At 40.6% G+C, this 72,089-nt stretch overlaps 1 protein-coding gene across 1 annotated transcript; it reads left to right on the top strand.

Moving 5' to 3' along the window:
- Positions 1-38,349: 38,349 nt before the first annotated feature.
- Positions 38,350-71,600, top strand: LOC102802598 (ATP-binding cassette sub-family C member 9-like). The gene is made up of 19 exons (XM_085497530.1): positions 38,350-38,444; positions 39,174-39,272; positions 39,801-39,966; positions 40,164-40,301; positions 40,764-40,971; positions 41,084-41,298; positions 41,498-41,737; positions 41,879-42,036; positions 42,143-42,235; positions 43,237-43,339; positions 48,272-48,385; positions 48,563-48,674; positions 48,794-48,924; positions 49,815-49,893; positions 49,993-50,101; positions 50,398-50,501; positions 50,953-51,086; positions 51,236-51,298; positions 71,175-71,600. The coding sequence occupies exons 1-19, from the start codon at positions 38,350-38,352 to the stop codon at positions 71,310-71,312; spliced, it is 2,499 nt and encodes an 832-aa protein (XP_085353656.1). The 3' UTR covers positions 71,313-71,600.
- The last annotated feature ends 489 nt before the right edge of the window (positions 71,601-72,089 follow it).

Here is a 72,089-nt window from a genome sequence, read left to right as displayed (position 1 = left end):
TTCAGTATCCAATCATTATAGTCCACTGGGTCACAATGTTCAGCATACAATCATTATAGTCCACTGGGTCACACTGTTCAGCATCCAATCATTATAGTCCACTGGGTCACACTGTTCAGCATCCAATCATTATAGTCCACTGGGTCACACAGTTCAGCATCCAATCATTATAGTCTACTGTGGCACACAGTTCAGCATCCATTTAATATAGTCCACTGCGTCACACAGTTCAGCATCCAATCATTTTAGTCGACTGGGTCACACTGTTCAGCATCCAATCATTATAGTCCACTGGGTCACACAGTTCAGCAGTCAATCATTATAGTCCACTGGGTCACACTGTTCAGCATCCAATCATTATAGTCCACTGGGTCACACTGTTCATCATCCAATCATTATCGTCTACTGGGTCACACACTTCAGCAGTCAATCATTATAGTCCACTGGGTTACATAGTTCAGCATCCAATCATAATAGTCCACTGGGTCACACAGTTTAGCATCCAATCATTATAGTCCACTGGGTCACCCTGTTCAGCATCCAATCATTATAGTCCACTGGGTCACACAGCCCAGCATTCAATCATTATAGTCCACTGGGTCACACTGTTCAGCATCAAATCAGTATAGTCCACTGGGTCACACTGTTCAGCATCAAATCATTATAGTCCACTGCGTCACACAGCCCAGCATTCAATCATTATAGTCCACTGGGTCACACTGTTCAGCATCCAATCATTATAGTCCACTGGGTCACACTGTTCAGCATCCAATCATTATAGTCCACTGGGTCACACTGTCCATCATCCAATCATTATCGTCTACTGGGTCACACTCTTCAGCAGTCAATCATTATAGTCCACTGGGTTACATAGTTCAGCATCCAATCATAATAGTCCACTGGGTCACACAGTTCAGCATCCAATCATTATAGTCCACTGGGTCACACTGTTCAGTATCCAATCATTATAGTCCACTGGGTCACAATGTTCAGCATACAATCATTATAGTCCACTGGGTCACACTGTTCAGCATCCAATCATTATAGTCCACTGGGTCACACTGTTCAGCATCAAATCATTATAGTCCACTGGGTCACACTGTTCAGCATCCAATCATTATAGTCCACTGCGTCACACAGCCCAGCATTCAATCATTATAGTCCACTGGGTCACACTGTTCAGCATCAAATCATTATAGTCCACTGGGTCACACTGTTCAGTATCCAATCATTATAGTCCACTGGGTCACAATGTTCAGCATACAATCATTATAGTCCACTGGGTCACACTGTTCAGCATCCAATCATTATAGTCCACTGGGTCACACTGTTCAGCATCAAATCATTATAGTCCACTGGGTCACATTGTTCAGGATCCAATCATTATAGTCCACTGGGTCACACAGCCCAGCATTCAGGCATTATAGTCCACTGGGTCACACTGTACAGCATCCAATCATTATAGCTCACTGTGTCACACAGATCAGCATCCAATCATTATAGTCCACTGGGTCACACAGTTCAGCATCCAATCATTATAGTCCACTGGGTCACACAGTTCTGCAGTTAATCCTTATAGTCCACTGGGTCATACTGTTCAGCATCCAATCATAATAGTCCTCAGGGTCACACACTTCAGCAGTCAATCATTATAGTCCACTGGGTCACACACTTCAGCATCCAATCATAATAGTTTACTGGGTAACACAGTTCAGCATCCAATCATTATAGTCCACTGGGTCACACAGTTCAGCATCCAATCATTATAGTCCTCTGGGTTAAATAGTTCAGCATCCAATCATTATAGTCCACCGGGTCACACAGTTCAGCATCCAACCAATATAGCTCACTGTGTCACACAGATCAGCATCCAATCATTATAGTCCACTGGGTCACACAGTTCAGCATCCAATCATTATAGTCCACTGGGTCACACAGTTCTGCAGCCAAGCATTATAGTCCACTGGGTCACGCTGTTCAGCATCCAATCATTATAGTCCACTGCGTTGCACAGCCCAGCATTCAATCATTATAGTCCACTGGGTCACATTGTTCAGCATCCAATCATTATAGTCCACTGGGTCACACTGTTCAGTATCCAATCATTATAGTCCACTGGGTCACAATGTTCAGCATACAATCATTATAGTCCACTGGGTCACACTGTTCAGCATCCAATCATTATAGTCCACTGGGTCACACTGTTCAGCATCCAATCATTATAGTCCACTGGGTCACACTGTTCAGCATCCAATCATTATAGTCCACTGGGTCACACAGCCCGGCATTCAGGCATTATAGTCCACCGGGTCACACTGTTCAGCATCCAATCATTATAGCTCACTGTGTCACACAGATCAGCATCCAATCATTATAGTCCACTGGGTCACACAGTTCAGCATCCAATCATTATAGTCCACTGGGTCACACAGTTCTGCAGTTAATCCTTATAGTCCACTGGGTCATACTGTTCAGCATCCAATCATAATAGTCCTCAGGGTCACACACTTCAGCAGTCAATCATTATAGTCCACTGGGTCACACACTTCAGCATCCAATCATAATAGTTTACTGGGTAACACAGTTCAGCATCCAATCATTATAGTCCACTGGGTCACACAGTTCAGCATCCAATCATTATAGTCCACTGGGTTACATAGTTCAGCATCCAATCATAATAGTCCACTGGGTCACACAGTTCAGCATCCAATCATTATAGTCCACTGGGTCACACTGTTCAGCATCCAATCATTATAGTCCACTGGGTCACACTGTTCAGTATCCAATCATTATAGTCCACTGGGTCACAATGTTCAGCATACAATCATTATAGTCCACTGGGTCACACTGTTCAGCATCCAATCATTATAGTCCACTGGGTCACACTGTTCAGCATCAAATCATTATAGTCCACTGGGTCACACTGTTCAGCATCCAATCATTATAGTCCACTGCGTCACACAGCCCAGCATTCAATCATTATAGTCCACTGGGTCACACTGTTCAGCATCAAATCATTATAGTCCACTGGGTCACACTGTTCAGCATCCAATCATTATAGTCCACTGGGTCACACTGTTCAGCATCCAATCATTATAGTCCACTGGGTCACACTGTTCAGTATCCAATCATTATAGTCCACTGGGTCACAATGTTCAGCATACAATCATTATAGTCCACTGGGTCACACTGTTCAGCATCCAATCATTATAGTCCACTGGGTCACACTGTTCAGCATCAAATCATTATAGTCCACTGGGTCACACTGTTCAGGATCCAATCATTATAGTCCACTGGGTCACACAGCCCAGCATTCAGGCATTATAGTCCACTGGGTCACACTGTACAGCATCCAATCATTATAGCTCACTGTATCACACAGATCAGCATCCAATCATTATAGTCCACTGGGTCACACAGTTCAGCATCCAATCATTATAGTCCACTGGGTCACACAGTTCTGCAGTTAATCCTTATAGTCCACTGGGTCATACTGTTCAGCATCCAATCATAATAGTCCTCAGGGTCACACACTTCAGCAGTCAATCATTATAGTCCACTGGGTCACACACTTCAGCATCCAATCATAATAGTTTACTGGGTAACACAGTTCAGCATCCAATCATTATAGTCCACTGGGTCACACAGTTCAGCATCCAATCATTATAGTCCTCTGGGTTAAATAGTTCAGCATCCAATCATTATAGTCCACTGGGTCACACAGTTCAGCATCCAACCAATATAGCTCACTGTGTCACACAGATCAGCATCCAATCATTATAGTTCACTGGGTCACACAGTTCAGCATCCAATCATTATAGTCCACTGGGTCACACAGTTCTGCAGCCAAGCATTATAGTCCACTGGGTCACACTGTTCAGCATCCAATCATTATAGTCCACTGCGTCGCACAGCCCAGCATTCAATCATTATAGTCCACTGGGTCACATTGTTCAGCATCCAATCATTATAGTCCACTGGGTCACACTGTTCAGTATCCAATCATTATAGTCCACTGGGTCACAATGTTCAGCATACAATCATTATAGTCCACTGGGTCACACTGTTCAGCATCCAATCATTATAGTCCACTGGGTCACACTGTTCAGCATCCAATCATTATAGTCCACTGGGTCACACTGTTCAGCATCCAATCATTATAGTCCACTGGGTCACACAGCCCGGCATTCAGGCATTATAGTCCACTGGGTCACACTGTTCAGCATCCAATCATTATAGATCACTGTGTCACACAGATCAGCATCCAATCATTATAGTCCACTGGGTCACACAGTTCAGCATCCAATCATTATAGTCCACTGGGTCACACAGTTCTGCAGTTAATCCTTATAGTCCACTGGGTCATACTGTTCAGCATCCAATCATAATAGTCCTCAGGGTCACACACTTCAGCAGTCAATCATTATAGTCCACTGGGTCACACACTTCAGCATCCAATCATAATAGTTTACTGGGTAACACAGTTCAGCATCCAATCATTATAGTCCACTGGGTCACACAGTTCAGCATCCAATCATTATAGTCCTCTGGGTTAAATAGTTCAGCATCCAATCATTATAGTCCACTGGGTCACTCAGTTCAGCATCCAACCAATATAGCTCACTGTGTCACACAGATCAGCATCCAATCATTATAATCCACTGGGTCACACAGTTCAGCATCCAATCATTATAGTCCACTGGGTCACACAGTTCTGCAGCCAAGCATTATAGTCCACTGGGTCACACAGTTCAGCATCCAATCATTATAGTCCACTGGGTCACACAGTTCAGCATCCAATCATTATAGTCCACTGCGTCACACAGTTCAGCATCCTATCATTTTAGTCGACTGGGTCACATTGTTCAGCATCCAATCATTATAGTCCACTGGGTCACACAGCCCAGCATTCAATCATTATAGTCCACTGGGTCACACTGTTCAGCATCAAATCATTATAGTGCACTTGGACACACAGTTCAGTATCCAATCATTATAGTTCACTGGGTCACACAGCCCAACATTCAATCATTATAGTCCACTGGGTCACACAGTTCAGCATCCAATCATTTTAGTCCACTGGGTCACACTGTTCAGCATCCAATCATTATAGTCCACTGGGTCACACAGTTCAGCAGTCAATCATTATAGTCCACTGGGTCACACTGTTCAGCATCCAATCATCATAGTCCACTGGGTCACACAGTTCAGCATCCAATCATTATAGTCTACTGTGGCACACAGTTCAGCATCCATTTAATATGGTCCACGGAGTCACACACTTCAGCATCCAATCATAATAGTCCACTGGGGCACACAGTTCAGCATCCAATCATTATAGTCCACTGGGTCACCCTGTTCAGCATCCAATCATTATAGTCCACTGGGTCACACAGCCCAGCATTCAATCATTATAGACCACTGGGTCACACTGTTCAGCATCAAATCATTATAGTCCACTTGGACACACAGTTCAGTATCCAATCATTATAGTTCACTGGGTCACACAGTTCAGCATCCAATCATTATAGTCCACTGCATCACACAGTTCAGCATCCAATCATTTTAGTCGACTGGGTCACACTGTTCAGCATCCAATCATTTTAGTCCACTGGGTCACACAGTTCAGAAGTCAATCATTATAGTCCACTGGGTCACACTGTTCAGCATCCAATCATTATAGTCCACTGGGTCGCACTGTTCATCATCCAATCATTATCGTCTACTGGGTCACACACTTCAGCAGTATATCATTATAGTCCATTGGGTTACATAGTTCAGCATCCAATCATAATAGTCCACAGGGTCACACAGTTTAGCATCCAATCATTATAGTCCACTGGGTCACCCTGTTCAGCATCCAATCATTATAGTCCACTGGGTCACACAGCCCAGCATTCAATCATTATAGTCCACTGGGTCACACTGTTCAGCATCAAATCATTATAGTCCACTGGGTCACACTGTTCAGCATCCAATCATTATAGTCCACTGCGTCACACAGCCCAGCATTCAATCATTATAGTCCACTGGGTCACACTGTTCAGCATCAAATCATTATAGTGCACTTGGACACACAGTTCAGTATCCAATCATTATAGTTCACTGGGTCACACAGCCCAGCATTCAATCATTATAGTCCACTGGGTCACACAGTTCAGCAGTCAATCATTATAGTCCACTGGGTCACACAGTTCAGCATCCAATCATTATAGTCTACTGTGGCACACAGATCAGCATCCAATCATTATAGTCCACTGGGTCACACAGTTCAGCATCCAATCATTATAGTCCACTGGGTCACACAGTTCTGCAGTTAATCCTTATAGTCCACTGGGTCATACTGTTCAGCATCCAATCATAATAGTCCTCAGGGTCACACACTTCAGCAGTCAATCATTATAGTCCACTGGGTCACACACTTCAGCATCCAATCATAATAGTTTACTGGGTAACACAGTTCAGCATCCAATCATTATAGTCCTCTGGGATAAATAGTTCAGCATCCAATCATTATAGTCCACTGGGTCACACAGTTCAGCATCCAACCAATATAGCTCACTGTGTCACACAGATCAGCATCCAATCATTATAGTCCACTGGGTCACACAGTTCAGCATCCAATCATTATAGTCCACTGGGTCACACAGTTCTGCAGCCAAGCATTATAGTCCACTGGGTCACACAGTTCAGCATCCAATCATTATAGTCCACTGGGTCACACAGTTCAGCATCCAAGCATTATAGTCCACTGCGTCACACAGTTCAGCATCCAATCATTTTAGTCGACTGGGTCACACTGTTCAGCATCCAATCATTATAGTCCACTGGGTCACACAGCCCAGCATTCAATCATTATAGTCCACTGGGTCACACTATTCAGCATCAAATCATTATAGTCCACTGGGTCACACTGTTCAGCATCCAATCATTATAGTCCACTGCGTCACACAGCCCAGCATTCAATCATTATAGTCCACTGGGTCACACTGTTCAGCATCCAATCATTATAGTCCACTGGGTCACACTGTTCAGTATCCAATCATTATAGTCCACTGGGTCACAATGTTCAGCATACAATCATTATAGTCCACTGGGTCACACTGTTCAGCATCCAATCATTATAGTCCGCTGGGTCACACTATTCAGCATCCAATCATTATAGTCCACTGAGTCACACTGTTCAGCATCCAATCATTATAGTCCACTGGGTCACACAGTTCAGCATCCAATCATTATAGTCCACTGGGTCACAATGTTCAGCATACAATAATTATAGTCCACTGGGTCACACTGATCAGCATCCAATCATTATAGTCCACTGGGTCACACTGTTCAGCATCCAATCATTATAGTCCACTGAGTCACACTGTTCAGCATCCAATCATTATAGTCCACTGGGTCACACAGTTCAGCATCCAACCAATATAGCTCACTGTGTCACACAGTTCAGCATCCAATCATTATAGTCCACTGGGTCACACATTTCATCTTCCAATCATAATAGTTTACTGGGTAACACAGTTCAGCATCCAATCATTATAGTCCACTGGGTCACACAGTTCAGCATCCAATCATTATAGTCCTCTGGGTTAAATAGTTCAGCATCCAATCATTATAGTCCACTGGGTCACACAGTTCAGCATCCAACCAATATAGCTCACTGTGTCACACAGTTCAGCATCCAATCATTATAGTCCACTGGGTCACACAGTTCAGCATCCAATCATTATAGTCCACTGGGTCACACAGCCCAGCATTCAATCATTATAGTCCACTGGGTCACACTGTTCAGCATCAAATCATTATAGTCCACTTGGACACACAGTTCAGTATCCAATCATTATAGTTCACTGGGTCACACAGCCCAGCATTCAATCATTATAGTCCACTGGGTCACACAGTTCAGCATCCAATCATTATAGTCCACTTGGACACACAGTTCAGTATCCAATCATTATTATCCACTGGGTTACATAGTTCAGCATCCAATCATAATAGTCCACTGGGTCACACAGTTTAGCATCCAATCATTATAGTCCACTGGGTCACCCAGTTCAGCATCCAATCATTATAGTCCACAGGGTCACACAGCCCAGCATTCAATCATTATAGTCCACTGGGTCACACTGTTCAGCATTCAATCATTATAGTCCACTGGGTCACACTGTTCAGCATCCAATCATTATAGTCCACTGCGTCACACAGCCCAGTATTCAATCATTATAGTCCACTGGGTCACACTGTTCAGCATCCAATCATTATAGTCCACTGGGTCACACTGTTCAGTATCCAATCATTATAGTCCACTGGGTCACAATGTTCAGCATACAATCATTATAGTCCACTGGGTCACACTGTTCAGCATCCAATCATTATAGTCCACTGGGTCACACTGTTCAGCATCCAATCATTATAGTCCACTGAGTCACACTGTTCAGCATCCAATCATTATAGTCCACTGGGTCACACAGTTCAGCATCCAATCATTATAGTCCACTGGGTCACAATGTTCAGCATACAATAATTATAGTCCACTGGGTCACACTGTTCAGCATCCAATCATTATAGTCCACTGGGTCACACTGTTCAGCATCCAATCATTATCGTCTACTGGGTCACACACTTCAGCAGTCAATCATTATAGTCCACTGGGTTACATAGTTCAGCATCCAATCATAATAGTCCACTGGGTCACACAGTTTAGCATCCAATCATTATAGTCCACTGGTTCACCCTGTTCAGCATCCAATCATTATAGTCCACTGGGTCACACAGCCCAGCATTCAATCATTATAGTCCACTGGGTCACACTGTTCAGCATCAAATCATTATAGTCCACTGGGTCACACTGTTCAGCATCCAATCATTATAGTCCACTGCGTCACACAGCCCAGCATTCAATCATTTTAGTCCACTGGGTCACACTGTTCAGCATCCAAACATTATAGTCCACTGGGTCACACTGTTCAGTATCCAATCATTATAGTCCACTGGGTCACAATGTTCAGCATACAATCATTATAGTCCACTGGGTCACACTGTTCAGCATCCAATAATTATAGTCCACTGGGTCACACTGTTCAGCATCCAATCATTATAGTCCACTGGGTCACACAGTTCAGCATCCAATCATTTTAGTCGACTGTGTCACACTGTTCAGCATCCAATCATTATAGTCCACTGGGTCACACAGTTCAGCAGTCAATCATTATAGTCCACTGGGTCACACTGTTCAGCATCCAATCATCATAGTCCACTGGGTCACACAGTTCAGCATCCACTCATTATAGTCTACTGTGGCACACAGTTCAGCATCCATTTAATATAGTCCACGGAGTCACACACTTCAGCATCCAATCATAATAGTCCACTGGGTGACACAGTTCAGCATCCAATCATTATAGTCCCCTGGGTCACCCTGTTCAGCATCCAATCATTATAGTCCACTGGGTCACACAGCCCAGCATTCAATCATTATAGTCCACTGGGTCACATTGTTCAGCATCAAATCATTATAGTGCACTTGGACACACAGTTCAGTATCCAATCATTATAGTTCACTGGGCCACACAGCCCAGCATTCAATCATTATAGTCCACTGGGTCACACAGTTCAGCATCCAATCATTACATCCACTGCGTCACACAGTTCAGCATCCAATCATTTTAGTCGACTGGGTCACACTGTTCAGCATCCAATCATTATAGTCCACTGGGTCACACAGTTCAGCAGTCAATCATTATAGTCCACTGGGTCACACTGTTCAGCATCCAATCATCATAGTCCACTGGGTCACACAGTTCAGCATCCAATCATTATAGTCTACTGTGGCACACAGTTCAGCATCCATTTAATATGGTCCACGGAGTCACACACTTCAGCATCCAATCATAATAGTCCACTGGGTCACACAGTTCAGCATCCAATCATTATAGTCCACTGGGTCACCCTGTTCAGCATCCAATCATTATAGTCCACTGGGTCACACAGCCCAGCATTCAATCATTATAGTCCACTGGGTCACACTGTTCAGCATCAAATCATTATAGTCCACTTGGACACACAGTTCAGTATCCAATCATTATAGTTCACTGGGTCACACAGCCCAGCATTCAATCATTATAGTCCACTGGGTCACACAGTTCAGCATCCAATCATTATAGTCCACTGCGTCACACAGTTCAGCATCCAATCATTTTAGTCGACTGGGTCACACTGTTCAGCATCCAATCATTATAGTCCACTGGGTCACACAGTTCAGCAGTCAATCATTATAGTCCACTGGGTCACACTGTTCAGCATCCAATCATTATAGTCCACTGGGTCACACTGTTCATCATCCAATCATTATCGTCTACTGGGTCACACACTTCAGCAGTAAATCATTATAGTCCACTGGGTCACACTGTTCAGCATCAAATCATTATAGTCCACTGGGTCACACTGTTCATCATCCAATCATTATCGTCCACTGGGTCACACACTTCAGCAGTCAATCATTATAGTCCACTGGGTTACATAGTTCAGCATCCAATCATAATAGTCCACTGGGTCACACAGTTCAGCAGTCAATCATTATAGTCCACTGGGTCACACTGTTCAGCATCCAATCATTATAGTCCACTGGGTTACATAGTTCAGCATCCAATCATAATAGTCCACTGGGTCACACAGTTTAGCATCCAATCATTATAGTCCACTGGGTCACACTGTTCAGCATCAAATCATTATAGTCCACTGGGTCACCCTGTTCAGCATCCAATCATTATAGTCCACTGGGTCACACAGCCCAGCATTCAATCATTATAGTCCACTGGGTCACCCTGTTCTGCATCCAATCATTATAGTCCACTGGGTCACACAGCCCAGCATTCAATCATTATAGTCCACTGGGTCACACTGTTCAGCATCAAATCATTATAGTCCACTTGGACACACAGTTCAGTATCCAATCATTATAGTTCACTGGATCACACAGCCCAGCATTCAATCATTATAGTCCACTGGGTCACACAGTTCAGCATCCAATCATTATAGTCCACTGCGTCACACAGTTCAGCATCCAATCATTTTAGTCGACTGGGTCACACTGTTCAGCATCCAATCATTATAGTCCACTGGGTCACACAGTTCAGCAGTCAATCATTATAGTCCACTGGGTCACACTGTTCAGCATCCAATCATTATTGTCCACTGGGTCACACTGTTCATCATCCAATCATTATCGTCTACTGGGTCACACACTTCAGCAGTAAATCATTATAGTCCATTGGGTTACATAGTTCAGCATCCAATCATTATAGTCCACTGGGTCACCCTGTTCAGCATCCAATCATTATAGTCCACTGGGTCACACAGCCCAGCATTCAATCATTATAGTCCACTGGGTCACACTGTTCAGCATCAAATCATTATAGTCCACTGGGTCACACAGTTCAGCATCCAATCATTACATCCACTGCGTCACACAGTTCAGCATCCAATCATTTTAGTCGACTGGGTCACACTGTTCAGCATCCAATCATTATAGTCCACTGGATCACACAGTTCAGCAGTCAATCATTATAGTCCACTGGGTCACACTGTTCAGCATCCAATCATCATAGTCCACTGGGTCACACAGTTCAGCATCCAATCATTATAGTCTACTGTGGCACACAGTTCAGCATCCATTTAATATGGTCCACGGAGTCACACACTTCAGCATCCAATCATAATAGTCCACTGGGTCACACAGTTCAGCATCCAATCATTATAGTCCACTGGGTCACCCTGTTCAGCATCCAATCATTATAGTCCACTGGGTCACACAGCCCAGCATTCAATCATTATAGTCCACTGGGTCACACTGTTCAGCATCAAATCATTATAGTCCACTTGGACACACAGTTCAGTATCCAATCATTATAGTTCACTGGGTCACACAGCCCAGCATTCAATCATTATAGTCCACTGGGTCACACAGTTCAGCATCCAATCATTATAGTCCACTGCGTCACACAGTTCAGCATCCAATCATTTTAGTCGACTGGGTCACACTGTTCAGCATCCAATCATTATAGTCCACTGGGTCACACAGTTCAGCAGTCAATCATTATAGTCCACTGGGTCACACTGTTCAGCATCCAATCATTATAGTCCACTGGGTCACACTGTTCATCATCCAATCATTATCGTCTACTGGGTCACACACTTCAGCAGTAAATCATTATAGTCCACTGGGTCACACTGTTCAGCATCAAATCATTATAGTCCACTGGGTCACACTGTTCATCATCCAATCATTATCGTCCACTGGGTCACACACTTCAGCAGTCAATCATTATAGTCCACTGGGTTACATAGTTCAGCATCCAATCATAATAGTCCACTGGGTCACACAGTTCAGCAGTCAATCATTATAGTCCACTGGGTCACACTGTTCAGCATCCAATCATTATAGTCCACTGGGTTACATAGTTCAGCATCCAATCATAATAGTCCACTGGGTCACACAGTTTAGCATCCAATCATTATAGTCCACTGGGTCACACTGTTCAGCATCAAATCATTATAGTCCACTGGGTCACCCTGTTCAGCATCCAATCATTATAGTCCACTGGGTCACACAGCCCAGCATTCAATCATTATAGTCCACTGGGTCACCCTGTTCTGCATCCAATCATTATAGTCCACTGGGTCACACAGCCCAGCATTCAATCATTATAGTCCACTGGGTCACACTGTTCAGCATCAAATCATTATAGTCCACTTGGACACACAGTTCAGTATCCAATCATTATAGTTCACTGGGTCACACAGCCCAGCATTCAATCATTATAGTCCACTGGGTCACACAGTTCAGCATCCAATCATTATAGTCCACTGCGTCACACAGTTCAGCATCCAATCATTTTAGTCGACTGGGTCACACTGTTCAGCATCCAATCATTATAGTCCACTGGGTCACACAGTTCAGCAGTCAATCATTATAGTCCACTGGGTCACACTGTTCAGCATCCAATCATTATTGTCCACTGGGTCACACTGTTCATCATCCAATCATTATCGTCTACTGGGTCACACACTTCAGCAGTAAATCATTATAGTCCATTGGGTTACATAGTTCAGCATCCAATCATTATAGTCCACTGGGTCACCCTGTTCAGCATCCAATCATTATAGTCCACTGGGTCACACAGCCCAGCATTCAATCATTATAGTCCACTGGGTCACACTGTTCAGCATCAAATCATTATAGTCCACTGGGTCACACTGTTCAGCATCAAATCATTATAGTCCACTGGGTCACACTGTTCAGCATCCAATCATTATAGTCCACTGCGTCACACAGCCCAGCATTCAATCATTATAGTCCACTGGGTCACACTGTTCAGCATCCAATCATTATAGTCCACTGGGTCACACTGTTCAGTATCCAATCATTATAGTCCACTGGGTCACAATGTTCAGCATACAATCATTATAGTCCACTGGGTCACACTGTTTAGCATCCAATCATTATAGTCCACTGGGTCACACTGTTCAGCATCCAATCATTATAGTCCACTGAGTCACACTGTTCAGCATCCAATCATTATAGTCCACTGGGTCACACAGTTCAGCATCCAATCATTATTGTCCACTGGGTCACAATGTTCAGCATACAATCATTATAGTCCACTGGGTCACACTGTTCAGCATCCAATCATTATAGTCCACTGGGTCACACTGTTCAGCATCCAATCATTATAGTCCACTGAGTCACACTGTTCAGCATCCAATCATTATAGTCCACTGGGTCACACAGCCCAGCATTCAGGCATTATAGTCCACTGGGTCACACTGTTCAGCATCCAATCATTATAGCTCACTGTGTCACACAGATCAGCATCCAATCATTATAGTCCACTGGGTCACACAGTTCAGCATCCAATCATTATAGTCCACTGGGTCACACAGTTCTGCAGTTAATCATTATTGTTCACTGGGTCATACTGTTCAACATCCAATCATAATAGTCCTCAGGGTCACACACTTCAGCAGTCAATCATTATAGTCCACTGGGTCACACACTTCAGCATCCAATCATAATAGTTTACTGGGTAACACAGTTCAGCATCCAATCATTATAGTCCACTGGGTCACACAGTTCAGCATCCTATCATTATAGTCCTCTGGGTTAAATAGTTCAGCATCCAATCATTATAGTCCACTGGGTCACACAGTTCAGCATCCAACCAATATAGCTCACTGTGTCACACAGTTCAGCATCCAATCATTATAGTCCACTGGGTCACACAGTTCAGCATCCAATCATTATAGTCCACTGGGTCACACAGTTCTGTAGTTAATCATTATAGTCCACTGGGTCATACTGTTCAGCATCCAATCATTATAGTCCACTGGGTCACACACTTCAGCATCCAATCATTATAGTCAACTGGGTCACACTGTTCAGCATCCAATCATATACTCCACTGGGTCACACTGTTTAGCATCCAATCATTATAGTCCACTGGGTCACACACTTCAGCATCCAATCATAATAGTCTACTGGGTCACACAGTTCAGCATCCAATCATTATAGTCCACGGGGTTACACAGTTCAGCATCCAATTATTATAGTACACTGGGCCACATAGTTCAGCATCCAATAATAATAGTCTACAGGGTCACACAGTTCAGCAGTCTGTCATTATAGTCCACGGGGTTATACACTTCAGCACCCAATCATAATAGTCTACTGAGTCACACAGTTCAGCATCCAATCTTTATAGTCCACTGGATCACACTGTTTAGCATCCAATCATTATAGTCCACTGGGTCACACACTTCAGCATCCAATCATAATAGTCTACTGGGTCACACAGTTCAGCATCCAATCATTATAGTCCACGGGGTTACACAGTTCAGCATCCAATCATTATAGTACACTGGGCCACACAGTTCAGCATCCAATAATAATAGTCTACAGGGTCACACAGTTCAGCAGTCTATCATAATAGTCTACTTGGTCACACAGTTCAGCAGTCAATCATTATAGTCCACGGGGTTATACACTTCAGCATCCAATCATAATAGTCTACTGAGTCACACAGTTCAGCATCCAATCTTTATAGTCCACTGGATCACACTGTTTAGCATCCAATCATTATAGTCCACTGGGTCAGACACTTCAGCATCCAATCATAATAGTCCACGGGGTTATACACTTCAGCATCCAATCATAATAGTCTACTGAGTCACACAGTTCAGCATCCAATCATTATAGTCCACGGGGTTATACACTTCAGCATACAATCATAATAGTCTACTGGGTCACACTGTTCAGCATCCAATCATAATAGTCTACTTGGTCACACAGTTCAGCATCCAACCAATATAGCTCACTGTGTCACACAGTTCAGCATCCAATCATAATAGTCCACTGGGTCACAAAGTTCAGCAGTCAATCATTATAGTTCTCTGCGTTATACAGTTCAGCATCCAATAATAATAGTCCACTGGGTCACACACTTCAGCATCCAATCATTATAGTCCACTGGGTCACACAGTTCAGCATCCAATCATTATAGTCCACTGGGTCACATTGTTCAGCATCCAATCATTATAGTCCACTGGGTCACACTGTTCAGCATCCAATCATTATAGTCCACTGAGTCACACTGTTCAGCATCCAATCTTTATAGTCCACTGGGTCACACAGTTCAGCATCCAATCATTATAGTCCACGGGGTTACACAGTTCAGCATCCAATCATTATAGTACACTGGGCCACACAGTTCAGCATCCAATAATAATAGTCTACAGGGTCACACAGTTCAGCAGTCTATCATAATAGTCTACTTGGTCACACAGTTCAGCAGTCAATCATTATAGTCCACGGGGTTATACACTTCAGCATTCAATCATAATAGTCTACTGAGTCACACAGTTCAGCATCCAATCTTTATAGTCCACTGGATCACACTGTTTAGCATCCAATCATTATCGTCCACTGGGTCACACACTTCAGCATCCAATCATAATAGTCCACGGGGTTATACACTTCAGCATTCAATCATAATAGTCTACTGAGTCACACAGTTCAGCATCCAATCATTATAGTCCACGGGGTTATACACTTCAGCATCCAATCATAATAGTCTACTGGGTCACACTGTTCAGCATCCAATCATAATAGTCTACTTGGTCACACAGTTCAGCAGTCAATCATTATAGTCCTCTGGGTTACACAGTTCAGCAGTCAACCATTATAGTCCACTGGGTCACACAGTTCAGCATCCATCCATTATAGCCCACTGTGTAACACAGTTCCGCATCCAATCATAATAGTTTACTGGGTCACACAGTTCAGCAGTCAATCATTATAGTTCTCTGGTTACACAGTTCAGCATCCAATAATAATAGTCCACTGGGTCACACAGTTCAGCAGTCAATCATTATAGTCCACTGGGTTACATAGTTCAGCATCCAATCATTATAGTCCACTGGGTCACACAGTTCAGCATCCAACCATTATAGCCCACTGTGTCACACAGTTCAGCATCCAATCATAATAGTCCACTGGGTCACAAAGTTCAGCAGTCAATCATTATAGTTCTCTGCGTTATACAGTTCAGCATCCAATAATAATAGTCCACTGGGTCACACACTTCAGCATCCAATCATTATAGTCCACTGGGTCACACAGTTCAGCATCCAATCATTATAGTCCTCTGGGTTAAATAGTTCAGCATCCAATCATTATAGTCCACTGGGTCACACAGTTCAGCATCCAACCAATATAGCTCACTGTGTCACACAGATCAGCATCCAATCATTATAGTCCACTGGGTCACACAGTTCAGCATCCAAAGATTATAGTCCACTGGGTCACACAGTTCTGCAGTTAATCATTATAGTCCACTGGGTCATATTGTTCAGCATCCAATCATTATAGTCCACTGGGTCACACACTTCAGCATCCAATCATTATAGTCCACTGGGTCACACTGTTCAGCATCCAATCATATAGTCCACTGGGTCACACTGTTCAGCATCCAATCATTATAGTCCACTGGGTCACACACTTCAGCATCCAATCATAATAGTCTACTGGGTCACACAGTTCAGCATCCAATCATTATAGTCCACGGGGTTACACAGTTCACCATCCAATCATTATAGTACACTGGGCCACACAGCCCAGCATCCAATCATTATAGTCCACTGGGTTACACAGTTCAGCATCCAATCATTATAAGTCAACTGGGTTACACAGTTCAGCATCCATTTAATACAGTCCACTGGGTCACACTGTTCAGCATCCAATCATTATAGTCCACTGGGTCACACTGTTCAGCATCCAATCATTATAGTCCACTGGGTCACACTGTTCAGCATCCAACCATTATAGTCCACTGGGTCACACTGTTCGGCATCCAATCATTATAGTCCACTGGGTCACACAGCCCAGCATTCAATCATTATAGTCCACTGGGTCACATTGTTCAGCATCCAATCATTATAGTCCACTGGGTCACACTGTTCAGCATCCAATCATTATAGTCCACTGGGTCACACAGCCCAGCATTCAATCATTATAGTCCACTGGGTCACACTGTTCAGCAGCCAAGCATTTTAGTCCACTGGGTCACACAGTACAGCAGTCAATCAGTATAGTCTACTGGGTCACACTGTTCAGCATCCACTCATTATAGTCCACTGGGCTACACATTTCAGCATCCAATCATTATAGTCAACTGGGTCACACAGTTCAGCATCCAATCATTATAGTCCACTGGGCCACATAGTTCAGCATCCAATCATTATAGTCCACTGGGTCACACAGTTCAGCATCCAATCATTATAGTCCACTGCGTCACATAGCCCAGCATTAAATCATTATAGTGCACTGGGTCACACTGTTCAGCATCCAATCATTATAGTCCACTGGGTCACACTGTTCAGTATCCAATCATTATAGTCCACTGGGTCACAATGTTCAGCATACAATCATTATAGTCCACTGGGTCACACTGTTCAGCATCCAATCATTATAGTCCACTGGGTCACACTGTTCAGCAGCCAAGCATTTTAGTCCACTGGGTCACACAGTACAGCAGTCAATCATTATAGTCTACTGGGTCACACTGTTCAGCATCCAATCATTATAGTCCACTGGGCCACATAGTTCAGCATCCAATCATTATAGTCCACTGGGTCACACAGTTCAGCATCCAATCATAATAGTCCACTGCGTCACACAGCCCAGCATTAAATCACTATAGTGCACTGGGTCACACTGTTCAGCATCCAATCATTATAGTCCACTGGGTCACACTGTTCAGTATCCAATCATTATAGTCCACTGGGTCACAATGTTCAGCATACAATCATTATAGTCCACTGGGTCACACTGTTCAGCATCCAATCATTATAGTCCACTGGGTCACACTGTTCAGCATCCAATCATTATAGTCCACTGGGTCACACTGTTCATCATCCATTTAATACAGTCCACTGGGTCACACTGTTCAGCATCCAATCATTATAGTCCACTGGGTCACACTGTTCAGCATCCAATCATCATAGTCCACTGGGTCACAGTGTTCAGCATCCAACCATTATAGTCCACTGGGTCACACTGTTCAGCATCCAATCCTTATAGTCCACTGGGCCACACAGTTCAGCATCCAATCATTATAGTCCACTGGGTCACACAGTTCAGCATCCAATCATTATAGTCCACTGGGCCACACAGTTCAGCATCCAATCATTATAGTCCACTGGGTCACACAGTTCAGCATCCAATCATTATAGTCCACTGCCTCACACAGCCCAGCATTCAATCATTATAGTCCACTGGGTCACACTGTTCAGCATCCAATCATTATAGTCCACTGGGTCACACTGTTCAGTATCCAATCATTATAGTCCACTGGGTCACAATGTTCAGCATACAATCATTATAGTCCACTGGGTCACACTGTTCAGCATCCAAACATTATAGTCCACTGGGTCACACTGTTCAGCATCCAATCATTATAGTCCACTGGGTCACATTGTTCAGCATCCAATCATTATAGTCCACTAGGTCACACAGCCCAGCATTCAGGCATTATAGTCCACTGGGTCACACTGTTCAGCATCCAATCATTATAGTCCACTGGGTCACACTGTTCAGCATCTAATCATTATAGTCCACTGGGTCACACTGTTCAGCATCCAATCATTATAGTCCACTGGGTCACACTGTTCAGCATCCAATAATTATAGTCCACTGGGTCACACGCCCAGCATTCAATCATTATAGTCCACTGGGTCACACTGCTCAGCATCCAATCATTATAGTCCACTGAGTCACACTGTTCAGCATCTAATCATTATAGTCCACTTGGTCACACAGTTCACCATCCATTTAATACAGTCCACTGGGTCACACAGTTCAGCAGCCAATCATTATAGTCCATTGGGTCACACAGCCCAGCAGTCATTCATTATAGTCTACTGGGTCACACTGTTCAGCATCCAATCATTATAGTCCACTGGGCCGCACAGTTCAGCATCCAATCATTATAGTCCACTGGGTCACACTGTTCAGCATCTAATCATTATAGTCCACTTGGTCGCACAGTTCATCATCCATTTAATACAGTCCACTGGGTCACATAGTTCAGCAGCCAAGCATTATAGTCCATTGGGTCACACAGCCCAGCAGTCATTCATTATAGTCTACTGGGTCACACTGTTCAGCATCCAATCATTATAGTCCACTGGGCCACACAGTTCAGCAGTCAATCATTATAGTCCACTGGGTCACACTGTTCAGCATCCAATCATTATAGTCCACTGGGTCACAGCCCAGCATTCAATCATTATAGTCCACTGGGTCACACTGCTCCGCATCCAATCATTATAGTCTGCTGGGTCACACAGTTCTGCATCCAATCATAATAGTCTACTGAGTCACACAGTTCAGCGTCCAATCATTATAGTCCACTGGGTCACACTGTTCAGCATCCAATCATTATAGTCCACTGGGTCACACTGTTCAGCATCCAATCATTATAGTCCACTGGGTCACACTGTTCATCATCCAATCATTATCGTCTACTGGGTCACACACTTCAGCAGTCAATCATTATAGTACACTGGGTTACATAGTTCAGCATCCAATCATTATAGTCCACTGGGTCACACAGTTCAGCATCCAATCATTATAGTCCACGGGATCACACTTTTCAGCATCCAATCATTATAGTCCACTGTGTCACACAGTTCAGCATCCAACCATTATAGTCCACTGGGTCACACAGTTCAGCATCCAATCATTATAGTCCACTGCGTCACACAGTTCAGCATTCAATCATTTTAGTCCACTGGGTCACACAGTTCAGCATCCAATCATAATAGTCTACTGGGTCACACAGTTCAGCAGTCAATCATTATAGTCCACTGGATCACACTGTTCAACATCCAATCATTGTAGTCAACTGGGTCACACTGTTCAGCATCCAATCATTATAGTCCACTGGGTCATACTGTTCAGCATCCAATCATTATAGTCCACTGGGTCACAGCCCAGCATTCAATCATTATAGTCCACTGGGTCACACTGCTCAGCATCCAATCATTATAGTCCACTGGGTCACACTGTTCAGCATCTAATCATTATAGTCCACTTGGTCACACAGTTCACCATCCATTTAATACAGTCCACTGGGTCACACAGTTCAGCAGCCAAGCATTATAGTCCATTGGGTCACACAGCCCAGCAGTCATTCATTATAGTCTACTGGGTCACACTGTTCAGCATCCAATCATTATAGTCCACTGGGCCACACAGTTCAGTATCCAATCATTATAGTTCACTGGGTCACACAGCCCAGCATTCAATCATTATAGTGCACTGGGTCACACTGTTCAGCATCCAATCATTATAATCCACTTAGACACACAGTTCAGTATCCAATCATTATAGTTCACTGGGTCACACAGCACAGCATTCAATCATTATAGTCCACTGGGTCACACTGTTCAGCATCCAGTCATTAAAGTACACTGGGTCACTCTGTTCAGCATCCAATCATTATAGTCCACTGGGTCACACTGTTCAGCATCCAATCATTAAAGTACACTGGGTCACACAGTTCAGCATCCAATCATAATAGTCCACTGCGTCACACAGCCCAGCATTAAATCACTATAGTGCACTGGGTCACACTGTTCAGCATCCAATCATTATAGTCCACTGGGTCACACTGTTCAGTATCCAATCATTATAGTCCACTGGGTCACAATGTTCAGCATACAATCATTATAGTCCACTGGGTCACACAGTTCGGCATCCAATCATTATATTTCACTGGGTCACACAGTTCAGCATCCAATCATTATAGTCCACTGGGTCACCCAGTTCAGCCGTCAATCATTATAGTCCACTGGGTCACACAGTTCAGCATCCAATCATTATAGTCCACTGGGTCACACAGTTCAGCATCCAATCATTATAGTCCACTGAGTCACACACTTCATCATCCAATCATTATAGTCTACTGTGTCGCACAGTACAGCTTTCATTTAATATAGTGCACTGGGCCACACAGTTCAGCAGTCAATCATTTTAGTCCACTGGGTTACACTGTTCATCATCCAATCATTATAGTCCACTGGGCCACACTGTTCAGCATCCAATCATTATAGTCTACTGGGTCACACAGTTTAGCAGTCAATCATTTTAGTCCACTGGGTCACACAGTTCAGCATCCAATCATTATAGTCCAATGCGTCACACAGTTCAGCATCCAATCATTATAGTCCACTGGGTCACACTGTTCAGCATCCAATCATTATCGTCTACTGGGTCACACACTTCAGCAGTCAATCATTATAGTCCACTGGGTTACATAGTTAAGCATCAAATCATTATAGTCCACTGGGTCACACAGTTCAGCATCCAATCATTATAGTCCACGGGATCACACTGTTTAGCATCCAATCATTATAGTCCACTGGGTCACACAGTTCAGCATCCAATCATTATAGTCCACTGCGTCACACAATTCAGCATCCAACCATTATAGTCCACTGCGTCACACAGTTCAGCATCGAATCATTATAGTCCACTGCGTCACACTGTTCAGCATCCAATCATTATAGTCCACGGGATCACACTGTTCAGCATCCAATCATTATAGTCCACTGGGTCACACAGTTCAGCATCCAATCATTATAGTCCACTGCGTCACACAATTCAGCATCCAACCATTATAGTCCACTGCGTCACACAGTTCAGCATCGAATCATTATAGTCCACTGCGTTACACTGTTCAGCATCCAATCATTATCGTCTACTGGGTCACACACTTCAGCAGTCAATCATTATAGTCCAGTGGGTTACATAGTTCAGCATCCAATCATTATAGTCCACTGGGTCACACTGTTCAGCATCCAATCATTATAGTCCACTGGGTCACAGCCCAGCATTCAATCATTATAGTCCACTGGGTCACACTGCTCCGCATCCAATCATTATAGTCTGCTGGGTCACACAGTTCTGCATCCAATCATAATAGTCTACTGAGTCACACAGTTCAGCGTCCAATCATTATAGTCCACTGGGTCACACTGTTCAGCATCCAATCATTATAGTCCACTGGGTCACACTGTTCATCATCCAATCATTATCGTCTACTGGGTCACACACTTCAGCAGTCAATCATTATAGTACACTGGGTTACATAGTTCAGCATCCAATCATTATAGTCCACTGGGTCACACAGTTCAGCATCCAATCATTATAGTCCACGGGATCACACTGTTCAGCATCCAATCATTATAGTCCACTGTGTCACACAGTTCAGCATCCAACCATTATAGTCCACTGGGTCACACAGTTCAGCATCCAATCATTATAGTCCACTGCGTCACACAGTTCAGCATTCAATCATTTTAGTCCACTGGGTCACACAGTTCAGCATCCAATCATAATAGTCTACTGGGTCACACAGTTCAGCAGTCAATCATTATAGTCCACTGGATCACACTGTTCAGCATCCAATCATTGTAGTCAACTGGGTCACACTGTTCAGCATCCAATCATTATAGTCCACTGGGTCATACTGTTCAGCATCCAATCATTATAGTCCACTGGGTCACAGCCCAGCATTCAATCATTATAGTCCACTGGGTCACACTGCTCAGCATCCAATCATTATAGTCCACTGGGTCACACTGTTCAGCATCTAATCATTATAGTCCACTTGGTCACACAGTTCACCATCCATTTAATACAGTCCACTGGGTCACACAGTTCGGCAGCCAAGCATTATAGTCCATTGGGTCACACAGCCCAGCAGTCATTCATTATAGTCTACTGGGTCACACTGTTCAGCATCCAATCATTATAGTCCACTGGGCCACACAGTTCAGTATCCAATCATTATAGTTCACTGGATCACACAGCCCAGCATTCAATCATTATAGTGCACTGGGTCACACTGTTCAGCATCCAATCATTATAATCCACTTAGACACACAGTTCAGTATCCAATCATTATAGTTCACTGGGTCACACAGCACAGCATTCAATCATTATAGTCCACTGGGTCACACTGTTCAGCATCCAGTCATTAAAGTACACTGGGTCACACTGTTCAGCATCCAATCATTATAGTCCACTGGGTCACACTGTTCAGCATCCAATCATTAAAGTACACTGGGTCACACTGTTCAGCATCCAATCATTATAGTCCACTGGGTCACACAGTTCGGCATCCAATCATTATATTTCACTGGGTCACACAGTTCAGCATCCAATCATTATAGTCCACTGGGTCACCCAGTTCAGCCGTCAATCATTATAGTCCACTGGGTCACACAGTTCAGCATCCAATCATTATAGTCCACTGGGTCACACAGTTCAGCATCCAATCATTATAGTCCACTGAGTCACACACTTCAGCATCCAATCATTATAGTCTACTGTGTCGCACAGTACAGCTTTCATTTAATATAGTGCACTGGGCCACACAGTTCAGCAGTCAATCATTTTAGTCCACTGGGTTACACTGTTCATCATCCAATCATTATAGTCCACTGGGCCACACTGTTCAGCATCCAATCATTATAGTCTACTGGGTCACACAGTTTAGCAGTCAATCATTTTAGTCCACTGGGTCACACAGTTCAGCATCCAATCATTATAGTCCAATGCGTCACACAGTTCAGCATCCAATCATTATAGTCCACTGGGTCACACTGTTCAGCATCCAATCATTATCGTCTACTGGGTCACACACTTCAGCAGTCAATCATTATAGTCCACTGGGTTACATAGTTCAGCATCAAATCATTATAGTCCACTGGGTCACACAGTTCAGCATCCAATCATTATAGTCCACGGGATCACACTGTTCAGCATCCAATCATTATAGTCCACTGGGTCACACAGTTCAGCATCCAATCATTATAGTCCACTGCGTCACACAATTCAGCATCCAACCATTATAGTCCACTGCGTCACACAGTTCAGCATCGAATCATTATAGTCCACTGCGTCACACTGTTCAGCATCCAATCATTATCGTCTACTGGGTCACACACTTCAGCAGTCAATCATTATAGTCCAGTGGGTTACATAGTTCAGCATCCAATCATTATAGTCCACTGGGTCACACAGTTCAGCATCCAACCATTGTAGTCTACTGGGTCACACAGTTCAGCATCCAACCATTGTAGTCTACTGGGTCACACAGTTCAGCAGTCAATCATTATAGTCCACTGGGTCACACTGTTCAGCATCCAATCATTGTTGTCTACTGTGGCACACAGTTCAGCATCCAACCATTGTAGTCTACTGGGTCACACAGTTCAGCATCCAACCATTGTAGTCTACTGGGTCACACAGTTCAGCATCTAACCCTTGTAGTCTACTGGGTCACACAGTTCAGCATCCAACCATTGTAGTCTACTGGGTCACACAGTTCAACATCCAACCATTGTAGTCTACTGGGTCACACAGTTCAGCATCCAACCATTATAGTCCATTGGGTCACACAGTTCAGCATCCAATCATTATAGTCCACTGCGTCACACAGTTCAGCAGTCAATCATTATAGTCCACTGGGTCACACTGTTCAGCATCCAATCATTATAGTCCACTGGGTCACACAGTTCACCATCCAACCATTATAGTCCACTGGGTCACACTGTTCATCATCCAATCATTATCGTCTACTGGATCACACAGTTCAGCAGTCAATCATTATAGTCCTCTGGGTCACACAGTTCAGCATCCAATCATTATAGTCCACTGGGTCACACAGTTCAGCCGTCAATCATTATAGTCCACTGGGTCACACAGTTCAGCATCCAATCATTATAGTCCACTGGGTCACACAGTTCAGCATCCAATCATTATAGTCCACTGTGTCACACAGTTCAGCATCCAATCATTATAGTCCACTGGGTCACACTGTTCAGCATCCAGTCATTAAAGTACACTGGGTCACACTGTTCAGCATCCAATCATTATAGTCCACTGGGTCACACTGTTCAGCATCTAATCATTATAGTCCACTTGGTCACACAGTTCACCATCCATTTAATACAGTCCACTGGGTCACACAGTTCGGCAGCCAAGCATTATAGTCCATTGGGTCACACAGCCCAGCAGTCATTCATTATAGTCTACTGGGTCACACTGTTCAGCATCCAATCATTATAGTCCACTGGGCCACACAGTTCAGTATCCAATCATTATAGTTCACTGGATCACACAGCCCAGCATTCAATCATTATAGTGCACTGGGTCACACTGTTCAGCATCCAATCATTATAATCCACTTAGACACACAGTTCAGTATCCAATCATTATAGTTCACTGGGTCACACAGCACAGCATTCAATCATTATAGTCCACTGGGTCACACTGTTCAGCATCCAGTCATTAAAGTACACTGGGTCACACTGTTCAGCATCCAATCATTATAGTCCACTGGGTCACACTGTTCAGCATCCAATCATTAAAGTACACTGGGTCACACTGTTCAGCATCCAATCATTATAGTCCACTGGGTCACACAGTTCGGCATCCAATCATTATATTTCACTGGGTCACACAGTTCAGCATCCAATCATTATAGTCCACTGGGTCACCCAGTTCAGCCGTCAATCATTATAGTCCACTGGGTCACACAGTTCAGCATCCAATCATTATAGTCCACTGGGTCACACAGTTCAGCATCCAATCATTATAGTCCACTGAGTCACACACTTCAGCATCCAATCATTATAGTCTACTGTGTCGCACAGTACAGCTTTCATTTAATATAGTGCACTGGGCCACACAGTTCAGCAGTCAATCATTTTAGTCCACTGGGTTACACTGTTCATCATCCAATCATTATAGTCCACTGGGCCACACTGTTCAGCATCCAATCATTATAGTCTACTGGGTCACACAGTTTAGCAGTCAATCATTTTAGTCCACTGGGTCACACAGTTCAGCATCCAATCATTATAGTCCAATGCGTCACACAGTTCAGCATCCAATCATTATAGTCCACTGGGTCACACTGTTCAGCATCCAATCATTATCGTCTACTGGGTCACACACTTCAGCAGTCAATCATTATAGTCCACTGGGTTACATAGTTCAGCATCAAATCATTATAGTCCACTGGGTCACACAGTTCAGCATCCAATCATTATAGTCCACGGGATCACACTGTTCAGCATCCAATCATTATAGTCCACTGGGTCACACAGTTCAGCATCCAATCATTATAGTCCACTGCGTCACACAATTCAGCATCCAACCATTATAGTCCACTGCGTCACACAGTTCAGCATCGAATCATTATAGTCCACTGCGTCACACTGTTCAGCATCCAATCATTATCGTCTACTGGGTCACACACTTCAGCAGTCAATCATTATAGTCCAGTGGGTTACATAGTTCAGCATCCAATCATTATAGTCCACTGGGTCACACAGTTCAGCATCCAACCATTGTAGTCTACTGGGTCACACAGTTCAGCATCCAACCATTGTAGTCTACTGGGTCACACAGTTCAGCAGTCAATCATTATAGTCCACTGGGTCACACTGTTCAGCATCCAATCATTGTTGTCTACTGTGGCACACAGTTCAGCATCCAACCATTGTAGTCTACTGGGTCACACAGTTCAGCATCCAACCATTGTAGTCTACTGGGTCACACAGTTCAGCATCTAACCCTTGTAGTCTACTGGGTCACACAGTTCAGCATCCAACCATTGTAGTCTACTGGGTCACACAGTTCAACATCCAACCATTGTAGTCTACTGGGTCACACAGTTCAGCATCCAACCATTATAGTCCACTGGGTCACACAGTTCAGCATCCAATCATTATAGTCCACTGCGTCACACAGTTCAGCAGTCAATCATTATAGTCCACTGGGTCACACTGTTCAGCATCCAATCATTATAGTCCACTGGGTCACACAGTTCACCATCCAACCATTATAGTCCACTGGGTCACACTGTTCATCATCCAATCATTATCGTCTACTGGATCACACAGTTCAGCAGTCAATCATTATAGTCCTCTGGGTCACACAGTTCAGCATCCAATCATTATAGTCCACTGGGTCACACAGTTCAGCCGTCAATCATTATAGTCCACTGGGTCACACAGTTCAGCATCCAATCATTATAGTCCACTGGGTCACACAGTTCAGCATCCAATCATTATAGTCCACTGTGTCACACAGTTCAGCATCCAATCATTATAGTCCACTGGGTCACACAGTTCAGCATCCAACCATTATAGTCCACTGGGTCACACAGTTCAGCATCCAATCATTATAGTCCACTGTGTCACACAGTTCAGCATCCAATCATTATAGTCCACTGGGTCACACAGTTCAGCATCCAATCATTATAGTCCACTGGGTTACACAGTTCAGCATCCAATCATTATAGTCCACTGGGTCACACATTTCAGCATCCAATCATTATAGTCCACTGGGTCACACAGTTCAGCATCCAACCATTATAGTCCACTGGGTCACACTGTTCAGCATCCAATCATTATAGTCCACTGGGTCACACAGTTCAGCATCCAATCATTATAGTCCACTGGGTCACACAGTTCAGCATCCAATCATTATAGTCCACTGGGTCACACTGTTCAGCATCCAATCATTACAGTCCACTGGGTCACACAGTTCAGTATACAACCATAATAGTCCACTGGGTCACACAGTTCAGCATCCAATCATTATAGTCCACTGGGCCACACAGTTCAGCAGTCAATCATTATAGTCCACTGGGTCACACTGTTCAGCATCCAATCATTATAGTCCACTGGGTCACACAGTTCAGCATCCAATCATTATAGTTCACTGGGTCACACACTTCAGCAGTCAATCATTATAGTCCACTGGGTCACACAGTTCAGCATCCAATCATTATAGTCCACTGGGTCACACAGTTCAGCATCCAATCATTATAGTCCACTGGGTCACACAGTTCAGCATCCAATCATTATAGTCCACTGGGTCACACATTTCAGCATCCAACCATTATAGTCCACTGGGTCACACAGTTCAGCATCCAATCATTATAGTCCACTGGGTCACACAGTTCAGCATCCAATCATTATAGTCCACTGTGTCACACAGTTCAGCATCCAATCATTATAGTCCACTGGGTCACACAGTTCAGCATCCAACCATTATAGTCCACTGGGTCACACAGTTCAGCATCCAATCATTATAGTCCACTGTGTCACACAGTTCAGCATCCAATCATTATAGTCCACTGGGTCACACAGTTCAGCATCCAATCATTATAGTCCACTGGGTTACACAGTTCAGCATCCAATCATTATAGTCCACTGGGTCACACAGTTCAGCATCCAATCATTATAGTCCACTGGGTCACACAGTTCAGCATCCAACCATTATAGTCCACTGGGTCACACTGTTCAGCATCCAATCATTATAGTCCACTGGGTCACACAGTTCAGCATCCAATCATTATAGTCCACTGGGTCACACAGTTCAGCATCCAATCATTATAGTCCACTGGGTCACACTGTTCAGCATCCAATCATTACAGTCCACTGGGTCACACAGTTCAGTATACAACCATAATAGTCCACTGGGTCACACAGTTCAGCATCCAATCATTATAGTCCACTGGGCCACACAGTTCAGCAGTCAATCATTATAGTCCACTGGGTCACACTGTTCAGCATCCAATCATTATAGTCCACTGGGTCACACAGTTCAGCATCCAATCATTATAGTTCACTGGGTCACACACTTCAGCAGTCAATCATTATAGTCCACTGGGTCACACAGTTCAGCATCCAATCATTATAGTCCACTGGGTCACACAGTTCAGCATCCAATCATTATAGTCCACTGGGTCACACAGTTCAGCATCCAATCATTATAGTCCACTGGGTCACACAGTTCAGCATCCAACCATTATAGTCCACTGGGTCACACTGTTCGTCATCCAATCATTATCGTCTACTGGGTCACACAGTTCAGCAGTCAATCATTATAGTCCACTGGGTCACACTATGTCAAGTATTGTATCATGTCGCAGTTTCTGCACACACAGAATAGTCGATGTATAACAAAAGCAAGAAAAAGATCAAAATAATAATTTGTTTCATCAACCAACCATCTCTAAATTAGTATAAAGATATTATTATACATATCTTCACACTTTTTACGTGAGGTAGTGTTGATCAGTGAGTGACATTTGTTACCAGAAAGTCGCATGCTGACTGGTCAATGTTCTGGTCACATGTAACGTCAATGCCAGATTCTCGTTTTATTACGCGAACCGAAATACCTCTGCACCTAAGTCTTGTTTCCATAACAATCACTATTCATTCATACGTTGCTGTGTCACATGATTAAAACCGGCCGAGTGAATAATTCCTTTCCCTAATCATCGCAATAAATCCCCCTCACTTATAACTAACGCGACAAGTGCTAGTGGAATTTAATAGCTGTAATAAATGTTCATGAAAGGATTCGTCAATTCTGTCGGAAATTCGCCGAGATTAGCTCCAAATCGCAATAACAGAACATATTTCATATCAGCCTCACAGTGTAGGTATTGTCCTAGCGAACCACATTCCGCTTTACACGTTCAAATTTAGTGTTCCGAATCCGAATTAATTTACCGTTGTTTACGATGTCAATAAATCTTCGTTTTACACTTATGGTTGTGGACGTTGAATAATTGCAATAATGGATTGAATGCTGTGTCCCTTTCAGACATGTTGTTACATGCTATAAATTCACCCAAGACAGTCTCCGATGAATACATTCAACGTATTGTTACTGCCTACTTTCTATTAACAAGGTCATCTTTAGAATCTTGGTTTAGGTTTTGCCTGCAAACTTCATGAATGTCGTCCCACAACACAATGCTTTTGACTTCAAACCGGCGTTTGTATACATGCCCACACGTGTTTTATTTAACCCAGTATACTGACACCCTGATCGTTCATTGCGCAACCGGCATGTCCCAGGAATACACCACGAATAGTTCAACTGTGTGACGCTATGAGTGCACCAAATATATCCATCGGCTTTGCGAGCTATTTGTACCCAACCACTGCCGATAACCAGACACGTCTGTTCATTTGGTCCTCGGAAGTCGAATATCTGCTGAATATTCTAACTTTAAGTTGCAATATCTCATTTACATTGGTGTTTATACTTTTGCTCAGTTATTTAAGGTATAGGACGAGTTTACGCTCTTATTGTTCGGACACTATCGTACCGTACCCTTGTCACGATGTACGTTGGATTCTGGCGGTGTCGCTGCTCTTCTCACTGCTATGTACATTTGGCGAAGGCGTATTCACGCATTTGACGAAAAACGGGGATGATAGTACGAATTCATTGTTATATACACCTCAATTAATCGCATTAATTAATGCAGTCGTTGCTGCACTATATTACCATTACATGGAGTACTGGGACAGACCTCGACTGATTTTTCTGCTAGTTATTTATTGGTTATATGCTGTGTCTGCGGACGTGGTTCGTCTAACCATGTTACGTCATCACGTAGGGCACTGGGATTACGTCTGCCTTCGACTTGATCTCATAGTTGTTAATATCCTGTTGTATGTGTGTTGTTTAGTGTTAGATTTTAATATCCTTTATGTAAAGGTGAGTTGAGTACTATTCATTCAAAATTCATTACCGAGCAATGTTCATTCATGCGTTCGTTCAATCATGATCATTCATTTATTTTTACTATAGCGACTTCATGTACGCATGTTTGGTTCACACGTCGTTGCAGTGTATTTTAGAATCAACAACTTGCATGTTTAAGGTAGAAATTATATACATATATTACAGGAATTTTATAAATAGATTGTTTACTAATTGTATCCAGTAATTGCAACTTTGCAAATCTTACTAGTAACCGCGAGACCCATCCCTGGTAATCACGTGATCGTGACTGCAGCGATTGCCTGGTCGCATGTTTATTTTGCTACGCCTGAGAGTTTATCATGATGGAGTTTGTCAGATTTTGTAAAAGGGAGGGCAGAAGTGAACCACGAGGAGTTATCTCAACTGACCGTTTTGATGAATAAAGCTTGGTTATCTGCAATAAACCAGTGTGTGATCTTTGAGGCGAAACCGTGGTACCTCCACGTGTAAGTGTCATCCGTACGCTCACCAGAATCCCCGCACCTGGACAATCGTCACGTAATGGAACCCGAATTACATCGACGCCAAGACACAGAGAAGAGCGACGACACCGCATTCGAAGACTAACATATTTACCCAAATAACACCGATGACACGATGTTGACAAGATGAAGACCCCGAAAAACCTAAAAAAGGATGAATATCGAATGGAACCGAACAACATCATAAACAACGTGGCACAAAAAAATGAATTAAATATATCAATGAGAAGCACAAAAAAATCTTTCAACTGACGCATTGTAAAACAGATGAAAGAAGCTACGCCACGTAGAAACCACGAAATATTAGTATGTTATGCAAAAAAACGCCGCTTAAGGTATGTAGGTCAATCTGTTGGCCGAGCTACGATCTGAGTGTTGACAATGAGTACTTTGGAGACAGTAGCTTGTCAACTTCTCCATCATTTAATTAAACACTAACATACGGAGTCAACTCGTACCGTAAGCGAATGAGTCAAAGCAATAATAGATATTCTTCATTCTAATAATATTGTAAAGAGTGTCTGCAAATAAATTAATAATATTAGTTTAAGAACTCCTCTGTTGTACGATATATATATTCAGCTAAAATCATACTTTATGTTTCTTTACTTGAAAGAAATTGTGTGAATAGATTTTTACTGACTTTCATCTTTGACGAAATTTTGGTTTTATTTTTAAATTCATAAAATTACTTAACAAAGTAAAGTAAGTGTTATTGATTTGACTTTTTTTTTCTACTAAGATGTTTTTTAACTATCTGTGTTTTATATTATTTGTTAAATTTTGTTCTAGGTAAGCCTGTTTTGTTAGATGTTTAGCCAGTATTTAATGGCCTCTATTTTTGCACATTGAAAAAGTGGATATTGGCCCATCTCATCCCGTGGTGCTATGTCACAGGTCTTTTTATTCACTTGCAAAATGAGTTAATTAATTTTTCCTGTTGTTGTTTTGTTCCATTTAATATTGCCATTAATATCTAATACCCATTTCTCTGATTCATAAAGTAAAATGGGTTTGATATAATTTTTAAGTAATTTTATTTTTAGTTCAATGCCTATTTCCTAGTATCACTTTACTCATAATTGATTTAGCGGCTTTACTTATCTAGTGTGACATAGCATCATTGAATCTCCAATTTGATTTAATAAGAGTTCCTAGATAATTATAACTATTTGCTATTTTGATTTGATTGTTCCAATAATTAAAATGGTATTGTTTCCTCAATGAAACAGAAAATGACAACTTTTGACAGATTTACTGCCAGTTTCCACTTTGAACAATACTCATTCAGTGTAATTAATATTGTCTTGAGACCAGCGTGGAAGGTGTAGATAAGTGCTAGATCGTCAGTATAAAATGTTCTAGGACGTACACCACTGTCGGTGAAAATAACTAAAGTCGAGGAAACAGCACAAACTAAATCCTGAGCAACTAAATGTATTTATATTCCACATGTATTCAACAACTATCCCAATATACAGTTTTCTGAACGTTGTTGGCCTCTGTTTTCACTGTGGTATTTGCCAGGCGGTGAAAAATATGGATGTCCGCTCTTAGAAATTTGAATGACATTAAATTTGATTGTACAAACACACTCAGGTAGCAGGCGTATATGTGTAAATTAAGTAAATGTGATCAATTTATACAAATCTATACACTCATATTGGACGCCGCAATCGACACCTTCCCGATTCGTCACTAGTTATAACTCAATTGTTTTGTTTTTTGCATGGTTTCAAGATTTTTCGTCCAGGGGGCTCTGATGAACACCACGGTATCTCAGAAAAACATGACATGTACTATAACTACAATTATACAAACTTCTTGTCAAGACGTTCGTTCTGGTTTTTGAATTGGTTGCTGGCTCTTGGAAATAAACGACCATTGGAAATGTGTGACCTGGGTTCCTTACCAGAAGACTGTGAATGCAATTATCAATATAGGAAATTTGAAAAAGCATACGAATCTGAAAAGGTGAGATAACTCCACATTCAAGCTATTTGATTTCTCCCAGGTCTAATCTTGATGAAAATGTATTGTGCCGCAAGTCGAGTGCGTCGATTGGCGATAAATGTGATAATTATTTGCATGTGGTTATCGTCAGGATTAGGTTGGGTTAATCGTTAGAGCATGGGCTAACCTTGCAGGTTTAGAGAGGTGATATTGATTTTCATATTTCGTTTTAGCGTGAAAAATCACTAATATGATTATAATATCAAATTGATTTGATGTACATATCACATCACACCGCGCCACATTTTCGTTATACTACATACCAACCATACTAATTTCACTTTCTTTATTGCAGCGTACAGCACATGAAAAGGGTCATGCTCCTTCACTTGTCGGAACTTACATGAAAACGTACGGCTACAAAAGCTGTATCGCGACTACTTACAAAATTGTAGTCGATTCGTTGGCTGCCACTCAACCTCTTATTATTGCTGGCATTGTCACGTATGCCACGGATTGCTATTACGAAAGAATACCAGAATCGGAAATAGTGAGTTGTATACATACGTGTTTCACTTTCATCAAACAAATGTACTTGTAAAAGTTTTAAGAAAAAATACGGTATACTATAAAGCATATGCAGCGATATAATTAGAGGGCGTGTGCTTTTAAAACCAGTGTTTAAAACCAGTGGTTTCCCGGGGCAAGTAATTGGGGTTGGTAGATAATCAAAGTGGTCTTAAAATCATACCAAATGAGAACTTGAACAAAAAACTGTCGTTTTAATCTATAAGGAATAGAATTGATTTATGAAAAATAACATTTTAATATGTACAAAATTTAACAGATCAAGCCATAAGGGAGATTCAAAGCTGAACTAGAATCAGCCGAAAATTATATCAACAATTTCTGGAAATTAATTAATTGGCACACTCGCGTACACTCGCGTCGATGTGATAGAATTGGGAATAAATATTATGAAGAGCTTGTAAACCTTGTTATTTTACTGAATGTTAAACATTTCTCAACCGTTCGTTGATGTTACAGACATAACATGACGTCAGTAAATATCGGTAAAAAGTGCGCCCTCCCAAGACAGTGTTCTTGCATCTATCACTTCATGTTAAGAATGTATATTTCAATGTAAAAAAAGATGTTTATTACAGGACACAATTCAATGTCAACGAATTAACGTACAGCACCGACGTACATTAGTAATACAGTTTGCAATTTGTTGTAGGAAAACTAGTCATTCATTGTGAATATGAAACAACCAAACTACAACGAATCTGAACAAGGCGAACAAGGCGTACACAATAAGTTACTTTTTACTTTTGTTATTCTCATCACTATGGAAAATTAAAATTTAATTTGTTAATCTTCAGATAATACCTTATGTAACAGTGTATGAATTCTTTAGCAACGGCTTCATTCTCGTCATTGTCCTACTGGCTGCCCAGGTCGTTAGAACGTTCTTGTGGAATGCGGCACTCACGCTCGGATTGTTGCAAGGTATACATGCAAAGACAGCGTTACAGGTAAATACTAGTACTTCGGTTAAATTTAAGTGTATTGATAACAGTGGTTATGTCGTAAGAGTTCCCAAAGTTAAGTTCTGGTTAAATAATGTCAAGCTGTTGTGGCTGTGGTCACCTCGTATTACACAGCAAAATACGTACTGTCAACAGAATAAACAGCGCAGCAATGCGTCTTTTATGCATATGAAACAGTTATTCAACTTGAGTAACACAAACTATTCTGAAACAGCATCATTAGTTTACATGAAATATGTCACATAATACCTATGACGTAAAATCTTTTTATTGTATACAGGCTCACGTCTACAACAAAACACTGCGTCTAATGACATATACGCTATCTGGTGACATCACAGTTGGAGAGATCACAAATCACTTTTCTACCGATGTTACCGCCATGCAGTGTTTTTTTCAATATGATTTCAGCTTGTATTCTCTTCCCTACCAGGTGAGCATATTACTTAAACGTGTTGTACCGTGATTAAACTGCATCAATCTAAATCTTGTGGTGAATATATAATAATAGTGACACACCTGGGTTTTTTCGAAGTTAATTTCGAAACCGAATACAAGAAGTGTTCTATAACATAAAAAAATAATTAAACTATCTTTGCAATCTATTCAGATTAACGAGAATCTGTTTTTTGATTGGTTGTTTCCATTGTGACGTATACTGAACTTGTACAGTTTAGTTTTAAAATGAAATGTATAGTTGTTTCAGAATTTACCATTATTGAGCATTTTTGTTTCACACTACGTCAACGTGTTGTTGAACTTTGTAATCACTACGTGTGATCCTTAATGGGCTGAGGTATATTAAAATAAATAGACATGTATGATTTAGTTAACGATATACTTGCGATCTTGTAACTCGTTCGTTTTTTATTTCAATTTCAGTTTACATTGATAATGGTTGTATTATATTTTGAAGTGGGTATTGCAGCACTTTGGGGGTTTTCTGTATTTCTTATTACAATTCCCATAGAGTGTTTTATAATAAGAATAGTGGCAGATCTACAAAGGAACACATTGGTAATGAATGAATCACGTTTTTTTCCTGATATTTCAGGCATTATTTCCATTTTATTATTTATGAAACATGGACATGCTAGCCTGTTTTCGAACGTAATCCGGTCATGAACAAATGAACTAATTTATTTCGAAATTTATATTAGCAATAATGCATATATTTAGAATCCGGCCATGGTGTATTTAACCTGGAACCCCTGGATATTTAGGAGGGAATATTCGGTACTGCCATCCAAAATCAAATCCGTTGTTTTGACTACAGATTGTTGTCAAAAGCCACACTATGTTTTGTATGTTTCCAGAAACACGCAGATTGGCGACTGGGAAGAACAAATGAACTGTTGAACAAAATAAAACTACTAAAGCTTAATGGTTGGGAAGATCTTTTTATATCAATTATTGGAGTTACCCGTTCACGCGAAGTCAAAGAAATAATGAAAGGGACGATTTTTAAGATATTTACAAGTGAGTAATTTACGTGGGTTAGACAAATGTCATTGTGTATTATAATTCATATACCACCATTACGTGCATATTTTATGCCCCAGAGATGAAATCGCCAACAGTAATATTGATTTCAATAGACAATACACAATATAAATATTGTGGCGTGTGTTCTATTTTATTAATGTGGGTCATTCAATTCATTTAGGTATGGGGTGAGATGATGTTGACTAACCGACTTGATAACGTGTCACTGTGTTTTTAGTCCGATCTATATTTTATTACGATCGAAACAAAACTTTAAAACCTTCATCTGCTTTGATTCCAGCATTTGAGGTGCAGGTCACACCAATTATATTCGCAATCGTAGTAAGTAACAGTTATTAATCAATATGACATTTAGATTATAGAATTAATTACTCACTAAACGAATTTAAACTGGAATGAGATAAGAGCAAGTTAATGTTAGCGTTTGTTTTTTGTAGACATTCACCTCATATTCGCTTTTAAACGAATCCCCACTCACGCCGCGGATTGTGTTCGCATCACTAACATGCATGCACATGTTAAGTCTTCCAATGGCAAATATGGCGGACTATGGGAAGGTGTTATCAGACGCAATTGCAAGCACACGCCGTTTGCAAGCCTTTTTCGCTGTCGATGAGATACACGAATATCCGACAGGTAGACCACCTCTAATTAACGGATACCGGTTGGAATACAATAGAGATTCAGGAAGACTTAAAACCCAGGTATAGATCTCGGTAATAGTATTTATTTAGTATTTATTATTTATTTATTTATTTATTTATTTATTTATTTATTTATTTATTTATTTATTTATTTATTTATTTATTTATTTAGAAACAAAATAACGATAGTGTCAAAATGGAGATGGTAAAGCTGATGGGTACCAATGAGAACTCAGACGCCATCAATCTCATCAATGTAGCAAAATATGATACATTCAGTGCGCGTTCAAATGGATATCATTCGACATACATCGTAGACCATCTTGCATTAAAGGTAGGGTTTCTGGTATTTTGCGTAAAAAAATTAAAGGCAAAACAAACTTTATTTCCGCGATAGTCATAGTGGTTTTACATATCAATAGATATAACACGATGATGTAATAATGTGAACAACAACACTTCAAAACACTCGAAAGGGCAATACGTACAATATTTAGCCATTTTTTCATAAATACACATATCAATCTATTTCTGTATTTGCCAAATGGTGATTACCTGTATCAAATGCATAGACATAACAATCACCCACCTTGCGGAGGTTTGATAGTACTGTTCTTCAGGCCCTATATGATGAGTAGTTACTGATTGATTTATCTATGTCATTGCAACATATTTTATTGTTTTTCTCTTGTACACATAGGTCGTAATTGGAGAAACATGTGGGCTCGTAAATAAATTAATAAAAGTAAAAGTACTTGATTATATTTGCAATCCCGTATTCCATTCTTATGCATTGCATTTCTGTAACAGATAATTAATGGATCCTTTGCTTGGAGGCGTCATGAAACTGTCCCGACACTGAAAAATATCAACATTGAAATTATGAGGGGTAAGTCAACAAGATGAGGACAAGATGATAACAGAAACATTTTAAAATTTATTTGGATATTTACTTAGTACTATGCTTATTTTTTTTAATTATTTTAGGAACTTTAGTTATGATAATCGGTTGTGTTGGTTCTGGAAAATCATCATTACTGTCGGCTATTTTAGGTGAGATGTTACTTGTAGCCGGGGAAGTGCGATTTCATAGGTGGGTATACTCCTTTTACTTTCACATGGGCCGATACTAATTGTCGTAAATACTCTTATTATACACCTGTCACCGTAAAGCCATAAGTTACAGCGTGCCGGAATTTTGCGGTATTTTACGGGGTATTTTCATCCTATCATATAAGAAAATGAGAATTCCAAATATGGAATGATTACGCGCGCAAGCGCCCTCTAATAATAAAAACAAACATGGCCGCCACCAGGGGTTGACCGGACTCCACACAAAGTTGATTCTGTTCTAAACCTTTTGGATTTCGCATTCCCATGATGTATCCTAGGAAGGAAAAGATGTGTATTAATAAGGTTATTACGAGAATTCCTCAAAGTATTAACTCAGACAGTACACCGTCGCATCGACCTCCGCTGCGCGTCGGACAATACTCCAGCTGTACTGTCTTCGTACTTGAGGTATTTGAGGTATTCTTGTAATAACCTCATGTTATGTTGCTTTATAACTCTATGTCTTACCTTAATTGTAATATATTCTTACATGTATTAACAATAGTCTTTGATGTAGTTGGGACGATTGTTCTTTCACTTTTTTCACTTTTTATATATATTTAATTTTACTATTTTTTATGAACACAAATTTTTCTTACAATAAATCATAACAAATGTATAGACAGGAAAACCTAAGTTCACAGCTGTCACGATACCAACGTGTGATTTACCAGAATGTGATCGTTTACATTATTTTTTCTATTTATAGAGACAGGAACAGCCTATCTTATACGGCGCAGCGACAGTGGATACTAAATAATACAGTTAAGGAAAATATAATATTTGGAGCAGAGTTTCAGTTTGATAGGTATATTATTAACTACAATGAAAACAGAGATGCAACATTCTTTATATATGCAGCATTCGCCATTATAATCTAAACAGCCATTACCACTGTTTTTATACATCGTGTCATTTGTTGTTTCAGTAATTGAACCATCCTATTGTGGCAAACAAGCCATCCATGCAGGTCAAATTAATTGGATTGTAAACAGTCTTGGGCGAAAAATAGCGAAGGCAGGATTAATTATCTAGGTCACTATGGGTGCATGTTAATTGGATAATCTGTAGTATGTTCAATACAACACAATAAGTGGTTGTATTTGTTTGTTGTAATGATGGTTTACTAACACTATAAGGCTAAATTATGTATCAAATATTATTCCGATGCAACATATTTATTTGCACATGAATACGATGCTTGACCCAAAACCTCGTCGCATTCTCCACTCCAGTGTTACAAAATATGTTTAATTTAAATGTTACCATTTTGATGTCGACAAAACTGATATGTTGCGTTGCCTAAAGTCAGTCTATGCAATATTTTTGTTTCCAGATATCAGACTGTACTTGGCGTGACTGGCCTTCAACATGATATATCAAATCTGCCAGCTGGTGATATGACTGAGATTGGTGAGAAAGGTATAAATCTCAGTGGAGGACAGAAACAACGCCTGTGCCTTGCGAGAGCTCTTTATCGCAAAACAGACATAGTAGTGTTGGTACGTTTCATTGCTGAACTCTATTATGAAAACCTTTTCAGTTGGATTTTATAGAAATTGCACAATTTGTTTTGTTTTCCGGATTAGTTTTTATCAATATTCGGTATATTGTAAATTATTACAATTAAGCACCTCCTAATTACTAGAAAGTCAGCGGTTTGAGTTTTTTCTCATAAAGTATAATTTTTAATTTCTAGGATGATCCTTTGTCAGCGTTAGATGGCCACGTGAGTTCACACATTATGGTGAATGGTATAGTAGGTTTTCTACGGCAAGAAAACCGAACAATACTTCTCGTTACCAATCATGTCCGTTATTTACACTATGCAGATCAGGTATGTACAAATTAATGTGGCCACTATGACAAAACACATATATAAGAAATATTATTTAGTGCATGCCTTATATTATCTGTATGTATCGACATTTTACAATTAAATAATTTCACTTCAAACGTACTTTAAGAGACCGGTAATTGTTACACCAATACGACAATGTTAATAACTACCCGTTGAATAGTCATTCACCCTAAATCTACAGCATTTTCATGAGACCATGAACATTAGCTAATCGGCCAAAGGAATGGCAACGGTTCTATTTTGTGCGAAACCATACTGGCCATTGCCAAGTAGAATTAAATGTGTAGCATATCACACCAATCGGAAGATCTTTGGATTAATCACATCTCCAAAAATCAAAATAATTTAATTTAGTCCAATTTACAGAAACTATTTTTGATAATTGAACCGGAAATGGATTAGAACTAGTTGTGTCGGTTTTTACTACGTATTCTTTAGGTTGTTGTTATGGAGAGTGGCACTATTGTGAGACAGGGTGATTTGAATGATATAAAAGCAAATCACTCAGTAATCTATCCAGAATGGGCTAAGTGTATAAGCGCAATCAGCGATTCGGAGAAGGAAAACGAATCCCCGGATGAAGCTGAGCATGAATATAACAAAGTGAAAAAACAAATACCAGAAGAAAAATGCGACCACGGCGAAGGTAAGAGTATTATGTCGAATTTGGTAGAAAAGACGTTTAAACTTTTTTGTGCACGAAGGTGGTACAATGGCCTTATTTAAACCTGTGTAAATGTGTAAATACTTTCTGTTAGTTTTCAGGAATTCGGGCGCATTGATAGCTCAAGAAGAGAGGCAAAATGGCTCAGTGTCTTGGCATGTTTACCTTGCATATGCAAAGGCGGTGACATATCCAGCAGTTTGTTTAATACTGATTCTATTTGCTGCACAAGGCATTGTTTTGATTATATCCAATTTTTGGTTAGCTAACTGGTCCGAAACAGGGGTAAATAAAGCAAATGTAACACAGGTAAACACACATCATTTTGTTATATCCGGGGAGGACGATGGCCGTCTCTGTGAAGTAAATATCGATAAATTATTCACATTTATTATATTACAATTTGTACACCCGTTGACTGTGAGTAATATATGTTCATATCTAATGTGGTATCTAATATTGCACATGCGCGAATAATAATATCTTTCCTTTATTTTTTTGTTTCTAGGAAATTAGAACCAGAGAATTCAAGTATTACCTAACTGGTTACGCAGTGTTGTGTGTTATTTATTTCGGATTTGCGTTTCTGGCTTCCACATGTCAGATGTTATTATCAGTTAAAGCTGCATTACGCCTACATCGTTCCCTACTTTACAACATTGTCCATGCACCGATGAGATTTTTCGATACAACGCCAATTGGACGAATACTGAACCGTTTTTCAAGTGATATACAAATTATTGACCAGGTATATAATAAAACTTGTAGGTATATATTAATACATTGCAGTGCGAGGACCACCGCCCTATATGGTATTGCAAAGTGAATATATGTATGTTTTAATTTATATGTAATTAAATTTCTATATGCATCTTATTTCTCTCCACAGCGGCTATGGATGACCTTCAATTCTTTATGTTTACGAATACTTCCTTTAGTATCTGCTGCTATAGTGAATTCTATAGTTATGCCAGTTGTTATAGCTGTCTTTGTTCCAATGATTGTATTGTATCTCGGCGTTCTACGATACTATATCAAATCTTTAAGGTAAACCTGCACATTGATAAGCCAATAATATGCGTTAGATTGTTTTATTTTCTTATTTGATGCCAGTCATCTTCTAGAAATAACTTACATGTATGTTTTATTGTAGAGAACTCCAACGTCTGAATAGTATATATAAATCACCAGTCTTTGAGATATTTTCAGAAACGCTAGGGGATTTACCATCTATAAGGGCCTATAGGTTCGTAGTATGTTTTCATTTTTAAAATATGTATTTGTTTATTTGTTGACATTTTTCATGTTTTAGTAAATGTGAAATACTACAAAATAAGAAGTTTGTGATAAAACAACAAAAAATAACAGATTTCATCTCCCCTCTATCCTCGTCGTGCCTCCGGGAACATAGGGGCATAACGCTTGTCTTCCAGTTCTGTCTTGTTTTATTCTCCTGACCTCATTCCAAGTTTTCCATCCACCCAACTTTCTTTCCTTTTCCACTGTTCTCCATGTTGTTTTAGGCCTGCCCACCTTCTTTTTTTCCATCTTCATGCTATGTCAAAGCAATCATACAATGGTGATTGCTTGGCATGTTCATACCATGTCCTATCCATTTCCATCTTCTTTGTCTGGCCCCTTGACTTATCCTTGATGTATTAGTCTGATTGTGAAGTTCAACTATTGAGATGATGTTTGGAAAGAATATTTGCAGTGCTTCCTTCAAACACTGGTATTGAAAGGAGTCGAATTTATTCTCACCAGTTTTATTCATCTTCCATGTTTCACAGCCATAACGGAGTGCAGGTCTGATAATGGTTTATATTGCTTGTAAATGTCACTCTAGCTAGCTTCTCTGAAATTCCATTTTGCCTCAATTACATCGTCTTGTGGTACTGCTTCTAGTACTGCAAATTTGTTTTTGTGTTTAATTGAAAACTCATTCTGTTGTTTGCTGGTATCGTATTTTATTTTTGGATTTTTATTCTTGCCTTGTTTTTTATGTTTAAGTTTTATCAGAACTTGTTCAATTTGGTTATGAGTTCTTTTATCAGGTGATGTCCAAGTATTTCTGTGTATGTCCTTGTGCGGGAACAATGTGCATGTGATAACGAATTTGTTAAGAAGTTAATTAATCTTTCACTATTGTTGTTGACAATGCCAGATTTAGTGAAAATAAAATAAAATATATGAAATAAAAACAAATACACACCAAACCTCAAACTATAACACATTTTTATATTGAAGGGTTGATGGGCGTTTAAAACAGCGATTTGTTGAAAGGGTCGATGAAAACAACGTGACTATGTTGTATTTACAAAGTTGTGCAATATGGGCTAAAATAAGATTGGTGAGTATATCATTACATGTAAATTATATATGCAAATTACCGCCGAAATCTCACTGGTGTCATCTTCGATAATTCACTTCAGTTCAGTAAACACATCATCAGTACATGCCAGAGCATATACATGCATATCAGACGCATGGGACTCATTCACCAACATCTATCTGAGCATACCTGTCTTAAACTCATTCACTCTATTATAACCGCTAAACTGGATTACAGCAATGCCTTACTCTATGGCTTACCAAATTCACAGATACACCTGCTTTAGAGGGCTCAAAATTGTGCTGCCCGTTTAATTACACGTATCAAAAAATTTGATCATATCACTCCTATTCTTCGTAAATTACATTGGCTGTCAGTTCACTATAGGATACACTTCAAAATGTTACTACTCACGTACAAGTCACTGCATGGTTTGACACCATCCTACATATCGGACCTTATTCACACAAAATCAAAACCAGAGAACCATTCGCTCAAGTAAGAAACCTACACTTGCCGCATCTAGAAGACATCTCAAGAATTATGGTGACCGGTCATTCGCCCATTCCTCACCGTCTTTATGGAATCAATTATCAAATGACATCTGTTCTGCACCAAATGTTAACATCTTCAAAACCAAACTCAAATCTTATCTTTTTCAGTAAGCCTATCTGTGAAACTAAGCGTCATTGAGCATCACTGCGATGGATACTAGGCGCTATATAAACTTGTATTTATTATTATTATTTATCTGACTAATTACCAGTAACTTCTATTATGAACATCGGATACGCAACCAATCAGGGTTTTTGTTACATACCACATACTATAATAGTACGCGTCCACTGCCCCACATACCATAGTTACAGAGAAAGGGGAACAATGGACGCCATGACTGAAGAGAATGGTATACTATTTATAAAGCAAAAATACATGTGTGGCTCTCACGCATTCAACAAGATCTCGACACGTCGTGTGGCTCTCACGCTTTCAATGACATCTCGACACGTCGTGTGGCTCTCACGCTTTCAACGAGATCTCGACACGTCGTGTGGCTCTCACGCTTTCAACGAGATCTCGACACGTCATGTGGCTCTCACATTTTCAAAGAGATCTCAACACGTCGTGTGGCTCTCACGCATTCAACGAGATCTCGACACGTCGTGTGGCTCTCACGCTTTCAACGAGATCTCGATACGTCGTGTGGCTCTCACGCTTTCAACGACCACCATCTGACCACGTTTTGTGGATTAAAGTAGATAAGCAAATCTTAGGTTATGATTTTATTATTGGTTCTGTATATATCTCACACGAAGGATCTAAATACTATGATAATGAATTATTTTACAATATCGCAGACGATCTGATTAATATTAAGTGTTTATACGATTTGCCGAGTTTATTGGTTGGAGATCATAATGCTAAAACTGGTTTGTTAGACGATTTTTTTAAATGCTGATCACTTTGGTGTTATAGCCATTGAAGAAAATGGTGATATCTGTAATACAAAATTTGACATGGAGTCACTAGGCTTATGTACTGATAGATACAGCTGTGATAAATCGACAAATAACAATGGGTATAAACTTGTTAAATTATGTAAAAGTTTAGATATCCATATTGTGAATGGACGTATTGGGGATGACCTTGGATGTGGCAATTTAACCTGTGCTGATTCGAGTTTGGTAGATTATATACTTGCCTCACCTCAGTTGTTTATAAATGCTACTAATTTCTATGTTGATGTCTTTGATAAATTATTATCGGATAAGCACAGTCATATATGCTTAACTTTGAAATCAAACTATGTATCCAATGCAACCCCAATTGTCGATATATCAGCCAATACAAAATGTAATAACACTGCTACTCACGTACGTCCCAAGTGGATTCCAAACTTGTCCCAGAAATATAAAGATTGTTTTGATGAAAATACAATTAGGGAGATTGATGCTAGCCTCACTGCAATAGATCCGGGTCAGTTGGACCAGGTTAAAATGGATGACCTCGTCAACCAGATATGTCACATGTTCATTAACCCCGCTAAACAACTTGGCATGATGAAAGACGTTAAAATCAGAATCAATAATAAATTTAATTATAAACGAAGAAGTAATCCATGGTTTAATAAAGACTGCGACAAATTAAGATCTGAATATATAAAAGCAAAAAAAGTGTTTGAAGAAACAAAATCTGATAATGACAGGAATGTGTTTCACTCAATTAGTAAAAGGTACAAAAAATTGCTTGCAAAATGTAAACGGGAATTCAGACGTAAAACGTATGTGAAACTTCGTACGATGAAGAAATCAAAACCAGAAAAAATTTGGTCTGTTTTAAACAATTCAATTTCGACTAATGATAAGAATAATATAATTGATATGGATAGATTCAAACAGCATTTTGAAAATCTGGGACAGGCAACCAATAAGGAAAACGTCCATAATTTTGATCCCAAACTAATCACCCATTCAAATAACGAGGAAATTAATACTAGCATTACAGTGGAGGAGGTTATGACTCAAATTAAAAAGTTAAAGAATAATAAAGCAGCAGGTGTAGATTTAATTATAAATTAATTTCTGAAAAACAGTCGCGATGATATTACATCCTTGATTGTACAATTCTTTAATATAGTTTTGGACACTGGTATCGTTCCTACATCTTGGACAATGAGCTGCATTAAATCAATTTTCAAGAACACAGGTGACCCCAGTGACCCTAGCAACTACAGAGGCATTACGCTACTAAGTTGTCTAGGCAAATTATTTACAGCTGTTATACATGACAGGTTGACATATTATTTGAATTGTGTGGGTTCCTTGGGTGAAAAGCAAGCAGGTTTCAGGGCGGGATATTCCACGCTAGATCATATATTTGTCCTACACTCGGTTATTGATTTATATTTGCATTATAAGAAAAGGGTATACTGTGCTTTTATTGATTATAAAAAAGCGTTTGATCTGATTGACAGGACAAGTTTATGGTTTAAACTAATCTCCAACCATATAAATGGTAAAATTATTACAGTTATTTATAATATATACAACCAAGCAAAGTCTTGTGTTATTGACGGAAGCGATAAATCTGATTTCTTTAATTGTAATGTTGGTGTTAGACAAGGTGAAAATCTTTCACCACTGTTGTTTGCTATTTATCTTAACGATTTCGAGTATTTTATCAGTAAGCACTATAATGGTCTAAAATATATGGCTAGCGAGATTAAAACATATTTAAGTAATGAGGATATAGAAGTATTTCTTAAGTTATTCACTTTATTATATGCTGATGATACCATTGTACTGTCTGAATCAGAAACAGAATTGCAATCTGCGCTAAATGCTGTTTATACTTATTGCAACGAATGGCATTTAACTGTAAATGCTAATAAAACGACTCGGAATGTTGTTATTTTCTCACGTGGGAGAGTTAAAAAGTATCCTGCTTTTAAGTTTGGCAATGAAACCATTGAAGTAACATTTGATTATATTTATCTTGGCATAACATTCAATTATAATAACAAATTCAGGAAAGCAATATGTAAACAGACAAACCAGGCCAGATGTGCCATGTTTAGCTTACTGATGAAGGCAAAAAAATTATGTCTACCCATCGACATACAACTAGAGTTATTTCATCACTCAGTCGTTCCGGTGTTATTGTATGGATGTGAAATATGGGGTCATGCTGATCTTTCTCAGATAGAATCTTTTTATCTAAAGTTTTGTAAACGGCTTCTCAAAGTACACAAAAATACTGCAAATTGTATGGTATACGGTGAACTTGGGGTATGTCCCCTTCGTAAGTTGGTGGAAATTAGAATGATACATTTTTGGAGTAGTATTATACAAAGTAAATCTTGCAAATTATCACATAGAATCTACAATTTATTAAAAGTGTTACATGACAGAGATATATACAAATCAGCCTGGATGTTAAAAATTAAAGGTGTTCTGGATACGGCTGGTATGTCGAATCTTTGGCAGATTGGATCAAATGTAAATAGAACGTGGCTTAAGCAAGCGATAAAACTTAGATTATCGGACATGTATACACACAACTGGAATGCCGATCTGCTAGAAAATGGGCTGTGTACCACTTATAGAATAATCAAAAAGTCATTATATGTGTCAGATTACATTCGGATACTCGATCCAGTACATCGTATTCAATTATGTAAATTTAGATGTGGGAACCACAATTTGCCCATTGTCACAGGTCGCTATCAAAATAAGGCCGTTCATGATAGAATTTGTACCTTATGCCAAGGTAACCACCTTGGTGATGAATTTCACTATATATTTGAGTGTCTGGCCCTGAGTAAAGAACGGGAGAGATTTTTGAAATCATATCATAGATTTAGACCTAATACTTTAAAAATGTATCGGCTATTTAACACATCTAATGAATCGGAGTTTTTAATTCAGCCAGGTCATTTCTGACCACCGATTCAGCGCCATGTATGTTTATTTATTTACTTGCTTTTTGTAATTTGGGGCTGGTGCCTTATTGTGCATTTCTTCTAATTTATAAATTTATTTCGTGTGACGCTTCCATGTGCATGCTTTTTTCGTTTGTATTATGTAATGTATATTAATTAGTTCTCTCATACCTCTATCGGAGGAAGCAAAGGGAAATAAATTATTATTATTATTATTATTATTATAAATTATAAATTATTATTATTATTATTATTAACGAGATCTCTACATCTATTTTTCGGCGTCCTACAGGTCTAATACCACTAATTAGAACTTCGTAGACGACAATGTTAGCGTTTTGGTCAATTTCTCCAAGAAAAAGGATCACAAAGATCAAAATATTGTCATCGTGTAATTTGTTGAAACCATATGTATGTAATAGAATTCTGACCAGCAAAACACTTGTTGCCCAGCTCAAACAAAATGGTGTAAACTGTTACGTAATACCTAATTATTTTATGCATGACAGGAACTTATTGGTACACTTATCAACGCTGTCTCGGGGTTTTCTGCACTACTTAGCTGTGTTTATGGTGTCCTACAGCCAAGTTATGTTGGGTTGTGTCTCAGTTATTCAATCACAGTAAGTATTACGAAATATGTAAATACGGCTGATTTTAATTGTCGTGACACAATATTTCCTATAGAGCACATGGATGTGCCGTCAGTTGTTACGATTTTCCTGTATTCTTACCTGAAGATAATTTGTATTATGTATTATCAGAAGCTTACTCTCGATGACTGACATTTATTTTTACAGATGTCTGCAAACCTAAATAACAGCGTACGTCTAATAGCAGACTGTGAAATTCAGATGAATGCTGTAGAAAGAGTTGAGCATTACACTCACATAGCAACTGAAGATTACGATGGTAGGGTATTGCGTTGTATTATGTCAAATTCGCTGATAATGCCAATAATTTCACCATTCTATTGAATTGTCTTACAGGTCAAACGCATTGATTAAAAGTTTATATTTTCCATGTTATAGGAGTGTACATGCCGTCGGATGATTGGCCAACTAGAGGTGAAATAAAATTAGATAATTTGTCAGTCAAATATGCAGCTGATTTAGATCCCGTTCTAAATGACGTCACGGTTCACATAAAAGCTGGCGAGAAGGTAATAAGTGGAACATTCCATAAATGTTGATTACAAAATTTCTGTGACACATTAGGAACCAGTTTTCTTAGTTTATTAGTAATATTCGTCACATTAATTAAATCATTATTTTCATGTATTTGTTGTCATCATATTAATCAGATACGCGGCCGTGGTGTATTGACATACATGTTTCCAAACACGCAATGCTTCGCGTGATGTATTAATCCGATACGCGGCCGTGGTGTATTGACTGACATACATGTTTCCAAACACGCAATGCTTCGCGTGATGTATTAATCCGATACGCGGCCGTGGTGTATTGACATACATGTTTCCAAGCACGCAATGCTTCACGTGATGTATTAATCCGATACGCGGCCGTGGTGTATTGACATACATGTTTCCAAACACGCAATGCTTCACGTGATGTATTAATCCGATACACGGCCGTGGTATATTGACATACATGTTTCCAAACACGCAATGCTTCACGTGATGTATTAATCCGATACGCGGCCGTGGTGTATTGACATACATGTTTCCAAACACGCAATGCTTCACGTGATGTATTAATCCGATACGCGGCCGTGGTGTATTGACATACATGTTTCCAAACACGCAATGCTTCACGTGATGTATTAATCCGATACGCGGCCGTGGTGTATTGACATACATGTTTCCAAATACGCAATGCTTCACGTGATGTATTATACATCCAATTACACATTATAGCTGTAATGATTTCAGTCAACAAAGTAAGAAGCCGGCAAAACCATGTTGTCCAGTAAAGGTGAACTACTTCTCAGAACAGAATAAAAAATTACATGCTAGTAGTAATACATGTAGCAGTTATTTGTGACGTCATGGTGGCAGTTGGTGTAACTTGGACTATGGTATTATTTATTTAGGTTGGCATATGTGGACGTACGGGAAGTGGTAAAACGTCACTGGCAATGTCGTTGTTTAGAATGGTCGATATAATTGAAGGTAGGTTGCAAACAAAAGAGTTCCTTCACTGATACGCTAATAATGAGTGACTGTGGGTCAAAGATTGTACAGCTATTTGTTGTCTTGTTTTAACTCCAGGTTGTGTTATCATTGACGACGTGGACATCGCTACGGTTCCATTGGTAACACTGCGAAACAGATTGTCAATTATCCCACAGGACCCTAGCCTATTACAGGGCACCATCCGGTAAGTAACATTATACGGGGTACCTACCAATAAGTGACGGCATACACGGCACGATTAGGTAAGTGATGTCAAACAGGGCATCGTCCAGTAAGTGATGTCATACAGATCACCGTTCAGCAAGTGACGTCATACAGGACACCATTCTGTAAGTGACGTCATGCAAAGCATTGTTCGGTAAGTGACGTCCTGTAAGATACCATATTCACCAATAAGCATTACATGATGTCATACAATCACTAATAATAAAAACAATGCTAGGATATATTTCTCAAACCGTATTTTTCATTGGTTGCTAGCTTTAACCTGGATCCTGAAAACGCCAGATCGGATGCAGAATTGTGGGAAGCTTTGGAAATTGCACAAATGAAAGGAGATGTAGCTGATTTGGAGAAACAACTAGGTGGGTGTAAAAGTTCACTTACCAACGTCAGGTCGTTAAAATAAAGTAGATTACGAGTGATGCACCTTAAGTTGCGCCCTCTAGCGATGAAAACGTGTTGTGGTTGTTAAAAAATGCTCGTATCCAGCCATTCGAAACAAATACGCTGAATCACAGTCCCTCTATCCCTGTGGCTGAATGAATGTTTTAAATGAGAGAGCAGACAGAAAATATGTGTTGGTGCAAATAAAGCAAGGATGCAGAAATTATTTTGCTAAAGCAAAGCTTTGACTTGAACCGAATTTTTCGCGATTCGTTTATTGGGTTTTAATCCTGGATGAATAGAATTATGCTCTAATAAGTTTACCTATAAGCTCACAGCGGCATCCATTATTTGAAAGTTGAGTATCTTCACGGTCGTTACCCCAAATTTGTTATTTGCTATAACATTGTGTTGTTTTACTCTTACCAGACTCACAGGTTTCTGATGAAGGTGACAACTTCAGCATTGGACAGAGACAGTTGTTATGCCTGGCAAGGGCTTTCCTGAAAAAAACACGAATACTTATAATGGATGAAGCCACTGCTTCCATCGATACCACAACGGTAAGTGGTCAATATCTTCATTGTATGTCAAAACGATAAGTAGTGAACTGCCATACTGTATATCACAACTGCGCTGTGTCGTAAATATTGATCTATCCTGGAACGAGATGATGTGATTATAACTTCTTTTTATTGTCATTGTGAATTAGGACGCTGTCATACGAAATGTTATCGCTATAGCCTTTGCAGATAGGACTGTCATAACAATAGCCGTAAGTATGATGAAAACAATAGCCATGAGTATGATGATAACAATAGCCGTAAGTATGATGAAAACAATAGCCATGAGTATGATGATAACAATAGCCGTGAATATGCTGATAACAATAGCCGTGAGTATGATGATAACAATAGCCATGAGTATGATGATAACAATAGCCGTGAATATGCTGATAACAATAGCCTTGAGTATGATGAAAACAATAGCCGTGAGTATAATGAAAACAATAGCCGTGAGTATGATGATACCAATAGCCATGAGTGTGATGATAACAATAGCCGTGAGTATGATGTTAACAATAGCCATGAGTATGATGAAAACAATAGCCGTGAGTATAATGAAAACAATAGCTGTGAGTATGATGATAACAATAGCCGTGAGTATGATGAAAATCAATAGCAGTGGGTATGATGATAACAATAGCCGTGAGTATGATGATAACAATAGCCGTGAGTATGATGATAACAATAGCCGTGAGTATGATGATAACAATAGCCGTAAGTATGATGAAAACAATAGCCGTGAGTATGATGAAAACAATAGCCGTGAGTATGATGAAAACAATAGCCGTGAGTATGATGAAAACAATAGTCGTGAGTATGATGAAAACAATAGCCGTGAGTATGATGAAAACAATAGCCGTGAGTGTGATGAAAATCAATAGCAGTGGGCATGATGATAACAATAGCCGTGAGTATGATGATACCAATAGCCATGAGTATGATGATAACCATAGCTGTGAGTATGATAACAATAGCCGTGAGTATGATGAAAACAATAGCCGTGAGTATGATGATAACAATAGCCGTGAGTATGATGAAAACAATAGCCGTGAGTATGATGATAACAATAGCAGTGGGTATGATGAAAACAATAGCCGTGAGTATGATGATAACAATAGCCGTGAGTATGATAACAATAGCCGTGAGTATGATAACAATAGCCGTGAGTATGATGATAACAATAGCCGTGAGTATGATGAAAACAAAAGCAGTGGGTATGATGATAACAATAGCCGTGAGTATGATGATAACAATAGCCGTGAGTATGATGATAACAATAGCCGTGAGTATGATGAAAATCAATTGCAGTGGGTATGATGATAACAATAGCCGTGAGTATGATGAAAACAATAGCCTTGAGTATGATGATAATGCCACACCTCAAACTTGGTGTAGCAAGGGTAAAATCTTCTACTGGTATCAATCACCACTGTACTGGGATATCTGTTATACGGTACTCGGAAACCTATATATCTTCACAGATCATTAATAACTTGTTTGGCTCTGAGAGTGATAGCACCACGAAATAAAATGTTAATTATTGTTATAGAAATAAACTCACACTCACACCTGTCAAAGTTGTGTTTCAGTCTTCCCCAAATCTCAGAGGAACAACATTTAATCAACAGACCGCTAACAGCAAACAACGCTACCCACAATGCACTATTACAATGGGTATTGGAAAAGCTCAACAACTGTAGGAAATACAAATGTATGACCTTGAAAAAGCACTTCCATGTACAGTGTAATTACAAAAAACGAAAGACCAGTTAAATGAGAACTGACCAATGAGGTCGCTCTCCGTCAATACCAAGAACTGTGTGACTGCTCAGTCAGGCGACCAATATGCTGGTAAAGGTAACTCACCAGAATGTGCTCTAGCATTTATAGAACACGAACACAGTTACTACTATAACGCGATATCGCTTACAATAAAGAAAGTAATATCAATCTGTTTAATTACAGTCTTCAGAACCGTAAGAGTGGTGGTTCCACGCTCAAATATTGATATATTGATCAAACGATAATAATATAACAACGTTAGAAAAGCATTCACAATTACTCAGAAATTTAGCAATAACAGTGATGGTTAACCAGAGCATAAATAGCCTTTCACTGTGGCTGTTAAATAAATGTGACTTCAAAATTTGGCCTAGCAAGTATTCTAATTAAAACAGAATACATAGCCTCACATATACAAATTCACTCGATTATAATATCTCATTGGAAAGAAATCAGTTTAGCCTGTTTTGTGAATCACCGAACGAAATAAATGTCCTGGATCTATCCAGAACTCGTATTATAATCTACAAACACTCTCCGAATCACACGGGGTTGTAATGCAAAGTGCGGCTTCAACTCGATTAATTTATATTTATCGGTGGAGTTCAGTGAAACTTTTCACACTATATAAAGGGAATGGTACCTGTCGATGAAGGTTGCACTTCGGTGTTGGGGTTAGGATAGCATCTACGATGCGAATCGGCTCGTTGAAACGGTTTTCTTCATGATCACTGGGTCGTTTCTGTGCGGAAAACGTTCACTGGCTTGAACGCGTACACTGTTCTTGTTTGTACGGTCTCGTGCTCGTGTTTCTTTAGTCGTCGGTAACTTGAACTTTTGGTATTCTACGAGATACAATCAATTTTAACTCAAATCACGAGTCCTGGCAGATCTCAGTATTATCGTTTACCAGTATGTGCTAAAATTATAACACACAGTCCGTTATTTCAGTGAAACACGGCAGAGTGAAGAGTTGGTATCATGCTCCCGCGCTTTCGTTTCTTGCACCTCTGGTTTTCTCCCATCATCCCTTGCTGTGTTGTCAATCATTGTTGCTGCGTAGCATATATGGGAAAGCGTGATAATGCATTACATGGGGAAAACACTCATACAGGAATCATACAAATATGCAGACACTACGTATTCTCTGTAATTAACCCAATTAGTCTCAAATAAATAATGAAAAAAGAAATACATTTCAAATTCCAGGTGCAACATCCCCCCTTCCAAAGGGTTGGCATATCCTGCCTCCATACTGAATCAGAAATAGATTCAGTTGGGCGCAGCACTTGCCAATCCAACTAACCTTTCCCCGTAGGTTCTTTGAGCTGTGTGTACCCTAGTACAATCGATGGGTATCCATCCCATAAATTAGGCAGCCTAGGGCACCATTCTGAGTTAGTAGCAGTAACATCTGGTACCAAAGTAGCCTCTTTGACGTAACTGGTCGTGGCATGTTCCTCAACAACCATCTCCCTGTAGAAAGAAATATCATACAAGTTGCTTCTACAGAAGTGAGACCCTCCAATTATCAGAAACGTGCATATGTGAATAGCGCCATACACGTTTGCACGTCAGAAATCTGGTGGGAAAATGCGTTCCGAGATCGCTAGAGGGTGACATTGCACTGTAATGGCTGTCTACTCCATCTGAAAGAAAACACCAGAATATGCAAATCATGGGTGACTTTTCAGCGATCACTCTAACCGTGATCTCCCACAAATAAGCACCAATCCTGGAAAACAAATAGTAAGTCAATTACAATCCACGCGATCATTCATGCATCAGACATAATCTCTTCAGCATTCTAAAAAAAAGCACATATCAACATTAATGTCACATGACAACTATTGTAATACATCATGAACCACTACAACACTGTAGTCGTATCTATCCTCTCATCTATGTTACATCGTATGCTGCTGTGTCTGTCAACTCGCCAGGCTCATGGAATCGGTTAACTCCAATCCGGGTCCCTAACGAAAACGGTAAAAGATACACGTGTACACAGATACCACTGCATAAATGAGAACACTTGACGTATACAGAAAATGCATGACCTGGTCGATGATGCAGTGACTGAAGTCATAACGGATTATTGACGATTGCTTTGCAATATGGTAATCAAGGTAGCCTTCAGAGATGGCATTTCATTCCATTCAGTGGCTCGACATACTATTCCCGTCGACTGTTTATGTTTCGGAACGAACGATTGAGCTCTCGCATTTAGTCTGGAATTTGGCAGTGTTCGCTTATACAAGAATCCATAATACTGTGTTTTGTGTCGCCTTCGCAGCGAGTAACGCCTCGTTGTAGTAGTATTGCCTGATAGTTCTCTATCGGTCGTTTTGTTGCTGTTATGCAACGATTCGGTCAACTCCATACGCTCTGCACCAGTGTCAGGCAATACAGCTTCCGATAACTTGGTATTCATTACATTCGTGACCTCATCTATGAATGGAGAGATCTGTGTAATTTCTGCTCGGTTATTTTCCGCAGGCACATCAATTTCTGTATCACTCTGTTCGGCTGGCTTCTCGATTTCAGCATTGTTATTCGAAGAACAACCTTGCCCATCGGTTACAACTGTTGGCTCAGTTCCTCGTTGAGGCGAGATATGATCCTCAGTGGTTGGGTCTGAGGCATACAACTCATTGGGTTCAACAGTATCAATCTGAATTATATCATCTTGTTGTTCCTCAACTGCATTGATTCCAGGTTCACCATCCACAGTTTCGGTTGCTGAGGCTGTTGACTCGCTAACAGGATCGCTTCCATAAGCTGACTGACTAATTGAGCAGTTGAATCAATGACAGGTGTAGCGGGTCTCCTTTCATTCGCATTCATTGATACTCGAACACTCGTTTCATAATATGATTAATAAGTTTGTGTAGTACTTGGGTTCCTTTGGAAGATATACTCTGGCAATGAGTCATATTCAGACGTGGACCCCGTGTAGGAAGAAGTCGCAGGACGAGTAGCCCTGGTTGGCATCCGCCGTCGTCTCTGAGTTGGGTCTCTGATCGGTGTTCTCATTGGACATTCATATGGTATTGGTGGCAAGGCATCAATCGGCATGAGCAGATTACGATGAATAGTACGTTTCTTTCCATTACCTTCTGATTTCAGTACATAAACTGGAATATCCACATGCACCCTTTTCACTACAGTGTATGCAGTAGATTCCCACTTATCAGCCAGCTTATGTTTACCTCTGATGTTAACATTTCTAATCAAGACTCGATCCCCGATTTCAAGATCAAGTCCATCACGGGCCTTTTTATCATAATGAATCTTGTTTTTACGCGCTCTGTCGGCTAATAATTTTCCGGCTATTTTATAAGCAGCGTGTAAGCTATCTTTCCACTGCCGTACATAAGCGTCTAGCGATTCCTCTGTGGACTCATCTGGGTTTAATCCTAGGAAAATGTCTATAGGTAACTGGGGATGAGTACCTCTCATCAGAAAGTGTGGTGTATACCCGGTCACATCATGTTTCGTACAATTGTACGCGTGTGCCATTGCTTTAACTTCTTGGCTCCAGTTGGTCTTTTTATCTGGCGTCAAGGTTCCCAACATGCTGATCAATGTTTGATAAAAAATTTCGGCAATGCCCTGTGTCTGTGCGTGATACGGACTGCTTCTAGATTTCTTCACACCACACTGATGACAGAGTTGTGTGACTAATTGACTCTCGAAATTGCGTCCTTGGTCAGACTGTATTCTCTTGGGGAATCCAAATACGGTAATGAACGTGTCCATTAACACTTTTGCAGTCTTGGCGGTTTGATTGCGGGTAGGTACAGCGAACGCGTATTTGGTAAAATGATCCGTCATTACCAGTATGTCTTTAGAACCATTCTTGGATGTCTCAAGTGTCAGGAAATCAATGCATAGTAACTCTAATGGCATGGTACTCAAAATAGGAACCATAGGCGCTATTGCTCGTCCTTCTGTGGTAAGTTTGCATCGTATACATCTATCACATTGCTGAACATGTTGTATGACGTCACGTGCCATGCCGGGCCAATAAAATGGAGATCGTACGAGATCAAGACTCCTGTCCTGTCCCAAATGACCTACCTCGTTGTGAAGTGCCTCCATCTCCATCTTGCGGTAGCTAGGTGATAGATATAGCTGGTAAATCACTCGGCCATTCGAATCGGTGACTCTACGATGCAAAACACCATTTCTTATGCAATACTTCTTCCATTCACGAAGGGCTGCGGAAACCTGTCTTGTTTCTTGAGCACGGTGATATCGGTCTGGCGGGGCTCCAGCTACCACGTAATGATAAACTTTGCCGATAGTCAGGTCTTCACGCTGTAGTGTCTTCCATTGTTCGCTAGTTACTGTGGGCAGTGCGGCTGTACCCTTTGGTGTTATCTCGGCCACCGTCTGTGCGCGACTCTGTGGCACAACTCCTGCAAGTTCTGCTGCTGGAACCATTGGGCTTAGATGATTGTCCAGCAATGCAGTCACTGTCTGGTTACTCATCACTGTGGTGTCTTTTGAGTCGGGTGGAATCCAGTCCAACCATAGGGGACATCTCTCAGAATCAGTTGTGAAATCACTCACTGGTCTGCGGCTCAGAGCATCAGCGTCTCTATTGAGTGTACCGGCTGTAGCGTACATGAAAGTCGACATCTGCGGGTCTGGAAATCCAGCGATGGCCAGTTGCGTCAAGTTTCGCAGTGGTCTGTACATAACAAAGTGGGTTATTGTCAGTCAGGACTTCAAAATGTCGACCAGCCAACATATCCGGAAACGATAGCCCACTTCAAAGCGAGAAATTCGAGTTTATGAACTGGATAATTTTTCTCGCTTTTAGATAACCCTCGGCTAGCGTAAACAACGACTCTATTCTTTCCATTATGCTTTTGGTATAAGGCAGCGCCAAGCCCCATGAACGACACATCGGTATGAAGCTTGAATGGTTTCTCATAGTCGGGATATGCTAACACAGGTGGGTTGGTGAGCTTTTCTACCAATGGACTGCCGTCCAGTTGAAAGCTAGCATCCTTGATCTTTCCAGTTTGCCATTGTTGGTACGTTTCTTGGTATACAGCCCCTCTGTCAATTCATATAATCATTTGGCAATCTTTGAAAATCCTTGTACAAATCGGTGGTAATAACCTGCAACGCCGAGAAAGGTCCTCACTTCTCTAGCATCGCGTAGTACGGGACAGTTCTTGATTGCTTCGGTTTTGTCTGGATTGGTTCGGACGCCCTCTTCCGACACAATATGGCTGAGGTAATGTACATTTTGATGCTTTAGCTTTCAAGTTATGGTTTTCTAATTTTTTTAATACTTGTTCTACTCGTCTACAGTGATCCTCAAATGTGCCTGCATATATCACTATGTCGTCTATATACACAGTGCAGGTATTGTTTACCAGCTTCCCTAAACATTTTTCCATAGCTCGCTGAAAACTGCTGGCACTATTGCAGAGTCCCATGGGCATACGTAGGCATTCAAAATGGCAAACCAGGGTGACGAAAGCCGTTTTCTCGATGTCTCCCTCAGACATTAATAGTTGCCAATACGAATGTTTCAAGTCTATAGTCGTGAACCAGGAAGCACCTTTAAACATTTCCATGCTTTCCTCGATGCGTGGCAGTGCGTAAGCATCACGGATTGTTTTGGCGTTAAGTCGGCGGTATTCAATGCATAGCCTCCATGTGCCGTCTTTCTTCTTAACCATAACTACAGGAGCAGCGTACGGTGAACATGATTCCCGAATTATTCCGCATTCTAGCATGTCTTGTAAAATACCTCTCAGCTCAGCATACTTGGCTGGTGCAAGTCGGCGATGTCGTTCTCGAAATGGGATGTCATCGGTCAGTCAGATTCTATGCTTCACTAGGTCACACTTCCTTAAATCGGTATCTCCTTTTGAAAAGACACTAGCGTTACAACGGAGCAGGTTTTTAACTAATGTCATCTTTTATGGTGGGAGCTGAGTTGGTGATATGTTGAATTTAACACCTTGTATTTGCATACTATCTGAAGCAGTTCCTTCTTGGCTATCAGTGTCAGCTTGAATACTATTGATTGAAACTACTGCTTGGATATTAGCAATTGCAGCTCCTGGACGCACTGTGATGCTATGGCTACTGCAGTTGTGAAGTCTCACAAGCACTGTGGCTCGGTTGGCTTTGCATTGGAGGACTGCCACAGATGGACTCACCCAGGCATCTCGACAACGACTTTCGGTTGGTTCGACTGCGACTATGTACTGGTCTGTTCCAATAACACTGTCGTCAGGTCTGATTATCATCCTCTTGGAAATGGCAGCATGGGCTGTGCCGACATGTCCATTGGGTCCTACAAATTACTGTCTGGAATCTAATCGGTCTTTGGTTTGTCGTCCTACAGCTGACATGTGTAGCGTGGTTTTCTTGTGTTTCGACTGATGTACACGTACTGCTGCAAGGCAGGGTTCCAATATATTAGTACCGAGAGTAACAGGAACTTGGGTGCTATATTCGCTATCTGGCACAATAACTGCCAGTTCGTACATTTCATGGGGGATACCATATATCGCTACTGGAATGTCAAAACGCAATCCACAGTAGCCTATTAGTGGGACAGGCTGATCTCCAGCTCCTAGGACAATAAGATCGTCATCAGACAATGGTTCAATTACTATCTGTATCAAAAACTTGTTGTAAAACCATTTAGATACAGTTGTAATTTGCGAACCGATGTCAACTAAGCACCGAGCTTCATGCCCTTCTACTGATATTGTCTCTTCTGATGGATTTTCCACCAATCGATTGCGGACCCGAGTGTGAAGTCGGGTGTTTACAGCAGGTGTAGCATCTGTAATTGAGGGCATAGTCTTTTTGTGACATCGAAATTGTTGCATCGATCTCAGTTTATCAGGTCGGTTATCTGTATTAGCTCCGCTTACATTGTCAGTTCCAGCTGACTGCTGCTGTGGTCTGACTCGTCTCGGGTTGTTCGGGCACTCTCGGGTATAATGATCATTGGTTCGACACCTGTAACACTTGAATGTCTTTTTCGTGGTGATGCCGATGGGGGTACCTTTGCGGTGGATGCGAACGCGATAGCAGTACGGATTCGGGCATCCATATCATCTATCCTATTAACCAAGGAAGAGAACGTTGTGTCAAGACATGTCCAGAAGGCGCGTGCCATCTGTTCAGGAACAGCAGCATTCTTGAGAGGGTACTCTTCGTCATCTCCTTGCATGGGTGGCGTTGGCTCTAATGTCGTTTGTTGAGCTGCTATAGGACGTGAGCGGTGATGCGAACGTACTCCTCAATCTGGAGTCAACATCACATGGTGCGATGCCGCCTCTGTCGTGTATTGAGTCTAATTCCATTTCCAATCTCAGGGAATATGCTGCTATGTTTTCTTTTTCGCTCTGGGCACTTTGATTAATGAACCCTATCAATAGGTCTTCAGTGGCACCAGCGCTTCCGAATCGGCTGCGAAACTTTGTGTGATTAATTCGTCTATTCGTATTGGCTTTCGGCATCGAGTTGGCCAATGCTTTTGCTGTCCCCTTTAGGGACACTTGAATAGTCAATATCTGTTCATCTATGCTGTCGCTAGTCGTTTCCCTGTACATCTCAACATCTCCTAGCCAGGACGGGGGATGAACTTGTCTGCCTTGTTTGGTAGCATTGTGCATTGTTTGTTCTATTACCAACTCGTCTCCATGGTTCACTTCGCGTTTCACACCATCAAGTGTACGGCGTAACTTCTCAGCATCTTCCGTGCGCTGACGTTCAAGTCGGCATTGAAAATCATATTCTTTGTCTCTAGCTTCTTTTCGATGTGCATCTTCGAGTTCTTGTTTTTCTCGTTTATATTCATCTTGTATAGCCGTCAATTCGCCAAGAAGCTGGCGTTCTTCTACGTGGCTGTCACGTTCACCCTGGAACTGAGCAGCAAACTCTGTGCGAAGTTTCTCCATTTGTCTTTCACTTTCTGTCTTTTCATTTTGCTGCATCGTCTGGAGAATTCTACTTGGCGTCATAACCCTCGTTGGTGGTGGCGGCGCACCATCCAATGAAGTCTGTTCTGTCATTGTGGACCAATTGTTGAACAGTTACGTTCAATGCCAAAAAAGGAGAACTCTCATGTCCCACGTTGGACGCCAAATCCTTATGCCACACCCCAAACTTGGTGTAGCAAGGGTAAAAACTTTTACTGGTATCAATCACCACTGCACTGGGATATCTGTTATACGGTACTCAGAAACCTATATATTTTCACAGATCATTAATAACTTGTTTGGCTCTGAGAGAGAGTGCACCACGAAATAAATGTTAATTATTGTTATAGAAATAAACTCACACTCACACCTGTCAAAGTTGTGTTTCAATCTTCCCCAAATCTCAGAGGAACAACATTTAATCAACAGACCACTAACAGCAAACAGTACAACGCTACCCACAATGCACTATTACAATGGGTATTGGAAAAGCTCAACAACTGTAGGAAATACAAATGTACGACCTTGAAAAAGCACTTCCATGTAATTATCAAAAAACGAAAGACCAGTCAAATGAGAACTGACCAATGAGGGCGCTCTCCGTCAATACCAAGAAATGTGTGACTGCTCTGTCAGGCGACCAATATGCTGGTAAAGGTAACTCACCAGAATGTGCTCTAGCATTTATAGAACACGAACACAGTTACTACTATAACGCAATATCGCTTACAATAAAGAAAGTAATATCAATATGTTTAATTACAGTCTTCAGAACCGTAAGAGTGGTGGTTCCACGCTCAAATATTGATATATTGATCAAACGATAATAATATAACAACGTCAGAAAAGCATTCACAATTACTCAGAAAATTAGCAATAACAGTGATGGTTAACCAGAGCATAAATAGCCTTTCACTGTGGCTGTTAAATAAATGTGACTTCAAAATTTGGCCTAGCTCTAATTAAAACAAAATACGTAGCCTCACATATACAAATTCACTCGATTATAATATCTCGTCGGAAAAAAATCAGTTTAGCCTGTTTTGTGAATCACCAAACGAGATAAATGGCCTTGATCTATCCAGAACTCGTATTATAATCTACAAACACTCTCCGAATCACACGGGGTTGTAATGCAAAGTGCGGCTTCAACTCGATTAATTTATATTTATCGGTGGAGTTCAGTGAAACTTTTCACGCTATATAAAGGGAACGGTACCTGTCGATGAAGGTTGCTACTTCGGTGTTGGGGTTAGGATAGCATCTACGATGCGAATCGGCTCGTTGAAACGGTTTTCTTCATGATCACTGGGTCGTTTCTGTGCGGAAAACGTTCACTGGCTTGAACGCGTACACTGTACTTGTTTGTACGGTCTCGTGCTCCCAATATGGCGGTTTCTTTAGTCGTTGCACCTCTGGTTTTCTCCCATCATCCCTTGCGGTGTTGTCAATCATTGTTGCTGCGTAGCGTATATGGGAAAGCGTGATAATACATTACATGGGGAAAACACTCATACATGAATCAAACAAATATGTAGACACTACGTATTCTCTGTAATTAACCCAATTAGTCTCAAATAAATAATGAAAAAAGAAATACATTTCTGACTGTCAAATTCCAGGTGCGACAATAACAATAGCCGTGAGTATGATAACAATAGCCGTGAGTATGATGATAACAATTGCAGTGGGTATGATGATAACAATAGCCGTGAGTATGATGATAACAATAGCCGTGAGTATGATGAAAACAATAGGCGTGAGTATGATGATAACAATAGCCGTGAGTATGATGAAAACAATAGCCGTGAGTATGATGATAACAATAGCCGTGAGTATGATAACAATAGCCGTGAGTATGATGATAACAATAGCAGTGGGTATGATGATAACAATAGCCGTGAGTATGATGATAACAATAGCCGTGGGTATGATGATAACAATAGCCGTGAGTATGATGATAACAATAGCCGTGAGTATGATGATAACAATAGCCGTGAGTATGATGATAACAATAGCCGTGAGTATGATGATAACAATAGCCGTGAGTATGATGATAACAATAGAAATGGGTATGATGATAACAATAGCCGTGAGTATGGTGATAACAATAGCCGTGAGTATGATGATAACAATAGCCGTGAGTATGATGATAACAATAGCCGTGAGTATGATGAAAACAATAGCCGTGAGTATGATGAAAACAATAGCAGTGGGTATGATGATAACAATAGCCGTGAGTATGATGATAACAATAGCCGTGAGTATGATGATAACAATAGCCGTGAGTATGATGATAACAATAGCCGTGAGTATGATGATAACAATAGCCGTAAGTATGATGATAACAATAGCCGTGAGTATGATGATAACAATAGCAGTGGGTATGATGTTAACAATAGCCGCGAGCGTGATGATAACAATATAATAATAAAAGAATCAGAAATTGTTATACTAGTATTAGAACCTTTGAATCTTCTACGAGTAACTGAATGAATTGTGACAACAAATCGTATAGCGCCACCACTCGCCGTAAAGATAAAACACGAGAGCGTACTTTTTCCAACGCCTCACCGCGAAATGTCATTCTTAATGATTTAATCGACAAATAAGTCTCAAGGCCAGTGGATATTTGGTAATACCATCAGCATCTGCGTTAAATAGATTACAACTATTCCCCATCGGGAAGCAGTACAAGACGGGAACTAATATTTTTGGCCCACCCGTCTGTTTGTGCGCGATCTGTGAATCCGTTCGTATGTGACTTATTTTGTCATATGAAAAAGTATGTACGTTGTTTTGCTTTTCGTTCTGTTGAATAAGTCATCAACATTTTTCAAGTATGCCTTTGGCCAATTTTATTAAAATCTGGCAGTGTCGAGATTGTAAATTACTTTACAAATTTCTGGGAAACTAGCCAAGAAGTCGCAGACTATGTTAAACAACACAAAGCAAACGACTCTGAGCGTACTCAGAACCGCACATGAGATTATGGAATCAGATAAGATAGTGAATGAATGATACACCCAATCAAGTTATTAACGAGTAAATAATGTGTCCATTTGAGAACGCAAATATCCAGAATAACACGACGAGTCGAATAGAATACTAATGAATCACCGCTCAGTACGCTGTATTATGTAACCTCAATAGCATAGCCCAGAGTAGACTCAACGTCTTGGAGTCTAGGGGAGTTTCTCTTTCTAATTTGCGAAAACAATCGTAAGCCTTTCATTGAGTCCATCAATGTATCGAAATAACATTAATGGATCTTATTAATCTCCTGAACCGGTTTCAGCCAGTTGGTGTTTGGCATTGATTTGGACTTCAGGCACCAACATTTGATCATATCACTACCACTCGCCGCAAATCGGAAGACATTTTAATTTAAGTAATTTTAAGGTTAAGACAGCTGCCCTTTCATCCAGTCGCTGTCGTCTAACGTTCAATCCACAAGCGAAAGTGTTTCCCAATTTGTGCCTTTTGCTTTGACACCTTAGCAGACTGTATTTCAATCTTGACTGCAATTTTAGTCCTAGCAAATCATCTAATCAAGCATTTCTGCTATCCTTGAACCGGATCGCAGTCATGCATGGACATATTTCATTCAAACTTGGTATGTTCATTGAACATAATGGGTCCTTGATGCACGTCATCTTTTCCCTAGAGTTGATTCAAAATGGCTGATTGGTGCTCACATAGCTGTAGTGATCATGCTCAAAATGGCTGATTGGTGCTCACATAGCTGTAGTGATCATGCTCAAAATGGCTGATTGGTGCTCACATAGCTGTAGTGATCATGCTCAAAATGGCTGATTGGTGCTCACATAGCTGTAGTGATCATGCTCAAAATGGCTGATTGGTGCTCACATAGCTGTAGTGATCATGCTCAAAATGGCTGATTGGTGCTCACATAGCTGTAGTGATCATGCTCAAAATGGCTGATTGGTGCTCACATAGCTGTAGTGATCATGCTCAAAATGGCTGATTGGTGCTCACATAGCTGTAGTGATCATGCTCAAAATGGCTGATTGGTGCTCACATAGCTGTAGTGATCATGCTCAAAATGGCTGATTGGTGCTCACATAGCTGTAGTGATCATGCTCAAAATGGCTGATTGGTGCTCACATAGCTGTAGTGATCATGCTCAAAATGGCTGATTGGTGCTCACATAGCTGTAGTGATCATGCTCAAAATGGCTGATTGGTGCTCACATAGCTGTAGTGATCATGCTCAAAATGGCTGATTGGTGCTCACATAGCTGTAGTGATCATGCTCAAAATGGCTGATTGGTGCTCACATAGCTGTAGTGATCATGCTCAAAATGGCTGATTGGTGCTCACATAGCTGTAGTGATCATGCTCAAAATGGCTGATTGGTGCTCACATAGCTGTAGTGATCATGCTCAAAATGGCTGATTGGTGCTCACATAGCTGTAGTGATCATGCTCAAAATGGCTGATTGGTGCTCACATAGCTGTAGTGATCATGCTCAAAATGGCTGATTGGTGCTCACATAGCTGTAGTGATCATGCTCAAAATGGCTGATTGGTGCTCACATAGCTGTAGTGATCATGCTCAAAATGGCTGATTGGTGCTCACATAGCTGTAGTGATCATGCTCAAAATGGCTGATTGGTGCTCACATAGCTGTAGTGATCATGCTCAAAATGGCTGATTGGTGCTCACATAGCTGTAGTGATCATGCTCAAAATGGCTGATTGGTGCTCACATAGCTGTAGTGATCATGCTCAAAATGGCTGATTGGTGCTCACATAGCTGTAGTGATCATGCTCAAAATGGCTGATTGGTGCTCACATAGCTGTAGTGATCATGCTCAAAATGGCTGATTGGTGCTCACATAGCTGTAGTGATCATGCTCAAAATGGCTGATTGGTGCTCACATAGCTGTAGTGATCATGCTCAAAATGGCTGATTGGTGCTCACATAGCTGTAGTGATCATGCTCAAAATGGCTGATTGGTGCTCACATAGCTGTAGTGATCATGCTCAAAATGGCTGATTGGTGCTCACATAGCTGTAGTGATCATGCTCAAAATGGCTGATTGGTGCTCACATAGCTGTAGTGATCATGCTCAAAATGGCTGATTGGTGCTCACATAGCTGTAGTGATCATGCTCAAAATGGCTGATTGGTGCTCACATAGCTGTAGTGATCATGCTCAAAATGGCTGATTGGTGCTCACATAGCTGTAGTGATCATGCTCAAAATGGCTGATTGGTGCTCACATAGCTGTAGTGATCATGCTCAAAATGGCTGATTGGTGCTCACATAGCTGTAGTGATCATGCTCAAAATGGCTGATTGGTGCTCACATAGCTGTAGTGATCATGCTCAAAATGGCTGATTGGTGCTCACATAGCTGTAGTGATCATGCTCAAAATGGCTGATTGGTGCTCACATAGCTGTAGTGATCATGCTCAAAATGGCTGATTGGTGCTCACATAGCTGTAGTGATCATGCTCAAAATGGCTGATTGGTGCTCACATAGCTGTAGTGATCATGCTCAAAATGGCTGATTGGTGCTCACATAGCTGTAGTGATCATGCTCAAAATGGCTGATTGGTGCTCACATAGCTGTAGTGATCATGCTCAAAATGGCTGATTGGTGCTCACATAGCTGTAGTGATCATGCTCAAAATGGCTGATTGGTGCTCACATAGCTGTAGTGATCATGCTCAAAATGGCTGATTGGTGCTCACATAGCTGTAGTGATCATGCTCAAAATGGCTGATTGGTGCTCACATAGCTGTAGTGATCATGCTCAAAATGGCTGATTGGTGCTCACATAGCTGTAGTGATCATGCTCAAAATGGCTGATTGGTGCTCACATAGCTGTAGTGATCATGCTCAAAATGGCTGATTGGTGCTCACATAGCTGTAGTGATCATGCTCAAAATGGCTGATTGGTGCTCACATAGCTGTAGTGATCATGCTCAAAATGGCTGATTGGTGCTCACATAGCTGTAGTGATCATGCTCAAAATGGCTGATTGGTGCTCACATAGCTGTAGTGATCATGCTCAAAATGGCTGATTGGTGCTCACATAGCTGTAGTGATCATGCTCAAAATGGCTGATTGGTGCTCACATAGCTGTAGTGATCATGCTCAAAATGGCTGATTGGTGCTCACATAGCTGTAGTGATCATGCTCAAAATGGCTGATTGGTGCTCACATAGCTGTAGTGATCATGCTCAAAATGGCTGATTGGTGCTCACATAGCTGTAGTGATCATGCTCAAAATGGCTGATTGGTGCTCACATAGCTGTAGTGATCATGCTCAAAATGGCTGATTGGTGCTCACATAGCTGTAGTGATCATGCTCAAAATGGCTGATTGGTGCTCACATAGCTGTAGTGATCATGCTCAAAATGGCTGATTGGTGCTCACATAGCTGTAGTGATCATGCTCAAAATGGCTGATTGGTGCTCACATAGCTGTAGTGATCATGCTCAAAATGGCTGATTGGTGCTCACATAGCTGTAGTGATCATGCTCAAAATGGCTGATTGGTGCTCACATAGCTGTAGTGATCATGCTCAAAATGGCTGATTGGTGCTCACATAGCTGTAGTGATCATGCTCAAAATGGCTGATTGGTGCTCACATAGCTGTAGTGATCATGCTCAAAATGGCTGATTGGTGCTCACATAGCTGTAGTGATCATGCTCAAAATGGCTGATTGGTGCTCACATAGCTGTAGTGATCATGCTCAAAATGGCTGATTGGTGCTCACATAGCTGTAGTGATCATGCTCAAAATGGCTGATTGGTGCTCACATAGCTGTAGTGATCATGCTCAAAATGGCTGATTGGTGCTCACATAGCTGTAGTGATCATGCTCAAAATGGCTGATTGGTGCTCACATAGCTGTAGTGATCATGCTCAAAATGGCTGATTGGTGCTCACATAGCTGTAGTGATCATGCTCAAAATGGCTGATTGGTGCTCACATAGCTGTAGTGATCATGCTCAAAATGGCTGATTGGTGCTCACATAGCTGTAGTGATCATGCTCAAAATGGCTGATTGGTGCTCACATAGCTGTAGTGATCATGCTCAAAATGGCTGATTGGTGCTCACATAGCTGTAGTGATCATGCTCAAAATGGCTGATTGGTGCTCACATAGCTGTAGTGATCATGCTCAAAATGGCTGATTGGTGCTCACATAGCTGTAGTGATCATGCTCAAAATGGCTGATTGGTGCTCACATAGCTGTAGTGATCATGCTCAAAATGGCTGATTGGTGCTCACATAGCTGTAGTGATCATGCTCAAAATGGCTGATTGGTGCTCACATAGCTGTAGTGATCATGCTCAAAATGGCTGATTGGTGCTCACATAGCTGTAGTGATCATGCTCAAAATGGCTGATTGGTGCTCACATAGCTGTAGTGATCATGCTCAAAATGGCTGATTGGTGCTCACATAGCTGTAGTGATCATGCTCAAAATGGCTGATTGGTGCTCACATAGCTGTAGTGATCATGCTCAAAATGGCTGATTGGTGCTCACATAGCTGTAGTGATCATGCTCAAAATGGCTGATTGGTGCTCACATAGCTGTAGTGATCATGCTCAAAATGGCTGATTGGTGCTCACATAGCTGTAGTGATCATGCTCAAAATGGCTGATTGGTGCTCACATAGCTGTAGTGATCATGCTCAAAATGGCTGATTGGTGCTCACATAGCTGTAGTGATCATGCTCAAAATGGCTGATTGGTGCTCACATAGCTGTAGTGATCATGCTCAAAATGGCTGATTGGTGCTCACATAGCTGTAGTGATCATGCTCAAAATGGCTGATTGGTGCTCACATAGCTGTAGTGATCATGCTCAAAATGGCTGATTGGTGCTCACATAGCTGTAGTGATCATGCTCAAAATGGCTGATTGGTGCTCACATAGCTGTAGTGATCATGCTCAAAATGGCTGATTGGTGCTCACATAGCTGTAGTGATCATGCTCAAAATGGCTGATTGGTGCTCACATAGCTGTAGTGATCATGCTCAAAATGGCTGATTGGTGCTCACATAGCTGTAGTGATCATGCTCAAAATGGCTGATTGGTGCTCACATAGCTGTAGTGATCATGCTCAAAATGGCTGATTGGTGCTCACATAGCTGTAGTGATCATGCTCAAAATGGCTGATTGTCATTTCGTTCTAGAAATGATTTATGAATGCCATAGGCAAAATAAAGGAAGGAATCCTACAAATAAACTGGCTCCACTTTGTATCACTACGTCATTGATATGTCGTATGTGATCTGTGCTATTTAATTAAAATAAGATCATAATTTTTACAATGCAATCCGTTTAAGAATTGTTTATGTGTATTTTTGTCTTCGTGTAAGAAATAAAAAAAAGATTTAGCAAAAACGTAAACACTAAAAAGTACGTTAAAAATAACAGGTGGAAATAACAAGATAACATATTTGATGAAATAGTGTCAAAAGTAATTGTGAGCGGTCCTAAGCTAGAAAATTGATGATATTTTTTCTGTCTTGCATTTTAAAACTGGTTCCCGCCTTAAGTGTCATGGCGCACCAAGCCACAAGAGGCCGGTAACTAGTAACGGTTCTGGAATTTCCGATTGGCCCAGCACTTTCTCGTTGCTTGTTCTATTTCCCTTGGTTACCTGACGTCAGAGCTTATGCTCGTGGCCATAGAGCTCTCAAAAGTTGGGCGAAAACTGTTTCTTTTGTTATTAATTTGCACAGAAACAGCGAGAAATGCCAGAGCCATCTCAAATATTAAGTCTAAGCAGGCTGATTGTATGGGCATGGCGTAATGACGACTTGTTTACGGAAAACGAATATTACAATGTTTTCAAATTACGTATATACTTTGAACGTCACTCAGTCACGTACCTTTGAGTCGGAATCTCGGCACAATGGAACAATATGGCGATTACTAGTTACTAGACTGGCAAAGTCGGGACTTCTTTTTTGTTTTACAAAAAAAATATAATTAATTGTCAATTTAGCCTTGCTAACGTTAACGCGATAACTAGCGTGACTGCGACAGAAATCCCGACTGGACGCATCTGCGGGCGACCCCCTGCGTTAGAGTGAAAACCGGAGCGGAATCACTCCGGTGATTATGCTAATTACAAGTTGTCGACTAGCATTGACAACGAATCAGAGTGCAGCTGTATACGTCATATCTTATCTTTGTTAATGTACGTGACCGTTCACTTCTGAGGTCCCGGCGATTTTGAAAGACTACTTATATACATTGGACATTTAAATCGATTTTTTTCAGTAAACATGGATGAAAGTATCGCCTTTGCACTTAGAATGTTAAAGTAGCCATCTCTGCGATCGAGTCGTATCAATCTTTAAAAGGTCATGTTTACTTTCACACACCCACTCATGAATAATCAATGACATCATGAATAATTAATAGCAGTCAAATGCCCGCAGATACGTCCAGTCGCGATTTCTTTAGCGGTCAGGTTAGTTTTCGCGATCACACTAAAAAGACTAGAAGCACAATTAATTAATTCTTTTTGTAAAACAAAAAAGAAGTCACGTCTTTGCTAGCTAACTAGTTACCTGCTTCCTACTTGCCATTCGCAAAGAACGCTGGGAGTTAGCGAAGACCGAGACTTTCGGCATCAAAAATTCCCTCGTAATCTTTTAGACTAGTTTTCGTTTCATTCCCACAACTATACCTCTCGATCTGTAACAAATTCTGACTTTTCCCTTCCCAAAAAGAGAACAAATAAAGGTCAATATTCAATTGATTATAATGGTTCAAAATTATGGAATGCTCTACCCAGTCATTTGAAACTCATTAACAGCCGTGCAAGGTTCAAAAAAAACTCAAAATGTATATGTTTTCACTATAAGTTTGCAATTTTTGGTTGGTTAAATGATTGATTGAGTGGTTGGTTGATCAATTTGTTACTTAGTTGGTTGGTTGATTGGCATATTGCGTAATTGATTGGTTGATTGAACAGACTTGTCTAACATTACGATTGCTATCTTCTGTTACCCCAGCCATGGATCAGTTACTCATTTTATTTTAATTATTTTTTTAATATTTATTGTATCGCAATGTACTCTCTCTCTCTCTCGTATGTTTTCAATTCTCTTTACAACCAGTAATTCATGGCAAATAAATACATACAAATACAAAATACAAAAATACAACTAGTATAACAGTATTGTATGCTTTTAATTTTAAGATAGGTTTCATACTGCCAAATCTATAATAATCTATAGTCGGTAACCTATAAGGTGTATCCCGAGTTTTGATGTTAGTGTAAATGACATATCTCTGAGATGTATACACATTTGATTTTTTAATCTCTTTCGCAGCATCGCATCTCCACCATTCTAGACTCTGATTCAGTGTTAGTGATGAGTGACGGACGTGTTGTAGAATACGATACACCACAGAACCTTCTAGATAAAGAGTGTAGTTTGTTTGCATTGTTGATCGAAGCATACACCTAAGAAACCACTCACCCGGATGTACAGTTTAAAGCAAGACTGGTCGGTAATGATGTGCCAGCAAGATGTCAAAATGCCAGTCTAGTTGCAACCGTGTGAAAAAATACACTACGTTTTAATAGTAAGATATGAATGTTTCAAAATGTATATTTTGGAGCTGGATTGATGGTTTCAAAGTATAAATATGATTTTTTTTTATCATTTGATATTCAGGTTGACTGCTGTAATATTACATATTAGGGATAACGATTTTAGGATATTGTTTTTATTAAAAATGTTTGCAATGTTTTACATTTTTAGAAGTGACTAAAAAGTATTTGCCCTTACTCCGCCCATTATTGTAGCGAGTTTTCAATACAAATCACAGAATTTGATATTCTTCGAATGACCTCGAGCTATAGGCCAGGCCTATTCTCGACGGCGAGTAATATTTTTTTAGCTAGCCACTCCCATTTTTAGTCGAGAACATTAATTTACTTATTGAGGGTGTCTTTAACGACACTTATCTAGAAAATTAATTCATTTTATAATCCAACAACGGTACTTTAGTAACTAATATACCAGCATTGTACACACATACTATTACTATGACTTAAACAAAACGTGCACTATAATCGCTTCCACCTTAACTGTGACGCTAAAATCGGCGATAAACAATATGATTATTGAATCAAAGCCATGGAAATGTACGTGTAATTAGTTTTCGATTAGTTTAAAAAGAAAAACAGTGAAATGATTTCAATAAAATTGACCACTTGACAAAACACCTAAAATAATAAG

Source organism: Saccoglossus kowalevskii, chromosome 3 (genome assembly GCF_978046115.1).
Source record: "Saccoglossus kowalevskii chromosome 3, keSacKowa6.1, whole genome shotgun sequence".
NCBI lineage: Eukaryota > Metazoa > Hemichordata > Enteropneusta > Harrimaniidae > Saccoglossus > Saccoglossus kowalevskii.
Note: the sequence above shows the minus strand (reverse complement) of the source record. Positions and strands in the feature narration are given on the sequence as shown.

Excerpts from the sequence above, each read along its gene's own strand:
- LOC102802598 (XM_085497530.1), top strand. The coding sequence starts at position 38,350 with ATGATAATCGGTTGTGTTGGTTCTGGAAAATCATCATTACTGTCGGCT. Across the intron at positions 48,386-48,562 it reads GTCTCAGTTATTCAATCACA|ATGTCTGCAAACCTAAATAA; the intron begins GTAAGTATTACG and ends TTATTTTTACAG. Across the intron at positions 50,102-50,397 it reads CTATTACAGGGCACCATCCG|CTTTAACCTGGATCCTGAAA; the intron begins GTAAGTAACATT and ends ATTGGTTGCTAG.